The sequence below is a fragment of the Harmonia axyridis genome, chromosome 2 (assembly GCF_914767665.1).
Source record: "Harmonia axyridis chromosome 2, icHarAxyr1.1, whole genome shotgun sequence".
Taxonomy (NCBI): domain Eukaryota; kingdom Metazoa; phylum Arthropoda; class Insecta; order Coleoptera; family Coccinellidae; genus Harmonia; species Harmonia axyridis.
In genome coordinates, this window is record NC_059502.1 from 29233647 (window position 1) to 29290192 (window position 56546).

The following is a 56546-nucleotide window of genomic DNA, read 5'->3' on the forward strand; positions in this document are numbered from 1 at the left end:
TAAAAATTCGAGCTGAATACATTTTGGTGGTTACTCTTTGCTAGCTCGAGAGATGATGTCGTGGGTTAGAATCTCTTGGAAGAATAGAACCGGTCATAAATCCAACCGTTCTATTGCAAATCTCCATGCTCCGCAATGGAGGTGGAGAATTATATGGAAGGCGGTGTTTTCAACGTTTTGAAATGAAAATTCTCCCAATAGATACCAATTTGATGTATTTTACAACAAAAATTCCATGCACTCCTTATAATATTTGGAATCACTTGGAGACCATTTAACTGTATACAACATTATGTGCACTCTCCAAGTGCGCGATCGGCGCATGAATGAACAAGCGCTCAAAAACTCAGAAGTTCATACAAACAAAAACAATGAACCTACTGTGTTTTCCATCAATATGACATAAAAAAAGAGGTATTGTAAATAAAATTATTGGAATTTACAAAAAATATCTTAAATGAAGTCGAAGTCGAGAAATCCCCATCATAGAAATTCTTAGCTATGTAAGAAAAATAACCTAACCACGTAGTTGAGAAGTAAATGCGAAACAAAATCTGAATAAATATATCTAATTAGTGTTGATACCGGGATTTCTATACATATCTATTAAAATATGATTTCATCTTGAAAATTCCTTCAATTCACTAGTTTAATAAAAAAAAATCCCTTCTCCCTTTTGGGGGCCACAATTTCCTAAAGAAATAAAATTACTTGCAGTTGGGAACACTGATGGAAGGGACCACTGAGTACCATCATGATAATTTCATCGATGTTCCCGAGATTAATTACCGCAATTATCTAATAGAGGGCACACTTTCAAAATTGGCTGAGAACACCTCGTCAAAGAAGAATTAGATCTTTAACTATTCCGTTAGATTATTTATAGATATACTCAATTAATGTAGTAGCCATTACTAGAGACTTGATTTGCATATGCAAATGCATATGCGGTCAGTTCTCAACAGTATTCACGTTTTTTACCAAAAATCTAGGGATGCTTCATATTTTTGTCTTATGCCCGCCACTCACGGGGCATTCTCTCGAGCATCTAGTAGCCAGCATAGACTTTGGCATCGGCATCGACTTCGCCATTCGCTGGTCACAGGCAGCTGGCAATTTAGCCGAAGCGGTACCTACTAAATTGCCAGCTGCCTGTGACCTCTGTCGAATACCGAAGTCGATGCCGATTCCGAAGTCAATGCCCAAGTCGACGCACAAGTCTACTGGATCATAACGATAAAAACTATTCTGTTTTAGAGAAAACCAAACAGAACAGAAATCAAATATTCTCGAAGGTGAGCTCCCGCAAGATTAAACCTTGTTTGAGAATTAAAACAAAAAAGTACAAGTTTGAAGCTATTGACGTAATTCCCACGAATTCTCAATAGACTGCAGATTAAAGGTGCAACACGCGTGGACTGTCGACTCCAGGACTACTGATTCGGTATGTTTTAGGTGTTCTTTATGTCGATTATACTGGCTATGAAGTATCTCGACTGACTCAGGATCCAACTTTTTATTTTCTTTTTATACTAGGAATCTTCAAAACTTGAGGCATACCATTGTAAACTCGAGGCGCAAGAAACAGTTATGATCTCTGACCCTTTGTCCCACATGAGGTCGGCAATAGTATGAGCTGTCCTCTATTTCTGGTGTCATGACCATGCTCATTGAAACTTGCAGACATAATGTTCTTCGTCTGGTGAACTGCAAGCGCCAGGAAAAACAACTGCCTCATATCCATTACAGAGGCCATTTTAAAGAGCATCGTCAGTTGGAAAACGAAAGGGCTTGTTCAAGATGACTTTCAAAATCCACTGTGTTATTTTCTAGCTTGTTTAAATGAGTTTCAACAATTTCTCAGCATAAGTTAAATGAGGCTGCACCAACACCAGATATAGTGTTCTCAACAATTGGGCATCGCAAAACCTTCTGAGATTTTTAAATTTCTCTATCAGAGTTCTCAGTTTATGGACTATTTTATTAATTTGTTGTTTCCATCTAAGATGTTTGTCTAACACAACACCCAGGTAGGTATTTGACTGTGTCCGTTGAGTGTATCATGTCATCGTCAACCACCAATGATGTAGAAGTGGGATAAAATGCGACAGAGTTGCTGAAAGGAACGGACAGTTTTGTCTATATTCAGAGTCAAAATTTTCGACCGTAGGTATTTTGATATTATGTTGAAGTCACTTTCCCCAAACATTTTCAATTCTTGCCATGTCTCCGCCTCCAGAAACACCGCGGTATCCGCAAAATAAATTATTCTTGACTTCGTCTCAAGTCCAAATAAGGAGTTCGTATGCAATAAAAACAGAATTGGGCCGAGAATGGTACCTTGGGGTACCCCAACAGTGACGGCAGTGAAAGAGCTCAAGGAATCAATTTGAACGCACTGATTTCTCCCGGTCAAAAAGCGACTGAACCAATCCAGTGATTTCCCGACAAAACCATAGTCCTCCAGAGTTCTTAGCAACTCCTCATGATCTACCGAATCGAATGCCTTCGCTATATCGAGAAATATACATAAACATGGTTTAGATCTATCTAAACAGTCTTATATCATGATGTGCTATCGCGTCCTGTGTTGAAATTGCTTTTCGAAATCCATACTGCCAATCACTCAGGAAATTACAGGCATCCAAAGATTTCATTGTTCTTTTGTGGACAAATTTCTCGAAAATTTTTGATAAACTCGAGGTTACAGATATAGGTTGGTAATTATTTATAAGCTGTTTACTTCCAGACTTAAATAGAGGTCTTACAACGGCAGATTTAAATACCGTCGGAAATTGTCCACTCTTTAATGAGAGATTTACAAGGTCTACTAATGGCTTCACTATATTTGATATTTGATGCAATCGAGGTGCTTTGTGTGATTTCAATTGACCTATCATCTCCAAAATATCTGCTTCATTACGCAAAATATTTTGCAAGTTACCAGTATCGACGGCACGCCGAAAATAACTTATTCTACCATCAAGAGACAGATGAAAACGTATTTATAAGTACAATGGGAAGATAGAGTTTGACTAGGCCCGCTCTGTTGAATATTTATTATAATTTTTAATTCGATATTGAGAATGTATTAGATAATCCTAGGAACATCTGAAAGAAAATTAAAATTGTTTATTTTCATTATCTTTAGTATTTACTTCGACCTTAAAGTTAAATCTCCGAAATTCATAACAGCCAACAGCCAATATACTACCCTCGCCTAATTTGTTCGATGTCCAGCTAATTCATAACCACCCCCAACAAAATCCACATTCACATTCAAAGATTCCAACTTTACAATATAGAGTTTCTACAACATGACCGATTGGAGATGCTGAGTAAGCCATTTTTTCTACATGGGTGCGTTTTTACCCACTTTACCGGCTACCGCACTAGTACAGGAAAGTAAAATAATTACTAGCTATTTGCATGTTATACATACAGATCATGGTTCCAGACGTTCCTCGGCTAAGTTTCCTGCAGATTCCGGCGAAGACATAAAAAAGAATCTTGGAGGCTGCAAGCCAATTGCTTTTGCTGAAGTTTAGATGTTGGACTTTCATACCACCTCTTAGGGGGTGAACGTTTGATCTTCTGGCTTCGAAGGACCATGTGGTGTTTATGCTTGATTATGGATGTAAGAAAATACGTATGATTTTTACTGTTTAATATGTTAACACAAACACTGTATATGACTGTAATGTTATAATAGTAATAACTTGTTGAATATGTAGTGATTGAATACTTGAATATGTATGATGATGAATACTGAGTTACTGACTGACTGTATGTTAATCTTTCCTTTGTGGTACGTGATCTTTCGCTCACTTTTAAATTCTATTATCGTCCATCCTATCTACGTGATCCCTCCATTCTCTTCTTCTTGATCTTACCTACCTGACCACATCGTCCACCCGAAGTTCCTCTCTTATTCGGCTACTCCTTAAGACGGGGACACACTTGTCATACACCCTTCCGTTACTACTCCGATCCGTTTTGCGAGACTCCAGTGGGATCGGAGGGGGCGAGCACACTTGTCATACATGCTTCCGACTCTCCGATTTCCGCCTCCGGCTAGATCCACACTCGCCAGTGTCGATTGAAAACTACGAGCGGAAGGTGGTCAAAGTGTTCAGAAATTTTGGACATCAGGATTTAGCCGTGATGGCTGCGCCCAGGAGTGTCTCAAAATGAACCTCAAAGGGGCGCATATCTACATCACCATGGACAGCTGAACCACGCTGAGATCCCTGGAATCGTGCTGTCAGGGGTCTCTGCTGACTTGGGAGTGCCGTAACACCATAAAGCAACTGGCCAGAGGAAATAAGGTGACTCTACTATGGGTACCAGGGCACTGTGGGGTTGAAGGAAATGAGAGAGCGGATGAGCTTGCAAAAAGTGCATCAAGGTTAAGACCTGCTGGACCTGAGCCTTTCTGTGGGATAGGAAAAGACCAATACAAAGCTGCGGTCCAGCTACGGGAGTTGAACAGTAGGACAATCCACTGGACTAACACTACTAGACTTGCTCAGGCAAAGAAATTCGTGAAGATTTCACCTACTTACACCAGAAAGCTCCTGAAGCTGTCGCGAGCAGAGCTTCGGGTGATGGTGGGACTTCTGACGGGGCACTGTCGGTACAAACATCATTTGTACCGTATGGGTAAGTCAGCAGACGATATTTGCAGGCTCTGTGGATCGGAAGTAGAAACGGCTGAACACTTGATATGCAATTGTCCAGAGCTGGCTGGCCTAAGAACCATTCACATGGGCAAGCCGGTCCTGGATACCAGAGAGGTAATGGCCAAGGCCCCTAGGGAGGTTGTCAATTTTATTAACGTCGTTGACGACCTCCCTGGGTTTCTATGAATGAGTAGGGTAGTGAACAAAAGATCTGCATGGTCGCAGTTCCCGGAAGGCTTACCGAAGCAAAACGACCCAAGTTCAAATAATAATAATAGCCATGATGGCGGTTTCTCTGGATGAAGAGGAAGAAAGCCGGAGGGTCTGGAGGGCAGAGGAAAACGCAGAATTTAGGTCTATTCTGCATGTAAGGAAAGACCCTCAAAAGGAGAGTTTTTCTACGATCATGCCTCATCTGGTGGACGACGAGACGAAATTTTACCAATATTTTCGAATGTCGACGTTCAACCAGTTGGAGCTTCTTTTGCGACTCTTTTCCAGACATTATAGTGCTCGTTTTGAGTGAAATCGAAGTACAACACGCACAAAAACAAAAAACCACTGGAAAACGATTACAATATCGGAAGGGTGTATGACAAGTGTGTCCCCACCATTATCTGATTCTTCAGACCTCAGAGTTACCTACCTTTTATTATAAGTAGTGTTCATTTCGGCACTTTTGATCGGTTCTTTTGTTCAGGTTTTTTCGGAGTGGTCCAGTTTTTAGTTCAATAACTTTGGCGTCGGATAGAACAACTTTTTTCTTGAAAAAAAAATGATATTGACATACAGGGTGTCCCGTAAAGTCCACGTCAAACCAAGGGAGTCTTACCGTTTTCGAGATATTTTTTTTTTAAATAATGAATTTTTGTCCCTTTCATTAGTTTTGTCTTTACGGTTGGTACAATCTTACACCTTTTTGGTTAATTTTTTTCAGTAAAATATTGCTGAAGAATGATTTTAACGTTTACATCAAAAACATCCTCCGAACATTTTAAAGGGGGGTTGTGAGAAATATTTTCATTGGAAATTTTGGTAGTGGATTGTTTCGTTCATGAAGTTTAGCCCATCGTAGTGGAACCAAAATGTACTGAGCTACTGCTGCACATTACACCAATAAATTGTCTATTTTATAGTGATTTCAAAAAGTTACCACACAAGTCATTTGTTATTCAAAGAATAAAGATATGGCTGTTTTTATCCAAATGGGTACGTTTCTGACAAAATCAAAATCTGTGGTTTCAACATGATGGATGCCCAGCACCTTAATGCCACTCACGAGGCACCCATGTTCGAGCGTTCGGATCATTTTACAGTCGGAAAGCTCGGGACACGGCCGCACGACTGTAAATCAGAGAATGAACTTGACTGCCCGACTGGAATTTCTTGGGTGCCTGGCTGCTCGATGCCTCGTGAGTGCCTGGCATTACGGACGCGAAGTCACCACACATTTGAATAGAACTTATCCCCCACCGGTGAATTGAAAGAGGAGGTAAATTTTGTGGCCTCCTCGTTCACCTGACCTAAATCCTCTGGACTTTCATTATGGGCGCTGCCTAAAAGACAAAGTATACGCAACACCCAAACGTGATGAAGCCGAATTGAGAGAACACATCCGAGTTGATGCAGCGGAAATATTCAACATCCATTCGAGGGCAGTAAAAAGGTCGTTTCTCGGTCGATGCAGAGCCTGTATACGCGAAGGAGGTCGCCATTTTGAACATGTTCTGTAATGATTATATTATATATTACATGTCATGTATATTATATATTACATGTCATATATTATATATTACATGTCATTGAAAATATTAGTATCTACCCTAAGTAATTACCGTCAAATTATAGTCAGAAACGCACCTTTTGGTTCCACTACGATGGGCTAAACTTCATGAACGATACAATCCACTACCAAAATTTTCATTAAAAATATTTCTCACAACCCCCCTTTGAAATGTTCGGAGAATGTTTTTAATGTAAACGTTGAAATCATTCTCCAGCAATATTTTACTGAAAAAAATTAACCAAAAAGGTGTAAAATTGTACCAACCGTAAAGACAAAACTATTGAAAGGGGCAAAAATTCATTATTCAAAAAAAACATATCTCGAAAACGGTAAGACTTTATAATGAGAATTTTGTCATAGCAGGTGGGTTATCCTTTGATCTACATTCTCCCTCGGTTTGACGTGGTCTTTACGGGACACCCTGTATATCCTTAAAAGCTTAGTTTTCGAGATAAAGGGTGTTAAACTTAAATCAGTATTTTACTTATAACTCTGGTATCCAGTGGCATAGATATAGGGGTGCAATGATCCCTTTCCAATTGAAAATCTACACCACCGTCTTTTTTTGAGAAAATTATTTCTGAAATCAACAGAGCTTAACAAGAAAAAATCTTGAATGTTTTTTATAGAATGCACCATTTTTGAGATAACCGAGTACAAAGCAAACACTATCCACGAAAATCTACGAAAATTAATTTTTCAAATTTTCCCAATAGTGATGAATGAAAGTATAAAATTGACGTACGATATTCTAACGCTTTTAGATGGCATTCAATTAAACATTATTATTTCAAAAGGAACATTTGTCATACAATCAAAAAATAAAAATTTTTGTGAATATCTTTTATTGTTTAAATGTCTGATAAATGGTCATTTTGAAATGTTCAATTGAATGCCATCTGAAAGCGTTATAATGCACTACGTCAATTTTTGTAGGTACTTTCATTTATTACTAATGAAAAAATTTCAAAAACTAATTTCTGTAGATTTTCGTGCTTTTTACATGAATATGTCCAAAATGGTACATTCTATTAAAAAAAATCAAGAAACCCTTTTTTTGTGAAGTTCTGTAGATTTCAGAAATGAAATAATTTTCTCGAAAAATACAGAGTGGTATAGATTTTCAATAGGATAAGGATTATCTCACCCCTATATCTACGCCATTGGATAATTTTGGCATGAAATTCTTACCATTACATCATTTAGACTTTGATACCTAAATATTAAAACAATGAATGTACCTAATAATACTAGAGTTATAAGTAAGAAAATGTTTTTTTTCAAACTTCAACATCCTGTATTTCGAACACGAAGCTTGTTAGGATATTTGTTTATATGAAATTTTTTTCATGAAAATTCTATCCGATGCCAAAGTTATTGGACTAAAAGCTGGACCACCCTGTATAATTTGTTGTTCCAGATAATATCTTTCAGACTTCCCGATATTCTCGATGCCTTATTTATCGTATTTGCTCTCACTTCTTATACATATTAATTTTCTACTGCTGAATTGTCACCTTGACGTATTCCAGTTTCGGTTAGTTTTTTGTAAGATGTCTAAAAACATGGTAGTCCAGGAGGAATCGGCGCATGAGTACCGAAAACTATTCCACCTCAATTTTTTTATGTGATCCTCTTCAGGGCCCCCGCAAGGGTCATCAACGCCCGTGTGCCGAAAATATTTTGGCGCCCCAAAAAGGGGGGAAGTGGAGAAAAAAAACGTCGCAGGATAATCGGCAAAAAATGTTTCAGTTTTTGTTAGAAATTTATTTGTGAAAGGGTTAAAAAAACTATCAGCAACATTTATTGAATGCCTTAAGAACTTCATGCTGTCAGTTGTTGCATAATACATTTTTTAAATGTTTCATTATTTTATTCAAGCATTCGATCAAAACCTCATTTTATTTTAATTTTGTAATGAAACTGCAGAGTTTTCAAAACCTGAGCTTTATTCTTCTTTAAATTATTCATATTATTATATAAAAATATGAATATTATTATTAATAATTATTAAATATTATTCCATACTCCCAGCCATCTTCTCCCTTTGTTGAAGTCTAGCTTTTTTTTGCTCTCGAAATTTTGCACCAGAAGGTCGTTTTCTCTTGTATGGCTCCTAGAATTTAAGAAAAACTTGATCCAAAATTGGTAAGAACATTCACCCATGATTTACTTTGCGCCATCCCTTTGAGAATAACCCGTATGTTTTCATTTTTATGAATTTAAGCCTTAAATCCGAGCCTTTAAACCTAAACGGAGTTAATATTAATAATAAGTTAAGACCGATCTGAAGCACATACCCTGTTCCTGTTATAATAATTAATTTTTGGCAAAGGTGAAATATAATTTTTTTAGAATGTCAAACGGCTACGAACATCAAATAAATAATACAGATCCAGGGTGCATATTAAAAAAAAAATTAAGTATAATATGATGGTGGCCCCAGGTAACAAATTCAAAATATCAAAGTCGATTAAATTTTTTCACGATAACAAACAATACTTCCCTATTTGAAGCAAATAAAAATAATAATATAGTATATAGGTATGGGCTAATTTAGGATGTGCACCATTTTAAACAGAAAAAAAATATCGAATTTTATAGACTAATAGAAATGCTAATACTGTATGTGGATAGGTACTTACCATTTCATAAAATTTAATTTAATCACAACAAGAAACAGTAAAACAAACCACAATTACACAAAATACAAATCTTTCCAATTATCTGAGTATTTTAATTTTTTGCGTCTTGACCTCAACCCCTAAACGTTTCGAAACAAAATAACTATTCTTTGGATAGGTTCCTGCTGTTATAGCATAGCAAGCAGATTTTGGTAATTTCAGAAATTCTCTGTAACATGTAGTATTTTTCCTACAGATGGTGGCGAAAGTTTCAGTAATTCCCCTGGCTAAAACCTATCGCTTCGGTATTTATGATTGTTTATGTGTACCATATGCGTTTTAGTGATGATCGAAGAAATGGTGCCCGCCGTCCGGTGCAAGGTGGTCCATAAAGAAATCCCGTACCGACAAAGGGATGATTTATTTATGATTTGTTTACTCGAAAAGAATCGTATAATTGCAATCTGTGGCCGAGGTTATTTTATAGGGATTGTGAAGTTCGGGAACTTGTTTGGATGTGTAAAAGATGTCTTTGAACGTTTAAAATTGTTGAAAAAATAAAAAAAAATTATTTTCAAAAACCTTTGGTCTTTCGGATTTTCATGCGGTCTATAAGAGATTTTGGCGCCCCTTAAGAGTGGCGCCCGCGTGCGGTGCACGCGTTGAACGCGCGGTTGCGAGGGCCCTGATCCTCTTCAAATTGTCCTACTGATAAGTGATAATATAAATGCATGTTGCCATGGGACAACCCCGGGCCATATTGTTTAAACCGAAATTGTTTGAACAATTGCGAGGAATTGTTATTTTTCAACCGGACAATTTTTTTTTATATTCTGTATTGAAATACAAATAAAAAAGGCCCTCTGACTTTTTACGATAAAGTTAATATTTTTAAAGATATGAATTTTTAAAGGTTCGAAAAATCTCAAATTTGGGTACTTTCGATGATGAAATGAAATTGAAAATATTAGTTTTAGTTCGTGGCGGCGCCGCAATGTCATACTTTTCATTTTGATCTTTTTTTCGTTGTTTTTGATTGGATACATTAATTGAAACCCGATACTGACCAATCAAAAGCGACTTGTAACCGAGTATGATCGTGCAAAGTCGTGAAACAAAACACGAAACGTTTAGTGGAATTAATTCAAATATTTATAATAGAGAGAGTTTATTGGTATTTCAATTACAAGAATTACTTCCATAGATCATAACTATAATGAAAGATATACATATAGGTATATAATGGCACAAAACTCGTAAATAATAAATAACAAGAACCTTAATTTGTTGATAACGCTACCTACAGTTGACATAACGAAGCTTAACTAATATTCTCAAAATTGGCAAAACAAAAGCTAATCAGTAAATCAGTTCATACACCTGGTTTTTAAACATCTTAGTTTTTTGATTTTGTCTGACAACTAGTGTTCTAATCTTTTATTATTCGAATATATCTTTCGAACACATCATGTTGGCTCAAGATGTTTATGATATCTGCTAGCCTCACTCTATCGAATGCTTGTTTCAGGTTTACCATGCAGATGAATATGGGTTTGCTGTATGCAATCCTTTTCTCTGCTAGTTGTCTCAGTGTTATTCTGTTAAGCTAATTCTGGATCGGCTATTCTTACATTTGCATTATGCAGTTTTTCTGAGATTGTCTGGTGGTTGTGTGAAACTTGCTTGTTGTGCAGTTGTAAAGGTGTTGATCAGTTCCCTTTACACAATGTTTGGTAGATAAGTCTAATACCGAAATAGTGCAATATGAAAAACGTTGAGTACAAATTATTCTACTACGTGCTAGCTTAATTTTGGCAATAAAACTAAATATGAAGAGTTCAAGAGGGCGTTCTCAATATTCCATAATGAAATAATTACTTGATAAAAAACATGCATTAGGCATTAGCAAAAATATTTGAAGAAGCAGAGTGAAAGATATTCCACCAAAGTGTCAAAAGTGTTCACAAGGGAACAAAATAAACTCGAAAATGAGGAAATCATGGATGTGAAGTCTGGAGCTTTTGAGCGTTTGTTTTTATTCATGAGCCAATTGCTTCCTTAAGGACAACCGAACTGTAAATTTATCATGAAAAATAAATGAGGCTAAAATATGCTGGAGAAAAAAACTAATATTGCCTAAGAAAAAGTATCCCGTTTTGGCCTATGATACCCTGTCCGTCACAGCATTGCAAAGAAGGTAAACACCCCCCTGCGGGTGCCCATGCTTTACTGCTTAACTATAACCTTTTCATGAGTAACTTATCGAAGAATGAAAACTCAACTCTAGGACTTTTATACAAGAAGAAAAGATCAAAAACCACTCTCAGACTCAGAATCAACGACAAGGAAATAAAATGCCAATCCCACAGTTAAATACCTAGAAATGACTATGGATGCAAATCTGACGCTAAATCAACAGTTTGAAGAGACAAGTCGCAAAACAAAAAACATTTAGGGGTAAGAATATTCCCATATCAACAGACATAGCAAACTGGACACAAAGATGAAAGTGAAATCATTCCATTATCCGTCTGACGATGGCATAATGAAATGAGATTCTTGTGATGAACAAAGACGGGATCAGAAAACTAGAAACATTTCAAAACAAGACTCAATATTCTTAGAGAAGTCTTAAATGTACCATGTACCCTGGTACACAAGAAATGAAGGAAAATAATCCCCCCAACTTGAAGATTACATTAAAAATTAGAAGAGAATGCATTTGAAAAAATTACAAAACATCAAAACAACGAAATAATAAAGACAATAGACTATGATCAATGTGAAAACAGAAGATTCAAGGGGCTAAATACTATTCTGAGAGACATCTTAAAACTTTGACTATAAATGTAAAATAGCAGGATCGCCCCTAGCCTTTAATAGAATAGAATACATTTTATTGAACGACTTCAACATTTACAGAGTTAATACAAAATTTTAATAATAATTTATTGCACCAATTCATTTCATCAATTTGAAAGACTTATATTTATACACTGTGTCCGTAAAGTATGGAACAAATTCATTTTTAGCTAAAGGGACCATTTTAAGAAATAATCCTGAAACACTTCGATTTTTCATTTTAATTCACCGTATTTTAAAATAATAATCTAATATACAGAGTGAATTACTTTCGATTAATGACGTCACCGTTTTTTTTTAATTGAACACCCCCATTTTGTCTCAAGTTTCCGATTACTCTAGCTGAGCTGATTCCAAAAATGTATCACATGTTGATTCCAATTGGTACAGGGTGGACAAAAATAAAAAATTAAATCTAAGCAATAATTAAAACATTCACGAATACCAAAAATATTGTAGTACTAAACTGCATTGAACACCAATAAATTACTAAACAAATAATGACATTTCACAAAAAATATGTTTTTTTTAAATTGATAAGAAATAATTTCTTTCATATTCTGTCTGCTAGACCACAAGTACCGAACATGTTTGGAAACAGCTCATTTTTATTAATCTAAAAATGTAACAAACTACAGGGTGTTACATTCAAACCAATTGCCGCTAGACAATAAGTATTATTGATAATATTGTTAATTTAACTAATAAAGAATGTTACGCGTTACTTTATGAGCACATACAAAACTATTGTATTTTTGTCCACCTTGTACCAATTGGAATCAACATGTGATACATTTTTGGAATCAGCTCAGCTAGAGTCGGTAATTGGAAAATTTAGACAAAATGAGGGTGTAACATTTAAAAAAAATGACGGTGACATCATTACTCGAAAGTAATTCACCCTGTATATTAGATTATTATATTAAAATACGGTAAATTAAAATAGAAAATCGACGTGTTTCAGGATTATTTCTTAAAATGGTCTGTTTAGCTAAAAATGAATTTGTTCCATACTTTACGGACACAGTGTATATATACATATATTCGAAATATAATTTTAATTTTTAGAATGACCGCTTTGGTGTCGCTACCGAAACTGACATAGTCAAAAGTAGTCCTATAGCTATGTAAATGTTAGAAATGTTGTAAATATTTTTCAATAATCATAATAATGTATTGTAGTAAACTGATAGGAGAAGATGCAACATTATCATTGCCGGTTATATTGCATTAATAATTTTGAGATTTATCTAGAAATCAAAATATTTTAAATGAATGGACAGCAGTTCAAATCTTTTGGTAAAAACTGAATACTAAAATCAAGTATGGAGAAAAAACAGTTTTTCTCCGATTGACAGCAAATATTAATTTTTCAGACCCATATCAATCAGCAAGTATTACTTTTTCTGCCTAGCAGCAAAGTAAGATTTTCTGTCCTATACATATAATTCCTAATTATGTAATTCCATGTAAAAAAACTATTTTGCACTGAATTCAATCATTATATGAAATAGAAAAAAGTAAATCAATTGTGAAGTTCAGTAATGTCAAATATGTTGCTTTAACAACTGCCTGTTGGAATTCGAGGTCAAACGAATCATACATAACAACATAACCGTCACTTGTCATTAAATCGATAGCAATTGGCAACAAAATTCGGTATATTTGACAACGGAAGTAATTGACCAATCTCATAATGAGGTCAATTTACAAAATAAATTGAAAGAAATTCTTGTGGATTCTAAAATGGCAGAAAAATGTGTAGCAATTGTTCACAATAATGCAGCAAATATTGTTCCTGCTACTGGAGATCTTCCCATCTTTGCTGTATACTGTTTTGCTCATACATTACAATTGGTATTAAATAAAGGATTGCATGATCGAAATATCAATCAAATCATTAATCGACAAATGCAGTAATATCCTTCGGCATTGATGAATATATTATTATTATTATTATTATTATTATTTCAAACATTCAAACAAAGCTCCAATGCTTTGAATCTAAAACAAACTCAGTTGAGTTTACCCAATCATAAATTGATTCAGTGCGTGAAAACTCGTTGGGATTCTACATTTTATATGTTGCAAAGATTAATAGAACAACGTGAAACCATTATTGCAGTTTTATCAGATAGATCAACGAAAACAAAGTCTCAAGCAGCTCAATTTATTGTTTCGGAGGAAGAATGGTCGGACATTGAATGCCTTTAGCAATCTCTGAAATCTTTTGAGCTTGTCACCAATTCATTATCTATGAAATGATCATGCCGATAATTCAATCTTTATCAAAAAATTTTATTGACAAAAAGAATGATCAAACGGATTCCAAGAACATTTTAATTCTTCAAAATTACACTTCGAGTTCAATTCTATGAAAGATTAAAAAAACATTGTTTTTCTGATTCAGTTTTGTTAGGGAAGGATGTTACTCCAGTTGATGTGTGTACATTTTTAAATCCCAGATTCAAAAAAATTGAAAGATTCGTCGGTTCGCAATTCAGAATCAAACAATATTTGACTATACTGAAGTAGATGTCTAGAAATGGCAATGTATACGGAACAGGAAAGCAAGGTTTTAAATGAAAAAAACACTGCAATCGATTAAAAGGATGGCATTAGATTTCCTCTTTGAAAACGATTCAGATGAATTGATAAAAAATATTACCAATTGTAAGAGTGAAATAGATATTTACAGCTTAGATAATCCAATACCCAAAGATTCAAATCCACTAGAATGGTGGAAAAATAAGCAAAAAAAGTACCCCAAATTGTCAGAAATAGCAAAAAAGTATCTATGTATACCATCAACATTAACTTCGTCAGAACGCGCGTTTTCTAGATCTAGTAATAATAATAATAATAATAATAATATGTATGTGCGATGTATCCAGAAACGGAAGGATTTCTTTTAGCCATCCAAGATCAAGTGATCTCAACAAGAAATTACTGCAAGCATATCATAAAGGATCGAACTATTACTGACGATCGATGCCGTTATGGGTGTCCAACGAATGAGACAATCCAACATATCACGGGAGGATGTCAAATGTTTGCAGGAAATGAATATAAAGAGAGACACGATGCAGTAGGAAAGATACTACACCAAGAAATGGCAACTAAATTAACACTAATTCATTCTGAAAAAGTGCCATACTACAAATACCGACCGGAAACCATCCTGGAAAACGAACGCTATAAACTGTACTGGGATCGTACAGTTTTGACTGATAAAACAGTCCCTCACAACAGGCCAGATATATTGCTAGTTGATAAACATCAAAAGGCAGCAATACTCATCGACGTAGCAATACCCAATAACAACAACATGCGTCAAAAAGAGGTCGAAAAAATTTCAAAATATAGGGACCTCGAATTTCAGATAAAGCGCCAGTGGGGAATGATATCAACGAGAACTATTCCAATTATCATCTCAACAACAGGAATAGTACCCAAAAATCTCAAGAGAAATATCAAGCAACTAGGACTTAGTGAGTATATATCTAATATAATGCAAAATGCTGTTCTTTTAGGTACTGCAAGGACGGTAAGAAAATTCCTAGGAAGCGAAGGACAGGTCCAAGGATCACGTGTGAGAGGACCAGAAGTTCGACGAGAACCAGGGGGACCACAACGACCGGACACGACCGAGCTCTGCCCTTCTGATATTTTAAATATCTGGGATTGAGTGAATGTTCCTCTTAGCGAGGAGTGAGAAGCCGACGGCGAGGAGAAATCCTACGCGTATAGGCAAAAGTCGGGATAATAATAATAGGGTAGCGGTAGGTGAATTCCTAGCGATTCACCTATCAGGAGAGTTGAATCGACTCCTGCCCACCGCAGATTCCAGGAGCTCCCTGACCCGGGAAGCTGAAACCTGTCGAAGGGTCCCTGTCCAGGGTAACGGAAGAAGCCGTGTGGAAAGCAGCTCAAGAATTCTCCCACCGTAGCTCTGCGGATCGTAAAAAGCGATCAAAGGCCGTCTCCCCCACGACACGGGGGAACCCATGAATGATGGTGAATTTGAGAAATAGGAATATAGAGCCGCTGCCTGAGGTTCGTCAGGGCGTGTCTGGAGCCGGCGCTGGACATGACAGTATGCGGGACGTCGGTGACAGAGTGCTAAGGAGACGGGCGTCTGTCGAACAAAATGCTACGCCTCCACAATCTCAACATTCTAGGAGAAGAATAACACGAGTTTCTCCGACCGCTGAAGGTGCTGCGCAGGATCCCCAACCAGCACTCACCCAAGCAGGTCTACCAAGAAGACGCATGAAATGGACAAGTTCGATAAATGAAACGATCATGCGCATATACTATGAAGTGACTAATATGGAAGAGGATAAAATAGGCTACCGGCAAAAATTATTTGCAGAATTCCAAAGAAACTATCCCGAACTCCAAGTTTCTGAGCAAAGAGTAGCCGACCAATACCGGGTCATATTGAGAAATAAACTTGTACCCGATGAGAGACTTAACACCATAAAAAATGAAGTCCAACTGAGGCTACAGAATAGAGACCTCACTAACAACGAAAGGACAATTGAAAAAAACTACGATTGTGCTGAAAACCAACAGAACATCAATGCACAAATGAACACTGAGGAACAAAACAACGCAGATGTGATAGCAATAAGTGATGCTCAACGACGGAATATATATGCTGCACCCGTCGAAAATCCAGAAGAAGACCAAAGAGAACTACTGGAGCGATTATCTGACACAATGAATAGATGCGTTATAGATTTTGAGGGCACAGATCCATTGAGACGACCGATTCTACCAAGATTGAGGACATCCAAGAAACTATCTCATCTTCTGGTCATGACCAACAAGGAGATTATACCAAAGTATCTTTCTGACTACCATGATCTCGAATCATTACACCTCATCATATACTGTGCAGCATTTTCAATAGCAACAGTGCTAGGTGTGAAGCCAAAACCTAAAAGTCAGCAACCAGCCAGAGAAAAACAACAAAATAAACCACATTGGCAAAAAAGGCTAGAAAATAAAGTGCACAGCATCTGCCAAGATATTGGGAGGCTCACCCAATTTGCAAAAGGTTCACCGTCTAGAAAATTACAAAAAATGGTGAATATAATAATGGATCGTCACCGGCAACATTCAACATATGATCCAAACAATGAAAATGCTCAACAAATTTTAGACACACTGAAACAAAAACTTAGTGTGTACTCCGAAAGACTCAGAAGATACAATGAGAGCTATAGAAGAAAACAGGATAATATGATTTTTGAAAACTCCGAAAGAAAATTCTATAGAATGTTAAACAACAATATGTCAGCAACACCAGGTAGTTATCCAATCGTCGAGGATATTGAGAATTTTTGGACAGATCAACTGGCTTCACCAACCCCCTACAACTCCCAGGCTGATTGGATAAGAAGTGAAGAGAAATCCTGTGAGACAATAGAACACATGCCGCATAACGCAGTTTCTATAGAAGAATTCCATGAAATATTGAAAAAAGCACACAATTGGAAATCACCCGGCCCAGATGGAATCCACAACTTTTGGTTGAAGAGATTTTGGTGTATACACGGCAGGCTAGTTGAAACCATAAATGAGGTTATGAGGAATCCAACGGAAATGCCCAAATTTCTAACAACAGGGACCACTTATCTCCTACCGAAGGATCTGCAACACACAGCGGATCCATCGAAATACAGACCCTTTACATGTCTACCAACAATATATAAAATCATCACATCATGTATAGCATCTCGTATCTACAAGCATTGCGAGACAAATAACATAATGACAGCACAGCAGAAAGGATATTCCCAGAATGCACTAGGATCGAAGGAACTGCTGATCATAGATTCCATCATATGTAACCAAGCCTTCAAAAAACACAGAAATCTTTTTATGACATATTTTGATTATAAGAAGGCCTTCGACTCTATTCCACATGGGTGGCTGACAAAAATTTTGGAAATATACAAGATCGATCCAATTACAATAAACTTTCTGAAGTATGCAATGTGCAACTGGAGAACGAATATCGAACTCTCTACGGCGAACATAACTACTAAAGAGATTCCAATAAAAAGGGGAATTTTCCAAGGAGATTCATTGAGTCCCTTATGGTTCTGCTTGGCGCTGAACCCCCTTTCTAAACAACTGAATGCTACTGAAAAAGGTTTCAATGTCAAAGGAAATAGAAATACCATTGCACTCAATCATTTGCTATACATGGATGACCTAAAACTTATAACAGGCAACAAAAACCACTTGCAAATTATGGTCAAACTAGTGGAAAATTTTTCGAAAGACGTGGGGATGAAATTCGGATTGGACAAGTGTCGTACGATTAGCGTAGTGCGTGGAAAAATCCAAGATGAACCGATAGCTCTCTCCAATGGACAGGAGATAGAAGCAATGAAATCGGACGATCTTTATAAATACTTAGGAATGAAACAGAACCGACGAATAAACCATCAAAGAATGAAGGAAGACTTAACAACTGAGTTCATTAGGAGAATCAACAAAATTTTAAAAACAAACCTCAACAGCAAGAACATGACGAGAGCCATCAACACATATGCATGTTCAATTCTCACATACTCTTTCGGTATCATTCCATGGAGCAAAGCAGATATGGAAAACCTGCAACGCAAAATGAGAACCTTGATGACAAAAGCACACAAGCACCATCCGAAAAGTAGCATTGAGAGGACGACACTGCCGAGGAATAAAGGAGGCAGAGGTCTGCTAGACATCATGGAACTTGCCCATGGTCAAATTGAATGCCTACGAACATACTTCAAAGACAAATCAGGCACGTCAGAGATCTACAAAGTACTGTGTGAAGCAGACGAATCAACACCTTTGCAACTGCACAAGGAGCAATTGTCATGCAACCACCAGACAATCCAAGAAAAAATGCAAAGATGGAGAGAAAAGCCCCTACATGGACGACATTTCAACGAGGTGAACCAGGATCATGTCGACATTGAAGCGTCGAACTATTGGCTCACATCAGGTGCGATGTATCCAGAAACGGAAGGATTTCTTTTAGCCATCCAAGATCAAGTGATCTCAACAAGAAATTACTGCAAGCATATCATAAAGGATCGAACTATTACTGACGATCGATGCCGTTATGGGTGTCCAACGAATGAGACAATCCAACATATCACGGGAGGATGTCAAATGTTTGCAGGAAATGAATATAAAGAGAGACACGATGCAGTAGGAAATATACTACACCAAGAGATGGCAACTAAGTTAACACTAATTCATTCTGAAAAAGTGCCATACTACAAATACCGACCGGAAACGATCCTGGAAAACGAACGCTATAAACTGTACTGGGATCGTACAGTTTTGACTGATAAAACAGTCCCTCACAACAGGCCAGATATATTGCTAGTTGATAAACATCAAAAGGCAGCAATACTCATCGACGTAGCAATACCCAATAACAACAACATGCGTCAAAAAGAGGTCGAAAAAATTTCAAAATATAGGGACCTCGAATTTCAGATAAAGCGCCAATGGGGAATGATATCAACGAGAACTATTCCAATTATCATCTCAACAACAGGAATAATACCCAAAAATCTCAAGAGAAATATCAAGCAACTAGGTCTTAGTGAGTATGTATGTAATATAATGCAAAAAGCTGTTCTTTTAGGTACTGCACGGACGGTGAGAAAATTCCTAGGAAGCGAAGGACAGGTCCGAGGATCACGTGTGAGAGGACCAGAAGTTCGACGAGAACCAGGGGGACCACAACGACCGGACACGACCGAGCTCTGCCCTTCTGATATTTTAAATATCTGGGATTGAGTGAATGTTCCTCTTAGCGAGGAGTGAGAAGCCGACGGCGAGGAGAAATCCTACGCGTATAGGCAAAAGTCGGGGATAATAATAATAATAGTTTATTAATCCTGTAAAACATACAAGTGCATAGGACAAGTCAGTGAAAAACATAATTAACCAGTTTCAAATGGGTCACAAAGATAATCATTTACACAATAATAACATTTTTTCAACATCAATGCTTTAACAACTTTCTTAAATTTATTTACATTAAGAGATTTTATATAATCTGGCACATGGTTATACAATTTTATACATTGATATAATGGAGATTTTTCAAATTTACTAGTTTTATGCTTAGGTATAAACAATGTTCCCTCATTTCTTGTATTATAACCATGAAAACTAGATAGTTTTTTTATTTTGTGTTCGTTCTCTTTAGTATAGATAAGACATTTGAGAATGAAAATAGAAGGCAATGTGAGAATGTCATTTTCCAAGAAAAAACTCTTGCAAGAAGTACGTGGACCCACCCTGAAGATCATGCGCGATATTCTCTTCTGTAATATAAAAACTCTACTGGCGCCAGAAGAGCTCCCCCACAAAAGAATATTGTAAGACAAGTGGGAATAGACCAGGCTATAATAAATATTAAGCAGTGACCCCAGAGGTACTGAATCTCTGACCCTTCAAATTGCATAAAATGAACTATTAAGTTGTTTGCACAAAACATCAACGTGCAAACCCCACCCCAAATTTTCGTCAATATGGATGCCCAGAAACTTAGTGCAATTTTTTGCTGTTATGGTATTATCTAGATGACGAATGACCAGGCTACGATCACTTTCTCCGATCGAGAAATGAATAATTACTGTTTTGTCAACATTGACCATCAAATTATTGGTACGACACCACATTACAAAGCAATTCAGTAAAAGCTCGCACAACCTATGCAGCTCCAGAAATGTGGGGGCTGAGATGGCTACTGAGGTGTCATCAGCAAATAGAGCCAATTTGATTCCATCCACTGATGACTGTAAGCCCTGATAGGTGCACAAGTTAATTACCATTTCTCTTAAATTTACTGGTAGGTCATTGACAAATAGTAAAAAAAGCAATGGCCCCAGAACAGATCCCTGAGGCACACCCATACCTAACTCATGCTCGCCAGACAAATGGTCCTGAACCCTTACACGCATAGATCTACCCTGCAGATAAGTGCCGAGCCAGTCTAAAAATATTCCTCTGAAACCAAGATTATAACATTTGTCAATAATAAATCCAAAAGGCAGACTATCGAAAGCTCGAGACAAGTCAAAAAATATACCAGCGACAAATAAGCCAGTGTCGAGACATTCATAAACAAACTCAATAAAATGAATCGCTGCCGTCTGAGTTGACCGGCCAGTTCTGAAACCGTGTTGAGCGCTATCTAGTATATTGAATTCATCAAGATATTTCATCATTCTATTGAATACAATTCTCTCGAAAACCTTAGAGAATACACTCAGAATGGAGATGGGCCTATAATTCTCAATATCATGAACATCATTTTTTTTAAAAATAGGTATAACAATGGCCTTTTTAAGAAGGGAAGGAAATACGCCTGTGCTTATTGACAAATTTATACAGTGGGCAAAGTGCCGATCGATGTCAGGACCTATCAATTTCAGAATTCTGGCGGAAATTGAATCAGTACCTATACATTTTTTGTTTTTTAGAGAATTAATTACATCAACCACCTCATGATTCATTACAGGATAAAAGAAGAAGTTGAAATTCAAAATACAAGACGTGGTACATGACATAGATAGTGAATTTCTATAATAATTTCTGAGAGTGGCCTCAGTTACTGTGGAGAAATGCTCCGCAAAAATTTCAGCTAGTTCATCGGCTTCACTATGCGGAACATTGTCAACAATAAGAACTATAGATTCTTTCTTCTCAGTCTTTCGGCCAGTCAACGTATTAACCATCGCCCACAAAGTTTTATTCTTATTATCAGATTTTTCAATAATGTCACTATGATATTTGAGCTTTGAATTCTTTATGAGGGACTTATAAGAATATTTGGCGTTTCTATACAAATTATAAGTAGATTGATTTCTAATATTCGTATGCAACCAATAGATATCCTTCAACTCTCGTTTAGCAAAGATGATTTCCGGAGTAATCCATTTTTTGCGATCATGAATTTGTTTAGTCCTTCTAATTAATGGACAACATGTATCAAAAGTATTCTGAATAATACCGACAAAAGCTTTGAAACATTCATCAACATGTGTGCGTTCATATATTTCATAGAAATCATTCATGGATATCCGAAAAGTAAACTCATCAAGATTTTGCCTACTCATATCCCTGACTAGTTGATTGTTAACAGTTGATAGAGGCTTATCAATGACATTCAGATCAGCGAGAAAGTCCAGAGATATTACTCGATGATCACTAATATGTGCTTCAAAAACCTCAGCCGTACAATCAGATAGGTTAGCATTTGTTAATATATAATCAACCTTTGAAATTGATACATGGCCAGATACGTTTGTAAATATTCTTGTTGGGTCTTTAGATGTTATATTCAAATTGAAGCACTCCAACAAGTCGATCAATAGTTTACAATTCTTTGTGTTGATTGTCAAAAAATCTACATTGAAATCACCGCATACAAAAATGATATCGACCAAAGAGAAACAATGAATCAGTGCACATGTTAATCTCTCCAGAAGATTACCGCTAAGCGCTAAACGAGCATGTCTGAAAGGTTCATCAGGTCAAATGATTTTTTTTCTTTCACAAAATCTACAAAGATAATAAATAATCTGTGTACCTACATTATTTTGTTTGATGAATTATATTCTCTGGATATGAATTTTGAGTCTATTCATTCATCATAAGTTCATACAATTCGAATGTAGAATATTATATTATTATTATTAGACCTCTTTATTGCTAAATTCATATGTTAGAGTCTTATATTCAATTTTTATATTTTTTCATAGATAAAATTTCAATTCTATTGAGTTTTCTTTAGATGAATATCAGTTTCTACTGATAAACGAATAATTTTAATTCAATTGTATCTACCAATTTCAATACATATATGTAATTGTCAGTAATTTTAATGTTAATTAAACGATTTGTCCATAGTAAATTACAAAACCTTGTTTTAATTAGTACTGAATAGTGAGTGATCATTCAAACTTTCATTCGTAACTTCACTAATGATAAATTGCTCAACTAACTACTCTTCACCATCAGTGAATATGAATAGTAACGAGTATTTACTGATTATTCATGAATAGGAAACTAGTCATTGAATGTTCAACTAATCAGTGAATACAAGACTATTCACTGATTATTCATGAATAGATAACTAGTCATTTATTATTCAACTATTCATTGAATACTTAACTATTCAGTGAATATTCATGAGTATTCGAATAATGCAAACCGTCCATCCGGCCGTGAAAATGATAACTACCGACCTAAAAACAAGGGCGTAGATCTTTTTTTCCTGGAGGAGTAATCGAAAAAAAAATTTTTGAAAACAGCATTTACTCATACCTATCTGTTATGTGAGAAAAATAACGATGTTTTTTTTAACGAAGTTATCACCGAAATACTCGAAATAATTTTTTTATTACGGAGGAAAATGAGAGATTCCTTGGATAATTTTAAGAATAAAAAGTCCTACGAAACGCTTTGTTTTCGATATGCAGGGTGTTTCTAGTATGTCGTACTTTTTAGTGATGCTTGTATCAGTTCATCAAATCTTTATTAATCTTCGCTACAGAGAGGATAAATAAGTATAGTATATCCAAAGTCACTTGAACTAGTCTATGAAAACGTTTGGCCAGAGGTCCCTTTGAAGTGGATACCGCTATCCGCTAAATACCGGGGTTTATTTGAAAGTATTGTTAGGTTATAAATTCACTGATCCCAAAAGAATTTCTGGGAACTTGGACAACCCTTGTATGATCGAAATATTGTGTCTTCCTCCAAGTGACTTTGGATATACTATACCAAAACTTATAATTAATTCATTCATTACAACTTACTCGCTGGATCTTTATAATAATTCAGATTTTCCTGAAGATTACTAGAGAGCTGTTTGAATTTTTTTTTCTCGTAATCGATAGCAGATACAATTAAACTATTGCAAACCATAAAGTGTAGTACTGGACTAGAGTCTCTTTTTACATTTTTCTAAACTACCAGCGGTTCTCCAAAAAATAGTTCTGAAAGAAAGAATCAGGCACCATTTCAGAAAAAATATCACCCTGTGGATTTGCATTCAAAATTAGCATATTACATGATGAGAACTTTAAATTAGAATATTTATGGCCAATTCAAATTAATTATCTTGTGAAGAGAAGGTTCTAAGAGAAAAAAAAAGTATTTGGGAAATCAAGTTATACTTAGGACACTTTTTTTCTTAAATGATCCGAGAAATCTGTCATTTTCATTTGAACCTCCAATTCGGGAACACCGTGTAGATGTACATATTTAATTCAAAACTAATGTCTTCACAATAATTTGCAATTTGAATGAAAAACAAAAATTGTACAAAACATCCCAATTTTCTATGCGAAAAAACCTTAAACTTTAACACCTGTATGTCAGAAACAAAGTGTTTGGCGACTCATGTTATAAGACTTTTTTCTTGAAATGATCCGAGAAATTTGTAATTTACATTTGTATCTCCAATTCAGGAACACCGTGTAGATATAGTCAATAGAAAACAATAGAAAATTGGGATGTTTTGTACAATTTTTTGTTTTTCATTCAAATTGCAATTTATTTGTGAAGACATTAGTTTTGAATTAAATATGTACATCTGCACGGTGTTCCTAAATTGGAGGTTCAAATGAAAATGACAGATTTCTCGGATCATTTCAGAAAAAAAGTGTCCTAAATATAACTTGATTTCCCAAACACTTTTTGTTTCTCAAAGAACCTTCCCTTCACAAGATATTCAATTTGAATTTGCCATAGATATTCTAAATTTAAAGTTTTCATCATGTGATATGCTTATTTTGAATACAAATTTACAAAGTGATATTTTTTCTGGAAGGGTGCCTGCTTCTTTTCTCCAGAACAATTTTTTAGTTAACCGCTGAAGGAAGTTTAGAGAAATGTAAAAAGAAACTCTGGTCCAGTACTACACTTTTTGGTTTCTTATGATTTTGTCGTATCTGCTATCGATTTCGATAAAAAACTTCAAACAGGTCTCTAGTATTCCTCCGGAAAATCCAAATTATTATAAACATTAGTAAACTGTAATTAATTAATTAATTATAAGTTTTGGTACTTATTTATCCACTCTGTACTCTGTAGCGAAGATTAATAAATATTTAATAAACTGATGTAAGCATCACTAAAAAGTACGACACACTAGAAACACCCTGTATATCGAAAACGTTTGCGGGCCAAGGAATCTCTCATTTTCTTCGTAACTCTAATGAAGGAACACCCAGTATAAGGTAAGAACAACCGAATTGGTAATAAAAAAAATTATTTCGATTAATTTGGTTGAACGTTCGTTAACAAATCTCTTTTTCTCACATTTTAGATATGAGTAAACTTATTCGTCAAAAAAATTTTTTTTTCGATTAACACCCCCCCCCCCCCCAAGGAAAAAAAAGATCTACGCCCTTGGCCGTATCCGGGTACTATTGCGCCTGTGGCAATATTTTAGAGCGTGCCCCCCATTTTCGAATTTTTTTTCTCCCATTATATTTATTATGATATTCTTTTATTCATAATTTAAGTCATATATTTTCGTTAAAGTTTTAAAATAATAAACAATTTTATTCAGGGTGAACATGAATGGTTGCGAAAAAATTCAGGTGGTGATTCCTTGTCAAAAAATAGGGTGGGTCTTTCATATGAAGTTTTTTTTGTGCCTTCCACTCCTTAGTTACAGCCCCCTAAAAACGACGCCCGAAAAGTAGTTTTTAATTTGTGAAAAGTTTATAATTATTTCTTTTGGTTAGATTCATTTCATTTTCAGTTACATTCATTACCAGTTCTCAATCAACTCCACAACTCAGGCGTAATATCTGTTGATGTTTTTTTTCTCAAAAACCGTGAATTTTAGCAAAAAATTACAAGAGACCTTATTTGATATGAATGGATCAGTCTATCCAAAATTAATTTTCTTATTGCAAAATATGAATGAAGGAAAAGTTATTGCGAAACAAGTTCGAGGGGTGACTTTTTCTACCGCTTGGAATCATAGAGGAACACCAATAACAATTTTTTCGAATGCCTTCTCCCTGGCATGAAATGTCAGCTGAATTTCATTTTTGTGAATTTTTTTGTTTTCAAGAAAAAAATAATGTCAAAACGATATTTTTTTTGAGAACTGGTACAAATATAAAATGAATGTAACAAAAAAAAACAATTATTAACTTTTCACAAATTAAAAACTATTTTTCGGGCGACATCTTTAGGGGTTCTAACTAAGCGGGAGGGTTTATTTAAAAGACCCAGCCTAATTTTTGAAAAGGAATCTTCCCCTAATTTTTTGGCAACTATTCATGAACACCCTGTATATTTACTTATTTTAATTGAAACCATTCAAAAATACACATTTAATATAGGTAAAAATAAAGAGATAACTCCTGAAGATCTAAAAAACCAATTGTTATAAAATTGTATAAAAAAAGAAGTCGTACTTCACTCAAAAATAGATGGTACCGTTTGTCGAAGAAATACCGACAATCTCGATAAAGCGCAAAAAACTCGTGAAAATAAGGGTAATAACACATGCCGACGCGTGAAAGTAATATTTATTATCTGAATGCGGTACCTTTGAACATGCCGACGCCCAACGGATTTATGACTAGATTACGGTATGCTTGAACATAGATAGGCATATTTATAATATTTCTTACCAATTAAAGTTTTGTTGTTTTTGTGATTATTTTAGGCTTAGTACGCAAATTCTAGGGAATGCTAGCAATATTTTAAATGTTTCCATATTTCTCGGCATCGCTCGTTGCGATATATACATGAAAACCGAGTTTTGATCTATCGAATTATTTCGCTTAGTGCTCCAATATTTTTTCTTTTGATATTTTTGGGAGCCCCTGTGGACCTTGCGTCCGTGGCAAGTGCCACCTTTGCCACGCCCTGGGTTATGGGTAGCGCTTCGGCACTTGGGTATTATTTAGATCCATATTTATACATCAATAATGATTCTTGTGTTCGAAGTTTTCAGTTTTCAGCGAATAACGAGAGTTGTAATAATCTAATAATGAGAATATTCGTTGAAAATGCCTGGACAGCCAATTTCTCCGGCCAAGAATAGTATCCTTACATCAAGAAGCTTTATCGAACCACCAGATTGCGCAACGTTTGAATATTCCACGGACTTCAGTAAGGCGCATAGTGGCTCTTTTTCTGAAAACCGGGAGCGTTTGCCTGGTCCTTCCAAACTAACATCTGCAAGGGAAGACTATTATATCGGAAATTTTACTCGAAGGAATCGAACAGAATAAAATAGGCCTTCGAAGTCATTTTTTGAGGTCCTTTAGACGGGTAGTTTCAACCAGTACCATAAGGAGACGGTTGCATTGCTAAAATTTAAGGGCAAGAATATATTTAAATGTAACAGAACACCACCAAGACTGGCTTTTACCACAATGGCGCAACGTCCTTCTTTCAGAGGAGTCACGATTCGGTTTACAAACAGATAGTCGACGGGAAAGGGTTTAGAGAGGTCCAGCAGACTAGAGCGACTCAATTTCGCCCGGGAAGTTATGCCCAAGACGGATCAATAATGTGCTGGGGGGTATAATGTTCGGTCGCCGTACCCCTCTTATTATCGTTGAACGAACAATGACTGGTGCCATCTACGTAGAAAACATTATTGAACCAATCATTGTTACTCTGAGCAACGAATTTGGGGATAACTTCATTTATCAGGATGATAACGCCTCACCACACCTTACATAAAGGTTTCAAAACATTGTTCAAGAGAACAATATCCAGACAATGAACTGGCCAGCAAACTCACCAGACATTAATCCAATTGAGCACATATGGGATTACTTAGGGAGGGGAATATCCAATCGCCAAAACCCACCTTCAACTTTTCAGGAATTGACTTTCAGGAAGAATGGAACAATATGCCTGAAAATTTCATTAATGACTTGATTCGTGGATTGCCTAGACGTATTGGGCAGTTGATTGAAAGAAGAGTTGGCAATAACTATAATTAATCAAAAATAAATAATCGATAAATTTAGATTTTTTTTTCATTTTTCTTATGTTGTCTCATCCTACATAAAGCAAAGAGTAACAAACAAGGATTTTTCTATATTGGAGTAGAAATAGAGGAATATATTCATCTCATTTCCAGAACATAGATTATTTCTTGAAAAACCTAGGGTGGCCAAGACTTTTGACGATGTGTTCATAGTCCTGAAATATAAATTATGAATGACACTTTCATGTAATAAGATCGGGACGCCAACGGCGCCCCTAAAGACTCAGGGCGGCGCGGCCCTGTAAAATAGAAACTCGACGCAAAAATTTAAACATTAATACCGAAATACAAAGTACAAATCGAAGACAGCAGTAAATCTGCAGATCCACACACAGGAAACAGGAATAAAAGAATCATATCGGCGAGATCCAGATTCGAGTTACAATCTACGACCTAGAAACTTTTGAAGATGCTTACCGCAGTAGTAAGCGGAAACTGGAAAGTCAGGTAAAAAACCTGCTAGACGACTTCTAATTCTCCAATTTTTTCGAACAATCCGGCCGTGAAAGCCTTCAACATTATAAAGGATATTGTTTTACATATTTTTACCGCAAGTCTCTACGATGATTGGATCTTGAGATATAGCCGCTTACCTCGCTTATTTGCCTACCCTGTACAACAGAATTTTTGACAGGGCTATTGCCAACTCCACTAATCGGAATTGAATTGTAAGGGTTGAATTATTTTTTCAATAAGAAATTCCTTCTATTGACAAATGGTAATTCAAAGTTGTGTCCAATTCATCCAGAAATTTTAAGACAAGGAAAGAAAATTGGATAAAATTTTGAGTTAGTATGTAATAATAATGATAATAATTTACTTTATTCTATATTAATAAAATGTTGCATGATAATCATAGGTGTGATAATAGCATAGTATAAGGAAAGGATAGTAAGCCAGTGTAGTGCTTTTTTCGATTTTGTTGATGTTGAGCGCCATCTAGTTGTACTCACGTTTTACTCGAATTTTACTGTCAAAAATTGGTCCGTAAAGTGAAGCCCTGTGAAAAAATCGGTGTTATTTTGAAGAACTAAAATATTTGAAATAGAGTGGTCAGAAGATTTCTATATTTTGATATTTTTTCTGCTCTGTAATAAGCATTTACGCCAGTGGCGTGTATTTGTGATAACTTAATAATAACATAAAAATTGTTGGCAATGTCATACGACCCCTTTTCAACCACGCCACTGAATAAATTATCGTATTATTTCTGCGCCATCTATAGCTCATGATTCAGTGCCATCTATTATCGAGTCACTTCTCCAAATCCAAATCCAACTACAGTAGCGATCCCTGGTGACTATTTCCTTGCCGTCAAACGGCGGTTGGCTTACTATCCTTTCCTTATACTATGATAAGAGTCCAGATATATGCGAACATAATATGATTTAATTAAACTAACCTAATCTATTCGTTACAAAGAAAAATCAAATAAGGAAACGATATTAACGATCATATGACCGTTATAATAAAAAAAGCCAAAACCCATGAGACCCATCCAATCCAATAAAAGGAAAAAATTACTGTTAAGCTAGTTCACATGATCAAAGTAATATCAAAATGAATTTACCGTAAATTTAGTCACTTTCATTGATTTGAGCTGCGGTGAAAGAGAATTTACAGAAGAGAGGAAGAGAGTTTACATGATTAAAGTAATATCAAAATAAATCAACCGTAAATTTAGTCACTTTCATTGATTTGAGCTGCGGTGGAAGAGAATAATAATAATAGTGCCTTTATTGCAAAAAAATAATAATACATAATATAGGGGCGAAGTCCAGCTTAAGCTACTCTACTCAACCCCAAAATAAAATAAAAAATTAAATAAAATACAAATATCCTGGAAAATACTAATAACAAAAAATTATATATTTAAACAAGAAATAATAACCATGAAATAGCAACAGTGACTCAGATCAACAAATCATCTGTTTCCTTAATTGTAGAATTGTAGAAAGAAAAAATATTATAAGTGAAACTCCTTCCAAACAACTATGGTCTTTGACTAGGAGGCGTTATCGGGCCTCTAGATCTAGAGATTAAGTATGGAAATTTTTTCCGCATGATTTATACATCTTCCCAGCAACAGGTACCCAGGAATGAAAAGTTCATTACTACTCAGATATTGATATCATTTGATAAGGAAGAGTTTCTATCTATTGTCAGATTATTAACTATGAACTCAGAGAAAATGATACAGTTACGAAATGGCGAATGCGTTATTACTCAATATTCCATCTTGCTTTATTTTATTTTATCAAGAAAGCTATTCTTGATTACAAAAATTTAACGTATATATTCAGATAGGATTCAATAAGAATGTTAAACTGATTTTTATTTCATCGAAAAATCTAGCCAGAATACTTATTGAGAATGGGCGCATTCGCCATTCCGCAACTATTGTTGATAAATTCGATTCAAATGAACCAATTGGTTGAATTATCCTCAATCTTTTCCTTATTCAATATAAAGCTCCTGTAGTGAGAAGTTAAGTATTGATTTTACTTTGATGTGATGTTATTGGCCAAATTAGACACAAATATTGTTCTGGCCAAAGGTCAAATATCAATCTTCTGGTTTTTAATGTTTTTATTGAAACCCCATTCCTACAAATAAGGCTGAAAGATTACATTAATTGTTTTTGACATGTCATTTGTTAACTATGAACAATACATTAAGAACAAAATGTGTTTACAATAAAAGGTTTCTTGTTGATATTAAAAAAAAGAGTATATTTTAAGAGAAATCAATGAATGTTTATTTCATTGTGAAGGGGAAGGTATGCTATTAATGATGGAAATGATATCAGCCGAATGGCAACCACGGCTACGTTTGCAGCACCATATGCTTTTCATGAAATTTTCCATGACAAATTCTTACATTGTCGACTGTATGTCCTTGATAAATTCATACTCATGAAGTCTATCTTTAAGGTCTTGAATTGAATTGAATTGGCATAGACCTTATGTCTCACTTGGACCCAAAAAAAAAGTGTGAAACCACAAGATCACGGTGTCCAATTGCAGTCACATCTTCGAGAAATAACATGCCCAGGAATCTTTTCTTGCAAAATTGCGATTGTTTCGTTTCTTGCTCGCCTTATTCCAGTTCAATCGTTGTCTAAGTGTTTACTATCCTTAAAAAGCCGGCATGTATACCATATTAAAAAAATATACAACCGTTGCTTGAGGCTTATGTATGTAATGAGAAGAAGAGATCATATTTTCTAGAGCGCCGAATATATCTTCCCGTTATATGCTTCAACTTGCTTGTCTTGGTTTTGAGATCCTGACGTATAAAGAACCTCGATGCCCGAATAGGATTCAATAGAGGCACGAGATTCATGATCTCAGCTCATACATCATCGATTTCTTGTCATAAGACCAAAGCTCCGAAAAAAACAAAAGATCTTTTTCGTTTTTCGTATAATCTCCGATTTGCTCATTTTGTTGATTTTAATCTGACGATTTCTTCATTTAGAAGTCATAATGAAAAACACCTTCTTCGTTAGGTTTCTGCTCTTCATTTCGGATTTTGTTCTCATTTTATCTCGTCCTATCTCATCCCCCCTCTCCTGATCTTCTTCCGTCACAGTTCGAAATTGATTAGTTGATTGATTAGGCTGTAGGTTGTATAAAAAATTAAATGTGAAAAATTCATGCTATAGTTCGGAGATTGAACTGAAGGTCGAAATAAAGAATATATGGCTTCAAAAATCAATCTGTTGTCACGAAATCTGTTATTCCTCCCTATTTTGATGTTGTTCTATCGTGGTCTTAAGGGAGACTGTAAAAACCTTCATTATGGAACTTAAGAGAGTTATTCCTCTGTAGTTTTCCAGATTATTATTGTACCTTTTTTCCAGATTAATAATAATTTTTTCCAGCTTTGTGGTATTTATCATTTGCGACTTGACTATAACCATAGTATAAGGAATTCCTTATACTATGCTATAACATACAGTTGTAAGAATGTTCATTAAAATTTAATGCCGCCATTAAAATTTGATTCCTCCAGTAGGCGAAGTCTATTGGCTACCTGTACAGTTTAATGGAAGACTCAAATTTTATTGCGGTATCAAACTTTAACGAATTTTCCTGCAACTGGGTGTAAGAGTTTCGTCAATTTTAGACTAGTTTCATCTCGCTATTTATAAGAAGTTAAGATATTAATTTTGTCGGCGCCTTTCAATTTTTGAACGTTACCTGCCTGAAAAGTTTTCTCTATCATTTCGTCCCAACGTAGTATTATTATTGACAGGAAATTTTGCATCCTCCCCTTTGGATTCCTTGTTTTTTCTATTTTCCATGTTTTTCCATTTTCTTTCGGTAGGTATTAGGACATCTTTGAATTAAAGTTTTGAGCGCCTGAGTTATTAGGGTTGTTGATGCATCTTAAGTGGGTTAATAGATGGTCACCCCCACAGTTTACTTATTTCGGTTGCGTTGTTAGCGGTTTTGTCCGCTGTCACGTGTCCTTCACCGCAATTGAAAGCTGCATGAAAGTACCTTTGAGAAGGTCCATACAGCTGTTATCGGTAGCACTGAATTACTTCATACCGTGTTCCCAAGCATTTCACATTTAAGGATATTCCGCAACACTATTATAGTTTCGAGAAAATTCCCTTGTAGGCTTTGTCTATTTCTACAAGGACTAAGGGCGGCTGTACACGGACTGCTTCAAGCACTCAAGCAGTCCTAAGGGAATTCGATGTCTCTTTTGATCTTTCATTCCAGTTACCATTATTACTGGGCAACCCTGTTTCGCAAACTCAATCTTCATTTCTTTCTCCTTGGATTCTAAAAGAAGAACAGTAGTCTTTTCAATATTTTATTTTCATATCTTCAGTATTTGATTCGTTTTTGTATTATCCGTCCTTCGTTTATTATTGACCATCTTAAAACTCACCATCAATGTAATCTGGCAATCAGCATCCAGTAAATAATTTTTGGAATGTGTGGATGGAATCTGCTTCCAGAATGCACATATAAAGGAGAAGAAAAAGACGAAGTTTAACAGAGACAGAATATTCTGAGTTCACAGATGAAAACTTCTAGGTTAAATTTGATACCCATAACTCAGGATAAGAAAATATTAATTAAATTACATACGATTCATGAATATACCACGATATGACTTTCATTACAGCAGAATCCTCTGAGACGCCTTCGTCAGGTAAAGACAATGGAGAAGAAAAAAATAATTCTGGAAATGATAAAACCGAATCAAATAAATGGGGTTATGATTTATATCCAGAAAGGAAACCTTCTACGGACTCCAAAGTAGCGAAATTTTTTAAAGGAAGGTCAAATATTGATAAGACTAAATGCGAACAAAATGTATACAAATGTATATTGAGAAGTCCATTAGTCAAACTAATGTTGGGGGCACTTAAAAAATCTGGTTGTGAAGTTGATATTCGAAGACATATATCGTGTGAAGAATGCAGCCCAAATGTGAGTGGGGGCTATGATCCAATCTTGAATCAGGTTGTCATATGTCAGAATACAGTAACAAGTCCTGGTACTATTCAAGCAGTACTAACTCATGAATTCATTCATATGCTAGATAGTTGCCAAAATAAATTAGATTTTACAAATCTTGAACACCTAGCCTGCACAGAAATTCGTGCTGCGAACCTAGCACATTGCAGTTGGCTTTCTGCTTGGATTAGTGGTGATACATCTATATTTAATTTCAAAGAAACGCATCAATTTTGTGTGAAAAACAAAGCTTTGAGTTCAGTTATGGCTGTAAGAAATGTAACTGAGGAAGAAGCAATGGCAGCAATAAATAAAGTTTTCACAAAATGTTATAATGACCTAGAGCCATTAGGCAGAAGGTTACGTAGAAATTCAGAAGATATGTACAAAGTATATGCAGAGGGTATTTATTATGGTTACGAATTCGAAGCTCCTCAATAATATATTTTTTCAATAACCTAATGACTTTTCATCCAATGATTATAAAAGAATTAAATATGTACTACTTTTAATCCTTCCTCTGCATCCATTTCCATTAGAAATATGTTTTCAAACACCTGATACCAAATTATAACATACAACATTCAGGTGCAAATGAGCAAAATATAATTTGAGACACTGCATGGTGAAATATCAGATTTTTATCCTATTTATTTATACCGAAGAATTGAATTTATCTCAATAGCCTAAATTGTCCAGATTTTTAGTTGAACAGAGTAGTTAAATTTATAGCCTAATTATAAGTAAGATTGTGCAAACTGAATAAATAATGATGTTACACAATGGTTTGTATTTTCCTATCTATAGCATATCTCCATTTTTCAAAAAAGCTCATACTGTATTCTGAAGTATTCAAACTTTTTAATTATGAAAATTCCTCTCCAAACAGATTTAAATTGAATTTAGATATATTTGAGTCTACAAATTGATTTGTGTGACGCTTTGCTTACGAAGTACATTGACTTGCTGAAAAAGTAAGATAAAAATGCCAAATGTGCCTTTACTCTTATTCAGGAATACTCGGTGTAGAATAAGGAAAGAAGGTATTGATTAAAAATGAACATTATGAGGCAATCAAAAGTGTGGATGAAGACTGATATTTCAGAAGTAATGTCAGTTTACCAGGGCAAGGCAGCTTTCAACGATACAAATGTATAAAAAATTACTGAATTTGATGTCGGAAACATCTTGGCGCTCGTTCATTTATTTATCTTTTACGCCCTCAGACATCACAGAACTATATAAAAATATGAGATGTGATCTATATGGTTGTTGCCTATTGGTAAAGTTTATCTAGATAAGGAGTTATGATATAACCCTGATTATGGTCTGAAAATTCGAGTGATTATTCTACAAATATACTAATCATTATATTTCAACCTTGAACGAATTTGGCTTTTTTTTCTATATTCTCCTTGAATGTTTTTTATGATTCTGGTAACGCAATCACCATGAACATTTGTATCAAGCTTGTAATTGCCAATAAAAATCAACATAATGAAAATTGATAATAATCAACACAATATTATGTTGCAATTTCAAATGAATCTGGTAACACTAAATTTGTTTTAAATGTAACTATTTACAAGAAGCTTCAAATTGTAAATTTTGCCAAAGACAATGACTAAGAAGTTAACTCTAGCATCATTTTTCTCTTTGATAATGCGGGACACTACAACCAAGTCATGAAGATTTTCCAAAATAATTGGGGATAAAAATGTTGTCATAAGATTAGCTTTACTTAATTTTAATAAAATTTGCCAGCATAAGCATGATTGATCTGCTTATAAATAACTGTATGGAAGGGGTTATCAATTCTTGAGAAAGTAATTGAAAAATTCAATTCTCGTTGAATTGTTAATTGATACTTCAAATGGTTTTATGCAATAAAATTCATTTCATAACATCCTCTAAATCGAATAATAAGATTCATATTACATTTGAGAATTGAATATTACAATACGATAGACAAACAATTTGGTTCATCTTGATATTGTTCCATGTAACATATGTACATAACTTCAATAGAAAGGCACTTAATTAAAAGAAGATACACATAATTAAAACTGCATAGTTCATTTGTTACAATTAATTTTACATCAGTCAGAATAAATATTTTTTTTCTTATCCCAAACTAGAATCTCCAAATTTAAAAGTTGACGGAACTGCTTGCTGGGTGAAAACATAACCTAAAAAATACAATAATTCAGAACATCTTGATAATCATTTATAGCCAAGTATTTACCTCCTTGCTGTTCAATCTTCCTACTTTCTCTCAGGGCACGTCTTTGATCTGCCAAGACACAAATGTCCATAAGAGCTTTCTTTTGTTGATCATTCAAACAAGACAATAGTTTATTATACCATTCCTGTTCAGATGTTTCTAATCCTGAAAAATAAAATAATAATTACAGTATTCTGAAGTTTTTGGTTGCTTAACACGTTCACTGCGCCACGTTTCGCCGGGCAGTATGTGTTATGTCTTGAAGTTAGTGCGTACTCCAGTGCGAAAAATAAATTTCCTCAAGTCCTTGTTCGGCACAGGACACATGTGCGGTTGAGCCCTTGGGTAGATTATTACCACAGATTACTACAGATGTTTCACTCTATGCATTTACAAAGGAAATCGTCACCGGCGTTTCGTTGACCTCGAATTCGCTCTACTCGTATTTATGAATGAGTTCGGGGTGAATCGGGGTGACCAATCAGAGAGCTAGATTGATTCTTTCGACTAATCGCAGCGATAGTTCAATTTGAATCGTGGATTTTGCGTTCGCTTAGGTTATGTTATTGAAAATGACAGTTCTAAGAAAATAAATTTTATTTTGTTCTTGCTTGATTCAAAATATTAATCGCAAATAATTCTACATTCAAATATTTCTCTCAATGTAGGATCGCTGCTCGAGCTCTCCTTGCAATCATAGTCTGCCGTAAACAGAGGAGTCATTCATCAGTAAGACGAAAAAGATTTTTTGAATCTCAGAGATACCAAGCAACCCTTAGAACATTAATATGATTCTAAGAAGCAACCAATAGACGTTTTTTTTAGAATCATGCTAGTATTCCAAGGAATTTCATTATGATACATACTTTCACCACAGATTACTACAGATGTTTCACTCTATGCATTTACAAAGGAAATCGTCACCGCCGTTTCGTTGACCTCGAATTCGCTCTACTCGTATTTATGAATGAGTTCGGGGTGATTCGGGGTGACCAATCAGAGAGCTAGATTGATTCTTTCGACTAATCGCAGCGATAGTTCAATTTGAATCGTGGATTTTGCGTTCGCTTAGGTTATGTTATTGAAAATGACGGTTCTAAGAAAATAAATTTTATTTTGTTCTTGCTTGATTTAAAATATTAATCGCAAATAATTCTACATTCAAATATTTCTCTCAATGTAGGATCGCTGCTCGAGCTCTCCTTGCAATCATAGTCTGCCGTAAACAGAGGAGTCATTCGTCAGTAAGACGAAAAAGATTTTTTGAATCTCAGAGATACCAAGCAACCCTTAGAACATTAATGAGATTCTAAGAAGCAACCAATAGACGTTTTTTTTTTAGAATCATGCTAGTATTCCAAGGAATTTCATTTTTGATACATACTTTCACACTAAGTTATTTTAGTGTATTGTTAGAAGTGTGGTGTAATTTTTAATTCTTGAGGTGTGATAAATTTAGCTTGGTATTCAATATTCAAAGAGAATAGGAGTTGAATATAAGCAGTCGGGTGAATTCAAAAATTTGAATGGGTTAATCTGACAAATCACATGCGTTTTGAACCTTTTAGAAAGAGTGGGAAGTTCGGTTATCTTTGTCATTTTTTACTACAGTAGTTCATAGTGAAATTCAAGGTCAACGAAACGCCGTGCCTAAAAACGGCAGAGTGAATTGTCTGGTTAGTCTGTGCTTTCACACTCAGTTATTTTAGTGTATTGTTAGAAGTGTGGTGTAATTTTTAATTCTTGAGGTTTACCTTTTTAAAGCTCTCAGAAATACTCTTGTTTTTTGAAAGTGTCTAAAATGAAATGTTAAGTATGTGCTTTTCATTTCTGAAAATTGTTGAATATAAGCAGTCAGGTGAATTCAAAAATTGGAATGGAATAATCTGACAAATCACATGCATTTTGAATCTTTTAGAAAGAGTGGGAAGTTCGGTTATCTTTGTCATTTTTTACTACAGTAGTTCATAGTGAAACTCAAGGTCAACGAAACGCCTTGCCTAAAAACGGCAGAGTGAATTGTCTGGTTAGTCTGTGTTATTACTTCAGAAATAATTTCCAACATTCGCTTCATTGAATATTTAAATGTCTACTGGTTAGATAGAGCTTGAAAGAAAATTTTCACACGTATTCCCGGGGGCATGTGATACATGGTGATCATGGACAGTGACGCATAATTTGAATGGGCAAAATATACGGTTGCAGTGAATGTGTTAAGAATGATAAGCCATCAATAAGCAAATTAACATGAACTTACTGGACATAACATCCTTGAATAAGATGAATTCATCTAATTCGCAGTTTTCTTCATCTAACGGAGTAGTGTATGATTCTAATACAGTTTCGTCTGATATTTTATAGTCAGAGTCATCAGCATCTGAGTCGTCATCTATATCATTTATTGTTGCATTTACAGGCAAGCCTGCATTAGCTCCAGCATTCACAGCTTTCTTTGACAAAGATTCCAGGTAATCTTGACCTTCATCATCAATATCATCTTCGTCAGAACTAAGGACTTCTGAAATAGAAAGAAAGTATTGTATAAGTTATTTTTCTACAATTCTATAAATGATAAAATTATTTTACTCAAATAATGTGAATAGGTGTTGATTTTAGAGAATACTTTTGCTCGCTTATTCCAGGGTACCAGGTCCTAATGGTTGCCATTTTGGAATTGAGACGAACGCGGTCTTGAGAGATTGTTCTGATACTCCGTACTTGAGAGCATCTAGAGTACAAAGTATAGACTTACAAGCGCCGAATTTATACCCTTATATACTGGTGAAGTTAAAGCTTACCATGAAATATTCAACAAATTATGCCAAAGATGTAGCGATCTTTAGAAAGAGAGCTTTACATTCAGATAACATCAAAAAAAGAGAGGAACAAATAGTACACAAGTCCAAAAAGTTGCGTCAGCTAGTGGCTTAGTGAGAGGTTTCTCTCTCTGAAGCCTTCAGTATTTTGGGTTCCTCCAGGAGTGCAACTTCTAATTCAAGCCTTTCACACTTTTTATGTTAGTATAATGAATCGGCAGCCAAGGATCCAATCTTGTTCGTTTAGTCAGCGGAAATGCTCTAATAGAGACCAAATGCAGCTATAGTTACAAGATCCAGGAGAAGATAACTGAGGTCCAGACTCAATGGGAAGAACTTCTGGAGCTGGTTAACATTCGGAAGGAAGTCTTGGCCGAAGCAAAACAAGTGCATATGTTCGATAGAACAACGGAAGAAATAATCTCTTGGATACACAAGAAAGAGGCTGACTTGTCCTGTGACTTGGAAAGCATCCAAGATTTTCTCAGGAAACATCAGACTGTTTGGAGAATTGGTTGATGATGAGACAGGACGTTCTCAAAGATGTGAGATAACATCTTGCCAGTGGAAGATCTGATCAGGAAGCATTGCAACTTTAAGGATACGATCAAGGACAAGATAAGATTGTTAAGTGCTATTTCTATAATAATAACATAGTCCTATAATCAAGGAAACTGCAGAAATGAAAAATCCTGTCGATTTAGCCACTGTACCGAATATGTTCAGGGACTGAATAACCTGGCACTCTCCTTCAAGAACAGATTAGATATGTCGAGGCCGAGCTAGAACATTCAAGTACCTTCTTTAGAGAGATGCCAGGTATATAACCAATAGAAAGTACAGCAGAGAGGAGTCGACGTAGTGGAAATAAATGTAGTTGAAATAAATAACCTGTAAATAGTTGCGGCTATTGGAAAATGGATTAGTGTAGTAAATAATAAAAAGTAACAGATTTAATCAACCAAAAAGAAACGTAGCCGTATAAAAAAGAACTTGCCAAATTTTGTGAATGAAAATTTGCAGAATTTTCCTTATTTCAAATAATACATCCTGTATATTATAGATTCATAGGACATACAGACAAAGGCTCTACAAATTAGAGATATCGAACATCGACAGGACACTGTATAATGACATATATCTAAAAATTATATAATTAAGTCACAATGTCTGTAATTTTCGAATTTTGTGACGGGAATGGCTTCAAATGATAAGATTCGACTACTGATGACGAATTCGTGGCCCGCCTGGTGTAAAAAATTACGATATCTTTCAAGCAAAGACCTAGAAACTTTTTGGAGTTGTTCAGATTTTGGTTGAATTAGAATGAGAAAAATTCGACTAGACTAGAGGATCCGTAAAAATATGGCTCTTAGATGGAGGTGAGATTTTTGAGCATTGCTATGAAATAATAATTTCTAGTCTCATGCGAAATTTCAAACTGATCATATCATGAGGAACATTAAAAATCCAAGAGAATATTGTAAGAGAAATATCCAATATTTTTTGTGTATTATAGAATAAAGAATGATGTTTCTACAAAATTCAGTAGAATATTGAAAAAAAAATCTATTATTTCACTGACAACACATCTGACCGACTGTGTATCTATACAGACTGTTTCATGAATAACGGACATGTATAAATAATATGTCTTCAAATTTTTTCATAAATTACCAATAGTACGCTCAGATGGACGATAATGTGGCCATAATCTACCCGTTTTTCTGAAATTGGTAGTTTTGCAAAGTAAAACTTTCAATAACAAAATCGAACAAATTTGGACCTGTTTTGGGCAGAACATTTCTAACATGTATTTTTATTTTGATGAAGGTTTATATGAAATGTCCATAGGAGTTGAAGAGTGATGGATCTTTAAGTATGTTCGAATCTCTTAATTTCCAAATTATGCCATATTTTTTTTGCATGGCATGGAGAGAAAGTTCAACCAACAGTAATAAAAAAAAAACTTTATATTTACCTTCGAAGTCATCATCAGAGCTCTCACTGTCATCTTCATCTCCATTTTCCAGAGCTTTAGCAGTGTATGCTCTCTTGAGTCCCTCAAAAATCATAATCAAAGATGGCACAATTTTTTGAGCCTCTTCTATAAGAGTTGGTGGTTTATTGGGAAGACTAATCATAGTGCAAATACCAATGACACACATTTTTCTGTCGTGAATGCCTAAGAAGCAATCGGCATCACTCAACCATTGTTTAATAAAATGTTTTGTGAAATCTGGAATGCCTTCAAGTACTGTGAAGAGTAGTTGAGGATTATAATAGAGTGCAGCGATCAATACTTGTAAGCACATAGTTCTTAGTTCACTTGTTTTAACCTGAAATTAATATATTGTTTAAATTAACAATTTATTGAAATAGTCTGAATAGTATAATATGGACCTAATGAGTCAATACAGCTCGAATTGATCTAATTTTGATCTTGAAAAAGTGAATACTAACCGGTCTCAATAATCTGCTTGCAGCAAGTTCAACCAACATCGGCACCGCTTGATCAATTTGTCTTAAATATTGTAGAAGTAAAATTTCTAATATTTTAGCAGCATGAGACTCAGGGTCCTCCCCAAGATTTCCATTAAGAACTTCCTTACATATATTGTAAACCGCTAATAAACGTTGACTATCAGACAAGAATGCTTCTTTGTCTACTGTGATGTAATTGTGTAAAACGGGCATCATATCGATAAAACTGTCCATTCCATCTTTAATGAAAACCTGATAAATTAATTCGAAAACTTTCCACATATCTGTCGATATCTGTTTGCTTGTTAAATCATAGACAAGTGCCAGGATTTCTTCATAATATTCATGCATCTGTAATGAAAAATATACCATTTTAAATATTTTGGTGATACATTTTTTAATAGTATATTATTCAACGAGCGGTAATGTAGGTCATAACTCACGTAGATGAAGTTTGCAGCACGAGCCTCAGGCGAGTGCTGTAATTCATCAAGTGAGTTATGACCATTACCGCAAGTTGAACACTATACTTTATCTACGACTATATCAATAAATACTAAGAAAAGAATACAGACTTAGAATATAGACAGAAGGAACGGGAAATAAACATATGAGCTCGATCCCGAGTACAAGAGAGATGGAAACTTATTGTCACCAATCAAAATCGAACTAGCTTCGGCTAGCTCGAATCCAGTACAGAGTACAGACATAGAACTATATTGAAAAACCTTAATAGTTGCCTATAAAATGCATTAAAATATACCAAAAAACATTTCCTGTAAACGATGACTTAATGATCTTACTGCTACACCAATCTTGAAAAAATTTTCAAATTCCTTCATATTTTTTTCGGGCAAGTAATTCTGTATGGTAACATCAGCTGTTTGTCTTTCAGAAATGTATACCTATATAATATTTCATCTTCACTATCTGAATTAATCGTTTTCAGCAAAACATTCACAATAATTAGATATACTTAATTAAAAACGTCAAAATTATTAAAGTGACATTCCCTCGGACATTCCTCCCCTCAATAACAATAATGTTCCCTTTCAGCCAATCGATTAGAAGCAGAGAAGTATAGAAGCACAGATCCATATTTTCCGATGTATTATAGTGAGTTATTATAACTCACGCTCTTTGTTAATAGATACTATTAATTGATCAAAAGCAGTTGAATAATGAATATATAATTCAATAGAAGTAGATAAATTAATTTGCTCTCAACCCTTCATCACACTACGCCCTTTTTTGTGTCTATTTCAACACCTATTTTCATGTCTGAATTTCTTGCAGATGCAAGAAATTCAGACGAGGTATCTACCTGGTTCTATTATACAGTGGACCCCCGATAATCCGGCCCCTGTCTAATCCGGCGCCCCCTGTAATCCGACATGACAGAATTATGTTTGACAATCTTTGCTAATATGTATGTATAGATCACGCAAGTTTGAACAGGTCACAACTCGTACGCGCCACCGCTATTGTGCTCGACGCGTATGCATTGTTTTACTTAGTTTGAATTTGACTACTAGTGATAGCGGTACGGCCTAGCGTACGTTCATTGTTTACTACATATTTATTCATTGTGTATTAGGTATATGTAGTACCTAGTAATGTCGTCACAAACCCAGAAGCGAAAGCACAAAACGTTGACAATTAAAGAAAAATGTGATATTTTAGATCGCAATGAAACAGTAGTTTAGCAAGTGAATACGGCATAGGCCGATCTACAATTTATGACATTAAAAAAAACCACGAGAAGATTAAGAAGTTCGTGTCAACTACTGACTGCGGGCCAGGCAAGAGACAGATACTCAAGAAAGCTGAACATCCAGAAGTGGAAGAAGCTTTGTACATGTGGTTTCTTCAGGAAAGAAACAGGCATGCACCAATTTCGGGACCCATGTTGGAGATGAAAGCTAAGTTTTTTATAAGGAAATAACAAAGAAAGATGATTTTGTGGCCAGCAAAAGATGGCTAGAATGTTTTAAAAGTCGTCATGGCATACGTTTAATGACTATTACAGGAGAGAAACTTTCTAACGATGCCACCTGCATAGAGCCCTTTAAATTAAGATTTTCGCAAAGGGTGAACGATTTGAATCTTGACCCGTCACAGGTGTATAATGCAGACGAATCAAGGCTTTTTTGGCGTGTGATGCCTAACAAAACTTTCGTTTCTTGTAACGAAAAAGACGTACCTGGACGAAAAGTGAGTAAAGAGCGTGTAACCATACTACCATGTGCTAATGCTGCAGGTACACACGCGCTTAAGATGGTGGTCATTGGGAAATCTAATAAACCAAGGGCATTCAAAAACATTGATTTACTTGTACACTATTAGATACGGACAAAAAAGTGCATGGATGACAAAAGACCTTTTCAAAAAGTGGTTTGATGAATGCTTCGTACCTGAAGTTAGAAAATGGTTAAAAGATCATAATTTTCCTCAAAAAGCGTTGTTGCTTCTTGATAACGCTCCCGGTCATCCGTCTGAAGAAGAACTGACAACTGAGGATAAATGCATCACTGCGATGTTTCTTCCGCCAAATTGCACTGCACTGATTCAACCAATGGACCAGAACATCATTCAGTTTGTTAAGCAAGACTATAAAAAAACCTACTTTTAAGAGCCGTATCAAAAGACCAACCAATAGAAAAAACTTTAAAAGAATTTAATATGAAAGACTTGGTTTTTGCTCTTAGTCAGTCGTGGAGTGCGTTACCGTCATCAACTATTAAATCGTCTTGGAAAAAGTTATGGCCAGATATAATCACCACTCCTAGCAACGATCCACAAATCAGTGTAACTTCGGAAGTTATAGAACAAGTCTCTACTGAAACACAGATAAGTCCAGAAGATTTGGAAGTCTGGTGCCGTGGAATGGATAAAGAAGAAAATGTTTTTCTTGAAATGCCTGACGAAGATATTATAAAAGAGGTTTCTAATAATACAACAAACGATCAGGAAGATAACGACGACGTGATTGCAACTGCTTCACAAGTCACAGATCAAGACGCAGTTAACGCGTTTGAGCTAGGTTTACAATGGGCTGAAGAGAATGGTACATCCTACAACGAACTTTTACTTTTGAGAAGACTGGGGGACAAAGCTCTGATCTCGCGTTATAACAACCTCAAACAAAAAAAAATTGATGAATATTTCAAAGCTTCATAATTTGATATAGTATTCACTACATGATTTTGATTAATAATTCTTGATTATTTTGGTTGATATGTATGTATGTGCATTTATGCTTATTTTTATAATAAAACGTAAGCTCTCAATTGTTATTTAATTTACTAAATTCGACTTACATAAATTACGTCTGATTTGTACTTCAAAGTACATACATATGTACGTATAATATGTTGACTCTCGTCATTAGATATGTAATTTGTCGGATTACAAGGTACTCTTTCGTAAAAAAATCCGGACTATAGGGGTCTTAGGCAGTGCTCTATAATCCGACAAATTCGATAGTCCGACACTGCCCTGCATAATGTTTGCCGGATTACCGGGGGTCCACTTACTAAGCCCTTTTAACGCTTGTTTCATGTCGAATTACAAAACTACTTGCACTTATTTTCCATTTGGGAATGATACTCCTGCAATATGCACAAACATTCAAGAGATTATAACAATATAATATCATTTTATTCATTCATATTAATTTCAACCTAGTAAAAATATTAGATAATTCCACAATGAAATTTTGATTAAGAGTAATTAACATAGATAGGGGAAGTATATGCCATATTTAAGACTGTGTTGGATCAACCAACAAAGTGATAGAGTTTGATGAAAGATGTGATGAAGAGTGTTTGTACGGTGTAAATTGTTGGAATGAACTGTGATTGTTTTGAAAAAATGTGATTAGACTTGATCAATGTGTAGATAGCGATAGCCGAGCACATGTTAAAAGATGATGAGATGATACATCTTTTGAAGCTTGGTACTAATGAGAAAAAAAAGTGTTATGGCACAGGCAATGTTATATATGTACCTGGCCTTGTTTTTTTTGAGTAACATGTTATTTTACCACTAAGTCATCGTTTAAGCTATAGTATGAATATTTGAACTTCTTACCTCATTTTGTAAGACATTCACTACAATCTGCAAAACTGTTGGTTCCAAAGCTTTCACTACTTCTGGACTCTCTTCTAAAACTGTTAACAGAGTTTCTATTGTATTTAATATTCCCATTGCTGCTATTGCTCTCTCGTCTTGAACATCATCATTTTCAACAACCTATCAGCAAATTTAAATGATATAGTATCTGAAGTGGAGAAATGAGATGAAAAGCAAAAATTCAAGATATTTACCTGTGTAAATGTTCGTGCTAATTGACTACATATTTCTGATGCAATGGGAATCAGATGTTGTGTGTAAATGCAGACCATCTTTTGCATCACACCAGTTACATCTTCATTTTCTGTTTCATGTATTATCGAAAGTAATTCAAGAGAAATTTCTTTGATCTGAAAAATAAAATAGTAGTAGTAACAGTCCTTTATTGTTCATAAACAAACAAATGGCCATCGACCTAAGGTCAAATATTTTCTCTGAATGAAATCTTTACTTTAAAATTGATTCGAGAATCATTTTTGTAACTTTGATATTTTTTATGCTTTTTGTCAAGTTAGGCGTTACTCAAGTATTATTGTGCAAACATGATAAATTTTGAAATAACTAACAGGTGTATAATAAATTAATACAACAGGAATTATTTTAGAAGACTGGAATTAACACCATTAGCATTCACTCCTAATATAGTAATTAACATGAAGCAGAATCAGTTATATTCGTTCAGCATTCATTAATTCTAGATCAATAAATATATGCATATAGAGAACAAAGTATGCATATATAAAACATGTGAATTTAATACTCACGCAAATAAGAAAAATCATGCGAAGAACAATAGATACGAGAATATTCAAAGAGATAGTGGGGCCTCTCAGAAAGAGGATGACACAATACGGTGGAGAGACAGTTGGCATTCTAACTCACAGGAAAACCAAAGCCAAACAGGTCCCAATAAAGAAGTAAAGTATTAATAACACATGCCAACACCAAAACTATACTGCGTGATTCACCGGGATGACCTATTAGACGTTTATGGAAAACTAATCATAAATTTGAGATGAAAATTAACATTTTGGGCTTTGAGATAATGATCTTCCTCCCTAAAATATTTTCAGATCTGTACAACTTCTGGTTATATCGGAAACTACCACATCCTTATTTCAAATGGCACGCCCAGTATATTATTGCATCATTAGATAGCTTTTTTTGACGACAATTCCGGCAATATGCCATACCTTGGCCGAAAACTCAACGGTTCAGTAGTTAATGGGTTTTTAAAAAAAATGGTGGCGATGAGGTCTCACTTTTTTTTTATTTCGGCTTTTTTCGAAAAATAAAATATTTTTTCTATTCTGCAAAAATGTACAGGGTGTTTATAAGAAGATCATGAACTTGGACAACTTAAATTAATCAAAACTCAAGATTTTCAAATTAGAACATATATTTTTATTATTTCAGTCCATTCTACGTACAAAAATAGTGGGGGTTAATTAAGCAAACCCTATATCTAAAATGAATACCTTAAGAGTTATCGAGGAAGAACCTTAATTAAGGAAAATCCGCAATTCAACAGTGTGGAGTAGTCTGTGACTTCCGGAAAACACGGAAAGAATGTTCGATGTTGGATATTTCAATTTTACATTTCATGAATTATAATAAATTTTTCGTTGAGATTGTTGAGAAATTCATAAACCAATACAATTTTCAATTATGAATAATTCATTACAATTCTTGAAATGTCAAATTTAGTTATGGAAACATCGAATTTTAGTTTTCTTTCTGTGTTTCCGGAAGTCACAGGCTACTCCACACAGTTATAAATTACGGTTTTTCCTCATTCTTCCTCGATAACTCTTGAAGTATTCATACTAGGTATAGGGTTTGCTTAAGTAACGCCTACTGTTTTAGTACGTATAATCGACTGAAATAATAAAAAAATAAGGTTCTAATTTGAAAATCTTGAGTTTTTAAGAATTTGAGTTGTCCAAGTTCATGATCTTCTCATGAACACCCTGTACATTTTTGGTCCAAACGGCAACCAGATTTATGATACTACATATTTGCAGAATGGAAATTTTTTTTTTAAAAAAAGATTTTTCTGCTGAAATGAAAGAAAAGTGAGACCTCATCGCTACAATTTTTTTCATAAGATCCCTTTAACTCATGAACCGTTGAGTTTTCACCCAAGGTATGGCAAATTACCGAAATTTTCGTCAAAAAAAGCTATCTAATGATGCATTAATATACTGGGCGTGCTATTTGAAATAAGGAAGTGCTGGTTTGTTTCCGGATAACCGAAAGTTGTAGAGATCTGAAAATATTTAAGGGAGAAAGATTATTGTATCAAACAGCAATATGCAAATTTTCCGCTTAAAATTATGATTTATTTTCCATAAATGTCTAATAGGCCATCCAGGTGAATCACCCTGTATTTTTGAGACAACATTACATGAACATCTCAAATTCTAAAAGTGATGTTATTTGAAACTGTTTTTGAGAATATACATTTGCTATCTTGATTTTTAATATCCATATTCCATGTATCAAATTTTCTGAGTAGAAAAATCAATGGCAAATAGAAATTGATATGTTTTCCAAATTTCATGTGATTAGCTGTCTTTGACAATAGAAAAAATTTCTCCAGTGCAACATTGTAAAATTATTGTGTCAATATTGTATCAAAGAAGTAAACTAAAATTTTTAGAATAATTAAATTCCAATCTAATCACAGAAAAAGAAGGCTTCATCATCATTAAAATCTCTTACCCTAGGTTCAGCATGTTTATATGCCTTTTCTTGGTAGCTTAAGAGAGATTGCAGAGCAACAGCTGCTTCCACTTTAACTGGGAGGTCCTTGTCATACAGCAAAGATTTTATGACTAAATTAACTCCTTCAACTAGTATGTCATCTTGCTTAAACTCATGCTCCGCAAAGTTGTGAAGAGTCCAACAAGCACGTGCTCTCAAATGCCCTCTGTCAGAATTGAATTCCGGAAACACAAATTTTACAAAGAACTGATCCAGTTGATCTTTGTACATTTTTTTCTTCAATAGAATATCTGCCAAAGAACCTATCATGTGCAAAGCTCCATCTTTCTGTGGCGCTTCAGTCTGATTATTGGTTAGGACTTGGGTGAGGAAAATCATAGTTTTTGGTAGCACTTCCTTGCGTTTTTTACAACAAGAGTGCAGCAGGGTTTGAGCTGCATTTACAGGAGATACAAAGTCTTCAAAAACGTCTGAAAGAAAAAAATTAGTCAATTAATATAATTTTATATGAAGATGGCTTGTTCAGAATGAAAAATTGAAGAATTTTTCAAAAAATATAATTTAAATTTTTTCATAGTAAAACATGAATTCATGAAATTTTGAATAATTTATCTTGCATTATTATTTAATTATTGAATTTAGGGAGGGTCTTAGTCATTTTTGAACACTACCCTTTTTTTTTCGATGGAACCCAATGCAATCATAAAAAAATAGGGTTCTAATTTTGAAAATAAAATGTTATGATCACATTTTGTTCACAATATTTGAAACAGAAAGAATACAAGACAGCACTCTCCGATGCTGCGCCTTCAGGCTAGTTGTATCATTCTTGAATTAAATAATGGCATAGACATTATCTCAGATAGTTTTGCAAGTTTCAAAAAACTCTTAAAACACTTTTTCATGTCGGGTTAGTGAGAATTTTTTCTTTCATTTCGACGAGTTTTTTCTGTACCTATTATAATATGAAGTGGTAAAATTTTACTGTTTGCATCCTAATGGGCAATAAATAAATAAATGAACACTCTGTGATACTTCTAAAGTTCAAGAGATGCACAATATTCCTATATCATTCTTCTTTGGAAAAGTGAATCGGGTGTACGCATAGAATATTTTTGAAATAAAATAATTCACATAATAATGACTATGTAAATTCTCTTTTTTCAGGTTTTTTTTTTAATATTTTGAAAAATATTAGGACTAACAACATAATTTGGGGAATGAGTCATTAAGAATAGAAACCTTAATATCTAAGAAATAAAATGAAAAAAAAAAGTTTTTTTGAGAAAAATTTCTTGTATAACCGGAAATGCCGAAGAATTGGAAATATATATATATATATATATTTATTTAATTCCTTTATATGTGGTAGATTTTCTCAACCATCTACACAATGAACATTTCATTTTCTATAAGACTCTTTCAAATATATTACCCATCACCAGACATATACAACATCCATGACCTAGCCGGGATTCGAATCTGGTACCTTCGGCACCACAGTCGACTCTTCACTCCACCGTACTACCGAGGAGTTGGAAATATTTCAGCTGAATAGGTAATCGCAAACCATATCATATTCCGAATTCTCAGATTTCAATTAGGCCTCGTTCCCCAGAAACGTCTTATAGACAGTCGATATTGAAACACCCTTTATATATATATATATATACAGGGTGGCCATTTGAAAACGAAACAGACGAGATTACAGACGAAATAAAGTTTTTCGATAGAAATGCTCGGACAGGTCGATTTCTGTTTCGAGGGGGACAACTTAAGATGTAGGTTACAGACGCATAGCGCTTCAACCCTTGCTGCTACAACCCCCACCCCCAATTTTTGAATAGGGAAGATGTGGTGAGTGATACCTCATTTGAAAGGTATTTTTATACTGATTTCAGCACAGTAATTGTTTTTTCATTTTATGCATTAGTTCTCGAAATATTCATGCGTTAGTTAGTTAGGAAGGAAGCCACAGTCATGGTTGTTTTGAAGCTCAAAATGTCGAATTTTCACAAAACACTACAAGTGCCATGAAAACACCACTTCATTTTCAAATACTTAGTTAAGAATATTTCGAGAACTAATGCATAAAATGAAAAAACAATTACTGTGCTGAAATCAGTATAAAAATACCTTTCAAATGAGGTATCACTCACCCCATCTTCCCTATTCAAAATTTGGGGGTGAGGGTTGTAGTAGCAAGGGTTGAAGCGCTATGCGTCCGTAACCTACATTTTAAGTTGTCCCCCTCGAAACAGAAATCGACCTGTCCGAGCATTTCTATCGAAAAACTTTATTTCGTCTGTAATCTCGTCTGTTTCGTTTTCAAATGGCCACCCTGTATATGTGTGAAATGATTACATTAAATAAAATGTTATATTTACCGAATTTAATTCTAATATACTCATGAGGATCAAGTGTCCAACGTTCATGGTCTTCTGCAGTATAGCAGAGAAGTGGGAATAAAACATCTTGAATAACAGCAGCCATATGTGGTTTTAAAATTTTCCATGTGAGAGCAAGGGTAACTGCTTGGTTCAAGTAGTTGAGTATCTGCTGTAAACACCTAGGTGGTAACCAACTACCACCGCGGTAGGTATCCAGCTGTTTGAGAAGGACCTCCAGAATACCATTACTGAAGGTAGATAGATACCAATCGGCAAATGTGTTATATTCCTTGCTGACATGACCTGGAGATCCAAATCTGGAACAAACATAATTATCTTTTTAGATTGGAAGTCAGAAAACAGCATCAAGAATGAATTCAAATATTGAAAAAATCAACAGTGGATTAACATATATTAAAGTCAAGTTAACTTCATTTATTAAATAATTAATAATTTTATTAAATAATTATTATTAAATTCTTTTATTCATCATTTTGTCTATGATGATATTGAAAACATGAACAAGTGTAGTTATAAGATGAAGTGCATTCTTATATCTTGTGAATAGAGTTCAAATAAAATATAATTTTATCACTTCAGAATTATTAGGAGTGGGAATTCTCTTTGAAACTAATGAATCGAGTTTTCAATCCTGTAGGACTAGTGCGATTTTAGCCTACCAATAATATACCTTTGTAATCACTGAAGAATACAAGAAATACATAAGAATACATCAAATCCTGTTTTGCTAATCTCCAAAATTCAAAGTAATTTAATGGGAATAATTATCGAAAATATATAAAAAAGCTGTCTCTTTCAAATTGCTTTCTTTAAATCCTACGAATATATTGTTTCTATCAACATCTTTTGATCAGGTGCATACCTCAAATATTTTTTCTTCATCATGAATTGTGGGAAAGGCAAAAATTATTATGAAAAAAAACGGCGCTTTGTAGGAGAAAATATGAAGAATGCTTCTATTTTTCAAATTAGTCAAATATTCATTAATGAGCATTCAAGTTATATTTAAGAAATAGGTTCTTAGAATTTCTGGTATTTTTATGGAACGTAATGTTCATAATGAAGAAACTGAAAAATGTGGATGGAATTTCGTTTTTGGAGAAGATGCATCATATCAAGGAAAGGCTATATTCCAAAAATCATTTCCTTCGATAGAACCATTTACGAGATATAGCCAAAAATTGCATTTTATTTTAGGAATTTCCAACAGCCTGTATCTTTTCAATCAGGCTGAATCGGAAAAAATGGTAAAGGGAAAAAAGTGTTTCTTTTGACCTCAGGAATCTTCGGTTGAAATACATGTGTAAGTCAAAGACTCATATACTGTATATAGAAATATTGTGAACTGATCATGCCTAAAAAATATCTGGATTTGTAATGATAATGACATGATAATGATGAAGACATTAAAGATAACATCACCCCAGGTTAAGAAGTAGACAAAGATGAACTAATGAAGAATTTGAAAAATCATCACCTATTAAGAAATCATTAAGTTGATTTAGTTGTATTACCTAAATTTATAAATTTTAAAAATATATTAAATTTATTATGGGCTATTATGTTAATTGCTTTGAAATACCTTTATTATCTCTATGATAGAGCAAAGAAGAATAAAATTTTAGAGTAGATACTGTCCAAAACTGTCAAATAAAATGATATATAGAATAATTGCTTGTATGATGGCACAAAGCAAATTTGTTTATAAAAACAAGGTTTTAAAAAGTTTTCATTCAGAATTCATCAATAAATTATTCATACCTTTCAAACATTCGATAAATTATATGGAGAGCCCATTTTTTGCATTTCCACCAAGGTAGATCTGGCCTATCATCTTCTTCAGGTTCAAAAGCCTGAGGTGGCACTGGTCTTTCAATCACTTGTCTACATATTTCCATCCACTGGGTAAAAGTTTCTTTTGTAATAATGTCCAGAGGCAGTATAAACTGAACTATGGAGTAGTATACCTGCAAAAACAATAGTAATAAGAAAGAATTCTCATTTCTCCAATTGAAATTGTAATTCTCACCTTGAGACATTCTTTTTGCAATAAAACAGATTGTTCAGAATTATCAGGAAGCAAGCGAACAATAAGCTGATATAGTTGAGGTAACAACAAATTCATTGCCTCATGAAGTGGCCTTCTTTCCTCCATCTTCTTGTATTCAAAAATTTTCACCAACTGATACATACATGAAACAGCACCTAGCCATCCATTTGGTTCTGGGTTTGATAAATAAACACTCACCTAAAATATATATGTATATAAATTGACAAATAATAATGAATTTTTTTTTAAAAATATTTTACTCAAGTTCAAAAGAAGGATTAAAATTTGACATTTATTCATATTCAAATTAAATTATGATTTCCTTTTAAAATTTACCCTTGAAAAATTTTATTTTCAGGGGGTGTTTCTTGTAGTTCTCCAATTTTATTTGTGATGATAAAAGTTTATGGAATTCTTATGGAATCATGGCTACATATCAGGAAAATGAGCAATGAAAGTAATAATTGATTCATTTATCTCAGCAACTCAATTTTCATTATCAGTTGGATTCTACCGAGGATTCCAAGAGAATTGTTTGAAATTTTTTTCTCAAAATCAGTAGCAGATAGTAAAAACTATAAGGAACCACGAAGTTTAGTACGATATCCAGGGTTCTTTTCACGTTTAATAAAATCTCAGTGGTTCATGAAAAAATTCTGGAAGAAATATATAAATATATATCCTTTGAATGAAAATGAAATGAAGTAATAATTGTTCAGTGTATCAAAGTGTTTCTGTTGACAGTAATTGAAAGAACCTTTTTTACTCTTATATAATTATCAAATTTACAAATTCCCTTGCAACTGCTATTTATATTAAATTCAATCTGTTAAAACATCAATACAAAGAGAAAAAAGTTCAGAATTGCTAAACTAAAAAATAATATACATTTATAATTCCAATAGAAGTAATATGATAATATTATTAGCTGAATCACCCACATTTATCTGTTCTTCAATTTAATGCTATTAGCTTTTCCATTCATATGAATTCATTGACATCTTGAGAATCACAATTGATGATAGAAAGACGACAAAATAATGAATACATATCACATTTACATATGATCTAATTACATTATCCTTTTACATATGATCTAATAGAAGAATCATCGGTTCACACAATGCAAAGACCAAAAAAATTAATAAACAAGGATTATTGGAGAATCACATCAAAAGACTAAATACAAAGGTATACGAGTACAAAATCCAAATACTCACTTTATCAACAATTTGGGTCCATCTACCAGGGAAATCATGTTTGACCATAGTGTTAACACAAGTACATAACTGGGTTCGAACAAGATCAGGAGCAAGTACAACAGCATCTACTATACTGTCTCTGATTAAAGCTCGATCTTGTTCATGAATACAAAAAGGTAAAGGCTGTCCAGCTTCAGCCTCTTTATCTTGCCAGCTATTATTTATTAAATTCTTGAGATAGATTGCTCCAGCTTGTCTAATGGGCATATCACAATCTCCCATCATAACAATTTGCAGTAATGTAGGGGCGAAGCCTATAATTTTGTGAATCTAAAATGTAAGTAGTAAGTTAGTACACATTGACAGAAAGCACATGCATTTTTCTCATACCTGATCTAATTGTGCCTCAGCTTGTTGACGCTGATTTGGGTCAATAGTAGCCCGAAGTAATTCAATAGTTTTTCTGATTTCCATTTTAACAAATCAATGATACTTCAATTTTAGGAATAATAATTAAAAAATAAAACTATCCAATGCATGAATAACCCCAACACTTCAACAGCACAATATGACACTCTACAAGACGTATAAGCAGGAAAAGACTTACGAACCACAGAACTTAAAGTTATTTAAAAAAATTTGATTTAAGGTAATTTATAGCACAGAATACTGAATAGGAAGCCAATCACAGAATATTAAATATTACCAGCCAACTAAAAATTAAAATTAAAAAAGAGATATGATAAGCTCATATTTCAATATGAAAACTTGATAATATTTTGAAGAATTAACAAATTTCGATTTAATGAATTTTTTGAGTAAAATCTATTTGGTCTATAAATTATATTATTATTTTATTATATTTTGTGATTACGGTCTCTATGATTATTAAAACAAACATTGTTCTGAACACTGAACTGAGCACGCTGTGTTAAAATTTTGAACCAGGGGGCTGGTTTTATTTCAATGTGCAGCCGTCCGAGGAGCTACAGTCGTAATAATTGAGTATATCGTCGATAGATGACTCTGTCGACCACAGTTGTTTCCATAGACATTTTATATTGACTTGGATAAGATGTTTTTAGACATCTTAGACTTGGATACTTATATACATTTACTTATTATATACATATATTTTTGCTTATAAAATCAACCTTCTTATTTTCTCATATGGATGATGAAAATGTACATATTTGTTATTCTTTTTTGATGTATTATATATATATATATATATATATATATATATATATATATATATATATATATTTTTTTTTTTTGTTCATGGGAAATATATACAAAAATTGAAAAGTTTTGCTTTTTTTTTTATGAATTCCTATAATGCTAATGATTGAACTAATTTGAATTTCGCGCCAAATGTGGCTTCAATATGTTGTCAATGTAGGTATCTGTAATACACAGATAACAGAGTGCTGTAATATCACAATAATGTACAGTCCATTCAGGAATTAATAGAGAGTTATTGCAACGCACAAATAAGCGATCTTTTATTACAGGATCTCTTATTTTGACATGTACTCATGCGCATTGAGTCAGATATTAAGGATTGTTTAAATCTAAATACATGCCTCCCTTACTTTATTTAAATACAGGCGACCAACTTTTATTTAAGGATCTTTTATTTTGACAGATATCTGTTTATGCCGAATATTTACCGTCGTTATTCAGCAAGAACTAACCTATAAATATTTGTAGCTGTTTAGGTAAACAAAGTAATGAAGTAAACTTTTTGAGAAATTTGCATTTTATTTCTTGATTTTGGGCATCTGTGGGAACCATTTCAATCGAGAAAAAAAATGTGCTCTCAATAACGAATTTTTCAAGAACTTATACGATTCTCAACGAAACATATTCAATTTGAACCTACAAAAAGAATTAAAAATAATACTGATAAATCCTGATTTTATTAGAAATAAGAATTTTCCTATATGTGTAATGTAGTATTGTTAAAGCATAGTATAAGGAAAGGATTCCTTATACTATGGTTAAAGAATGCTACTGCATACTGAATATTATTTTTTTTATATTGAATATAAATAATTCATTCTGTAATATGGACACACCAATGGGATTGTTTTGAAAGAAAAATAATAAACTTGTTACCTAAGTACTTTTTTATATATTGAATCAACATAGCATAAAAAAAGCAAATCACAATGCAGAACCAAATTAATTATCAGTAATGTTATTATAAAATTATACGTTAAGTACACTTTTTTCAAAATTATTGTAGGAAAAAGTACAAAAATACATAACATAATTCTGTTAAACAAAATAATCTTCCAATACTGGTGGTTTCACATAAAAAGAAATACTTGATTGACTTCCATTCAAACTTGATGATACTTCGTCAACAAATTTCTCTAATAGTTCCATCGATAAAACCCCAGTAGTTTGGTACAGCTCCTCCCATATTACGAATTGGTAGACTAAAAACGAATTGAGGTAATATAATATATAATAATTTAAGTTTAATTCAGCTAATAGCTTACCTGTACATATAGCTGATAACTATTTCTATAAAGCCACTTATGTCCATTCAAATTATCTTAGAAGTGTCCATGATTTTCCACAATGAAGATTGCAGTTATAAAAATAAACTTCGATAATGATTGCGATACTTGTAGTAAAAATTTTCCAAGTCAACTAGTCGATTTGTTTGAATTGGTTTTGATATATTTTCTACACCAACTGTATCTATTATGAAAAATCAATTCGTCAATAATGGTCCCAGCTAAAATTGCTAACGCTATTTGTTCTTTCATTTTCGATTTTGAACTTTTACCAAATGAATTATTTTATTTATCAGAATACAAAATAAAGGTGACAAAATATAAATATGTCAAATTTAAAGATCTGTCACTTTACTGACTTTCGTTAAAAGCACCTTGCAATAGTTCACTTTTAACGTCCACGATAGAGGATCCTTTATTACAGGATCCTTTAATAAAAGATCGCTTATTTGTGCGTTGCA

The 56546-nt window shown here is 34.2% G+C and overlaps 2 protein-coding genes across 2 annotated transcripts; one reads left to right on the plus strand and one right to left on the minus strand.

The window, feature by feature from the left end:
- Positions 1–33053: 33053 nt before the first annotated feature.
- Positions 33054–34289, plus strand: LOC123674217 (mitochondrial inner membrane protease ATP23 homolog). The gene is made up of 2 exons (XM_045609138.1): positions 33054–33951; positions 34007–34289. The coding sequence occupies exon 1, from the start codon at positions 33156–33158 to the stop codon at positions 33945–33947; it is 792 nt and encodes a 263-aa protein (XP_045465094.1). The 5' UTR covers positions 33054–33155; the 3' UTR covers positions 33948–33951; positions 34007–34289.
- Positions 34290–35566: 1277 nt separating this feature from the next.
- LOC123674218 (importin-7) lies at positions 35567–54161 on the minus strand. Its single transcript, XM_045609139.1, has 13 exons — positions 53945–54161; positions 53573–53884; positions 52332–52550; positions 52064–52269; positions 50279–50598; positions 47889–48361; positions 45359–45514; positions 45123–45284; positions 41010–41381; positions 40528–40885; positions 37988–38248; positions 35752–35895; positions 35567–35695 (listed from the first exon to the last, which is right to left on the minus strand). The coding sequence occupies exons 1-13, from the start codon at positions 54026–54028 to the stop codon at positions 35631–35633; spliced, it is 3132 nt and encodes a 1043-aa protein (XP_045465095.1). The 5' UTR covers positions 54029–54161; the 3' UTR covers positions 35567–35630.
- Between the last annotated feature and the right edge of the window lie 2385 nt (positions 54162–56546).

Bases quoted from the DNA above. Each gene is read 5' to 3' on its own strand.
- LOC123674217 (XM_045609138.1), top strand. From the start codon at position 33,156: ATGACTTTCATTACAGCAGAATCCTCTGAGACGCCTTCGTCAGGTAAA.
- LOC123674218 (XM_045609139.1), bottom strand. From the start codon at position 54,028: ATGGAAATCAGAAAAACTATTGAATTACTTCGGGCTACTATTGACCCA. The intron at 52,551-53,572 runs GTGAGTATTTGG...TATATATTTTAG, and splicing joins GGACCCAAATTGTTGATAAA to GTGAGTGTTTATTTATCAAA. The intron at 45,285-45,358 runs GTAAATATCTTG...ATTTGCTGATAG, and splicing joins TAGCACGAACATTTACACAG to GTTGTTGAAAATGATGATGT.